A 72,089-nucleotide genomic window follows, 5' to 3' on the forward strand; every position below is an offset into this window, starting at 1 on the left:
GTTTGTTAATTGTTATAGTTTATGCGATTAGAAATTTAGAATCTAGATTATTTAATCTGATTGGCATTTTTCCTGCAACGAACTAGCGTGGCGCGATAAAGAAAAAATGGACGGAAGGTTGTTTTGGATAGAAAAGCTTAAAGCTTGCGTACACTCGTTAATGGCTTTAGGCCATCACTCTCCAAGAACTTACTACTATCATATTCTGCCTAAACTTCTCTACTCTAGACTACTCTATTGATACTACTACTACATTGCATAAGTTGGCAACAAGGCCTTAATTACTACAAGTACTACTCTTGTCTTCTTTCCACTTTTGCACAATACAAACAAATGGCCTAAGGAGGCCTGTCTGCCCTGCTGCTCATCTGTCCTCTGTCTCTCTTTGCTTGCTGTTGTTGTTGGTCTCTGTTGTTGTTGTAGGTCTGCCCCTGCTGCTTGCTGTATGTGAGTGTCACAGGTGGTGGTGGGAGTGGGTTCGTTGCATTCCCCTATTTGATTGATAATATATTGGAGCATGTTACTTTGGAATCTGCATTTAGGTTTTGTACAGACTTTGATTTATCTGAATAAGTGGAGTACTTTTCTTTTCTTAAAATTTACGTATGTATAAGATAGAAAAAATGTCAGAATGATGGTTGAAATGCTGTGTTGGTTTAGATTTCAATTGAACTTTTATCTATTAAGGTTAGAGCTAGACATTGCAAATTAGCTTACATGGAAAATTAGTATAAACTTTTGGGCATGGGTTATTGATGTTCAGTAAAAATGATTTGTGGCTGATATGGATAGTTTGGCTCTTTGATCATTCATACTTACAGATGTCAGTGGGGCGGGTCAAGTAGGGGATGGGTCTCGGTTTGGCGGGTGGTGGGGCGGGGATGGGGATTAAAACCATACCCGCCATGGGTGATGGGGCGGGGGTGGATTTTAAGTTGTACCCGCCCCATCCCCACCCCGCCCTGCCCCACCCGCCCCACTTCGTACCCGCCTCATCCCCACCTCATACCCACATCTATATATCTCTTTTAAAGCAAAATTACATACTTTTATTCTATTTATAAAATAATTACATGAAATACAATATTAATTATAATACTTTGTACGACACTCATATTATAACACAAAAATGTGTATAGAATGTTTTATTTTATAATTCGTATTAATTATGTAAGATTGTGTATTTGAGATACGGGTATTAGATGGATCTTGGGTGGGGATTAGGCGGGTCTTTGGTGGGGATTAGGCGGGGATGGATATCCAAGTGGGGGGTGAGGCGGGGATATTTTTGGAGTTGTACCCGGTGGGGCGGGGATGGGGATGGGAAGGCCAACATCCGCCCCGTCCCATTGACATCCCTATTCATACTATACTACATTTAAAGTCGTGTTAGTCTAACCATCCTGTTAAGTTTGATCAAAGATCCAATATTAGTCTTTCAAAAAAGATCCAATATTACAACTACAATGGGATTGCTTCATTAAACTCGTGAGTGATATAGAGTTAAAAAAGTAAGTTATTTATTCTTACTTTTTTTTTCCCCACAGGTTAAGTTGCTAAAGAGAAGTCTATGTACTTGGATGCTTTTTGCAGATTTTTGTTGCATTTGTTATCTCATACGGAGCACTTTTCTTTCTTCTCCAAGGTTGATGATACCAATTCATGCATGTACAATAAAGGTTAGAAAAAGTATTCCAATTTGACATGGTGTGCATCAATACATGTCATACAATAAATATTGATTTAGGCTTTTTGTTGATATTGCAGGGTGGATTTCTTCAATATATTGATTAATTGTACCTGGCAAAGAGACGTGATTTTTAATGATAGCTCAACGAGGTTAGAGGATTACGATTGAGGTTATCTAGAGTAACTTATTTCAGAAAACAACTTTGTTAGCAATTGAAGATGTATATGTCTAAGTAGATAAAGGTGAGCTTATATGGTTTAAATTATTGAGCAGTACGAACACTCTTATGTAATGTAAGCACTCTTGTAATGTAAGAGTTGGTTAATATTTTGTGGTATTTTACCAAAAAAAATTAAAAATTCAATAGTTGCTTTGTGTTGATGATGGTCTCCAAATATTGATAGTCAAATTTAGCGATTGCAGATTTGTTTAGAGACTCAATGGTTAGTTAAAAATTAATTGATCTTAGTAGTCTCTAATCTGTCGCCAAAAAAAAAAAAAAAATCGACTTCGTAGTCGCAAGAGTTTGGTCTTGTAGTCGCTAATCCGTTGCAAAATAAATTAGTCTCCGTCTACGCAAAAGTTTGGTCTCGTAGTTGCTAATCCGTTGTAAAATAAATTAGTAGTCGCAAAAGTTTGGTTTGGTAGTCGCTAATCCGTCGCAAAATATTGGTCTTTGTAGTCTTAAATCATTGGCCTTTGTAGTCGCTAATTCGTCGCAAATATTTTACAACGGACAATGTTTTAGTTGCTAAAATTTTGAAGTTAGTTGCTAAATGGTAGTTGCAAAGTCGTTGCAAATCTGTCGCTAAATTTGCGACTATCTAAAAATTAGTCGCAAAAATAGATTTGCGACGAGGTCTTTAGTGACTAACCAAAGCAGTTGCAAATTCGTCGCAAACCCATTTTTGCGACGGATTTGTGACTACTTTGGTCGTTGCTAATTCGCCTTTTTCTTGTAGTGAACCAAAATCAACTTGTATTAACCCAAAATATTCAACTTCAAACAAACCCATAAATGCTTGCATTAACCCAATAATCGAAAATGAACCCAGAAATCGAAAAACAATGAGGAAATCGAGTTACAACATCGAAATATGTGGTGTTGATGTTACGGTGGTGGCGGCGGCTTTGCGGTGGTGTTGTTGTTGTTGTTGTTGTTGCGGTGGTGTTGTTGTTGTTGTTGCGGAGATGAACGAAGAGAAACAGAAGAGATTGGGAAGGAGAGATCGAGAAGGAGAGCTATAAGAGAGATAAGGGAGAGCAGAAGAGAGAGAAGGGAGAGGAGAGAGTAAAGAGGCGGAGTGAGAGGAGAGAGAAGGACTTAGGGTTTTTTAGGGTTATAAGTAAAGGGCCGGTTTTTTTTTAACAATTAAAAGGTCCGGTTCACAAAGGCACCGGTTCAAACTGGTGAACTTTATGTTTTTGGCACCGGTTTGAAGTGAACCGGTGCCTTTTATTCTGGTTCAGCTTCCCACCAATTTTGTAGGCCATTTTTGGCACCGATTTGGACTGAACTGGTGCCAATTAGAGGGTGCCTTTTTGATATTTTCTACTAGTGACACGCGGCGTTAAGTGGGTGACATGGCGTAATAAAAATTTGAGTTGATGATGTGGTGTAATGAAGAGGTTTACGTGGTACATAGACTTTCTTGGGAGCGCCTTTTAATATATTATATAATTAAATTATTCTAAACTCAACAATAGATAACGCCAATTCGAGTATTTAGGTTGGGTTCAGATCTGGTTAAGTCATATTTTGGATCATATTAGGCCAGGTCATGTCGGATCAATCTAGCCTCTAGGGCCGGTCAAGCTCAAGTCGATTCAAGTTTGATTCAAGTTATGTTGGATCAGTTACCCTTTCATGTGCATGTTGTGTTTGGTTCGAGTCAAATTCGAGTTGGGCTAACTTTATTTTTGGGTTGGGTTTATTTCAGGTTCAAATTGTGTTGAGTTGAGTTTATAGCAATTTGATTTACAAGTGGATTCAGTACAAGTAATTTTTTGGTCAAATATTACTTCCTCTGTTTTTTTAATATTTGCAACACTTCCTTATATGAAAAATATGGAAATATCATAATATTTGTAACACACTATAGATAGAAAGTTTTTTGAAATAAAGCTGTACTATTTCTTTTATTTAAACTTGAAAAAACCTCGCTCTCACCTCATTTTAATGTGTATTACATTATGTGAACCCCACTTTTTTAAATAGCGTGAAAAAGTGTGTGTTGCAACTATTAAAAAACGGAGAAAGTATTAGATTAGGTAATACTTCAATTCAAGTCAATTTAGAGTTTGGATTGAGTTTGGGTTGGATTAATATTACACTTTGCATGCTTTGACTGGGAATTATTACTATTAACATGTAATAAAAAAAAATTAAAAAAAATAAAATAAAAAAGAGAGACTTATAGTAATAAAAAATACTGATAATATGAAGTAAATTATATTAAAGTCTTACCATCTATATACTATACTAAAAGACAAGCGCCTCAATGTGAGACTGACATATGTCTCATTATGATTCGTTGTCTTTTATTAATTTTATTATTATTATTATTATTATTATTATTATTATTATTATTATTATTATTATTATACATTTATGTTTCCATATGTATAAAAAAAATCTGTATATTTTATTCTAAATAAATACATAAACTATTATAGTAAAGTCTATTATAGTAAAGTAATAGACATATACACATGCACGGTATATTAAGAAAAGTATCATAAAATATGTTAGTATATGTACATAATAATAGCTACATAACAATAAATAAATCTTAGTATAAAAAATATCAAAATAACATATGTATGTATGGTAATTCATATTCTCCCTAGAATATTATGTTTATAATGAAAGAAGATAATTCGGTAAATATTAACAAGCCTAAAAGACATTATATACACTGTAAGCTACGTATGGTAAGCTATAAAATAGGCCTAATTTCCTAAAATTAGGGGGAGACAAGTATACACTAAGCAAAACTATGCCAAAAAATGATGCATACATAGAATAGTTTATGGTTTTAACATAGATAATATCTAATGAAATTTGTATGAAAAATATTCTCATTCTATAACCATAAAATTTTCATATTTTCTTACTCTTGTAATGCTCATATTCAAAATTTAAATAATTTAATATGTAATTTTATGAGTTTTATAACATTCATAGTTAATTAGTTACTGTATAAGAATACATGTCCGTAAAAAAATGCATTACATAAATGATTGGTTAGTTGATAAAATATGTCTTTAATTCTTATTATTTTAATAGATATTTTTTTTAATCATATAAAATTTATCAATAACCATTTCTATATATTTGTGTTGATTAGTTATATGGATATTATGTAAAAGTTTTTGACACAATGCTTAGCTTAGATAACTGTAAAATATGGCGGGTAAAATAGGTTATTACGGTGAATAAGATATAAGGTTATTATTGTGTTTGTAGATAGTGAATGCGACGGGTAAAACAGGCTTTAGATTGTATAGATACTGAACAGATGGTATGACAACTAAAATTTTAGTTTTTCTTCTATTGTTCTTCTAGAGTAATATGCGGAATGTATGATAAGTAAATTTAGTTTTTCCTCTATTTCTCTTACAAAGTTATGTGGGGCAAAATAATTAATTTATTTTTCAATTATAATAAATAACATTATAAAAAAAATTAATAGGGAATAAAAGAAAAGAATTGCAAATGACATAAAATACTATTCAAATCACATCTTTCTTTAATTTATTTACGTATCAGCCTTTATTGCAACTGTACAAAATTTTAATAATTAATTGTTAGAGAAAATAAGCCCTTTATTACCATTTGAATTATCTTAGGATTTTTTTTTCCTACGGGATCAATCATGCTTTTGTCAAAAAAATAATGATTTGATTTATAAACCGTGCAATGCACGGGCACTATGCTAGTTGTAATTAATAATTTAAAGTTTCGAGTTGGGTAAAAGTAGCTCATCATCAGTTTCAGATTCAAATTGGGTTGGGTGCAAGTTTGGGTTCAATAATTAAAATAATCATTGTCACATCGAGTCAAACATGTTATAGGTTATATCAAGTCGGGCACAGGTTTGAAATTAGGTCATAACAGATAATTACGTCAAGTCAGTTGAAGATTGATATCGAATTGGGTTCATCAGGCCAGGTTAAGAATCACTAGCTTAGTATCATTTATTGTTTAGGGTCAGATTCTGGTGATTGTCAATTCCTATTAGTTTTTCGAGTCGGGTTAGTCTTGGACACCTCTACAGCTCTACCCAACAATATTACTACCTACGTTAATGGTTATCTGCAACTTTAGATTTTTTTACATCTCACAAATAATACCCCAAACTTGCAGATAATAATTAACGGAGGTAGTATTTATGAACATTTCCAGTGGGTAACCTTAGGCAAACTTGACTAAAGGAACTTAAATATTCGCATCAACGTAAAATAAATTCTACACTTTTTTGTATACACATCTTAGTAATTAAAATTTAGCCTCACAAAAGTAATACTCCCTCTATTTTTTTTTTTATTTGCATCAGACACGAGTGAACAGATTCAAGGGAGAGTTGAAACCGCTCGGTAGCGGTTCTCGGAGGGACTTTTAGTTGATTCGTGCTTTCCTTTTTGGAGTGTTTTTTTTTTTAAAATGCATTACTTTTATTTTTAGTAACTTTATAGTATATTTTATCATTTCACTCTCTTACTTTAAACTCCACTCAACTTATTTTATCATTTCTCTCTCTTCCATGGTCCCCACTAAAATAATACTACCTCTGGTCCAAATTACTTGCAACTTTGAAATATTTTATATCTCACAAATAATACCCCAAAGTTGCAAGTAATTTGGACCGGGGGTAGTATAAATAGCTATCCTCTCTCATATGTTTTCTCTTTCATGGTCCCCATCTTACTTTTACTATAATAATTTATTTACCCACTCACAATGTTATATTACTCTCCTAAAGCTTTATGCAATCCAAAAAAAAAAAAATAATAAATAAATAAATAAACGAGGAGAGAGTACTTCAAAAGGAGTATATATATTATGGGGGTAGAACATTAAGAGTAGTTAAATTGTATTATATCCATCATTTTGACATTCATTCCCACGCCAAATTCAAAACCTTGGATTCCTGATACATTTATACGAAGTAGTTTGGTCAAACATTTTATACGTAGTATTTTACTTATAATCTAAAAGAATTTTAGTAGATCAATTCATATTTCATGCCAAAGAAATAATCTTAATGCATTTGCGAAGTGAGTGACTTGGCATATATCAATGCTTCTTATGCCTTCTTTTGGCCTAGCTAGGTAATTTAATAGAGTATAGAGGTTGAGCTTGTTAACATCTTGTCGAATTGGGATGCTTGATTATAGGGTTGGCATGGAGTACTTATTATTCAAAAGGCGTTTTGCATTAATTAATAATATGATAGAATGGTTCTTGTTTATAAAATTTTGTATTGACTAGACATTGACTAATACATACGTTGCACTAATACATAATTACTGGATATACCTTTATATAACTCTCATAGTCTAGTCTTGAGTTCAATACTTTTTACCCACCACCTCAAAACCCGGCCCCCCACCCCCATTGTTTACGTAAGATTGTGATATCTAGCTATTTCAGTGTATTTTAATGATAATCATCAATATCTACGAGAGTTATACTTTCTCCATTTTTTTAATTAACATGTTTCTTTAATCACGTTTTTCAATGCATAACTTTAACCATTCATATTTTTAATTACCGATAAGAAAAAAAATATAAAATGTTGATATTTTAAAAATATATATCGTGACGAATTCATTACGTATGAAGCATAAAACACGGCCAAAGAGCAGTGTGTGAATAGTACTAAAGTCAAAACGTGTCCATTAAGAAAATGGAGGTACTATTTATGAATAACATAAAACAGTTCTAACCGTGTTGTCGATTCCGTCTAGATATGATAATATTCATGGAAAAATACATCCTCGTCAGACACCCTAGTAGGCTACAACAATATGAAATGGGCCTGGGCAACCCGAACGAGGAAAGGAGTTTGATCGACAAACTAGGGTTATGAGCTTCCATACTAAAACCAATTGGTAATAGTAGAAGTTACTTCTCTACCTTATAAAGTAGAACCACCTCTCTACTTTCTTCAATGTGAGACACTCACAAGTGGGTTGCAATCGGTTTCAACACTCCCCCTCACTTGTGAATGTCCTTAGAATTAGAGCACACCAGAAGGTACAATATAATTCTCTTTGGGAATGAACATACTATAGAGGCTCTTAACTAGTGGCTTGACAAATACCCAGTTATGAACGGTCCAAAAAACCCGGACTCTGATACCATGTTAAATTTCGAAACAATATGAAACAAGCTTGGGCAACCCGAACAAGGAGGATGAGAGTTTGGTCCACAAACTAGGCTTAGGAGCATCCATACTAAAACTAATTGACAATAGTAAGAGTTATTCCTCTAACTTATACAGCGGAACCACCTCTCTATTTTCTCCAATTTGAGACACTTACAAGTGGGTTACAATAGGTTTCAACAGTGTCCACTTAAAAAACGGAGATAGTATTTATGAATTACATATATTGTTCTAACCGTGTTGTCAATCCGTTAAGATATGATAATATTCACAGAAAAATACATCCTCGGCAGACACCCTAGTAGGGTACATAGCCCACTAATTGTATTTGTGCGCTTAGAGAAATTAGGATCCGGCTAGTTTGAAGTGTGTAGAGTCATAGTGTGTAGTGTTTTGACTATAGTAAACAAAGTAGTGTAAAGTTGTACCAAACTTTTGGGTCTCTTGTTGTAGTCTCTCATGTCTCAATCAACCAATAATGGGATGCACCACAAGGTCATAGTCAAAGAACTGTGACCGTAAAAAGGTTCCTCTAATGTGCTCGTTCAGATCCAGCCACTTTGAAAGCTACTCTATTTAGGTAGTGATGCATGATAATGATATCTTGTAGGGGACTTTCTATAAGTCTATTATTGCTTTAAATACAAGTCACGTCTTTGACAATAATCCTTCTATTATTATGACCTGTGGCTTTTTCGGCCTAAAAATGTTAGTGAACTAATTATTGGCAATGTCAGGGTAGTAAATTAAATACAAGTCACATAGCACCTCTGTTTCTTGTTGTAGGCAAAAAAATTTGTTTATGCGTGTTGAATGGACTGAAAAAGATAATAAAATATGTGATGAAGAGATATAGAGAGAAATGAAAACTTAAAAAAGGAAAAATAACATTTGTTGCACATACTGTATAACAACATATTTGGTAAATGTAGCATATAATATGAAACGGAGGTAATATATGTACTACCTTCGCTTCATATTATTTGCAGCGATGTGACATTCAACGACATATATGTAAAATTTATTTGTGAACGGTAAATGGAGAATGAAAAATAGAGCTGCATATAATGGGAAGAGCCGGAGACACATAAAAAAAAAAACATTTGTTGCAAATAATATGCAATATCCATTGAAAATAAATGTTGTAAATAAATTAAGACGGAGGTAATAGATTGAAAAGTATTTATCGGGTAGAAATAAAGGAAATTCAAATATTAAAAAGGACACAATATTTAATAAGAAAAAAATCTTTAAAATAGAGGGGGGAAACCCACAAACGTCAAAGTAATGTATACAAACTCTCTCTATTTTGAATATCATATCATATCATTAATATATAAAGCCGGTCTCGCAGTCAAACCACGAGACAGTGATACTTTACATTTTAGTTCTTCACCAAGTGTCGCGCCACGTAGGCGAAAAATAAATATTATTGTGACACATATGATATTATGTAAGTGAATTTTGAATTTTTTTTTTATTTTTTTATTTTTTTATTTATTTTTTACGATAAAAAGTATTGTAGAGTTTTAATATCAATATACTTCTAATACTTCATATATACAAAATTAATCATAAATTTTAATAAATATCATATAACTCGACTCTATTTCCAGCATAAAATTCATATTAAAAAGTTCTTTAAAATAAGTTTCATTTATTATATAATTAATTTATTTAAGAAATAATAGAGAATTAGTAAAAAAAAACTTTAATAAAAATAATTTCTAGTCAATAATATATTTACAAACAAAACTGCATACACTATTTAATCAAATAAGCTATATGACATTGTATGTGTAAATATCCTACGTTATCAAAAGGGATTGTAAGACCACATTTAACATTCAAGTAAAAATGTTTATACTGAAATCTTATCAACAATCTAGGCATCGCCCGAGCACAAAACTAGTAACTAATATATAAAGCTAAACTTTTAGCTAGGTCACGAGATAATGATATTTAGCGATCTAATTTTTCGCCAAGTGTCACGTCACGTTGAATAGATTTTAATAAACTTCATAGGATAAAAAAGAAATTAGTTTAGAATTCTATTATCAATGAAATTTGAATTGGATAGAATTTTAGGATAAAATTGTTAGTTGAGTTTTATTTTCGATGAAAAACCAATATTTTAGGGTTCGTTTGGCATTGTTGTGGTTTTCTGTTTTTTGGTTTTTTATTCTCTAAAAGTATATGATATGAGTCCCATAATGAATCAAAAAATTTATAAACTTATTAAAATTATGATAATTATGAAAACCGACAACAGAAAAGTGAAAACTCCTTTTTCTTGTTTTCTGTTTTTGGTTTTTGGTTTTAAAAAAAACAGGAAACTGAAAACCAAAACTGATGCCAAACAAGCCCTTAGATGTACAAATTGAATTATAATTTTATTCAAAACAAATTTTAGGTTATGACAGGCTAAAGTCGTATCACCTAATCAAAAGTAATTCCTAATCCTCTAATTAATGCAAATAGGGAAGTAGGGTCAAATCCACAAGGAAACTGGTTTTTCTATTCCTAATTAATTAAAGCAATCTAAATTATTAAGTAACAAATTATTATTATCGAAGGGAAACTAAACTACGAAGATTAAGGGTAAAGAGAAATCAATGAATAAAAGACCTAGGGTATAGGTTCACCAATAAATAACATTCTAGGGTAAAACATAATATTCAATCATCAATGCATCGATTAATCAGACCATAAAGAGCTTTCGCTACGTATTACAATCACAAAATTAATCTACCGGTATTAAATCTCATCTCTCGAATCTCGACTTAACCATTTATAAATTAACCTGCCTATTGAAACTAAGCCTAAATATCAATTCTCATCTCTCGAATCTCGAATTAATATTGCTAAACTCATACATAAAAGATCAGCGCTAATCTAGTTGCAGAGCATTAATTCAATCAATAGGAAATCAATCAAGCATTGACAATCAACAACAATAAATTACGCCTTCATATTATTTATGGATCTCCATAAACCCTAGAAAGAAAACTACTCAAACATAATTAAAACTAAACTAATCAAAGTAATTAAACAAGACATGATAAAAAAATAAAGTAAATTACTGAGATTAAAGTAGAAGAAATCATTACCAAAGTAATCGAAATTAAAGAGTTGAATTAAGAACAAAGTAGAGAGTAAAGATGTAGAGAGAGAAAATAATCTAAAACTAAGTAGAGAGAGAAAGTCTAAGAGAAGAGGTATTAAAACAAAAGGCATTAAATCGTATTTATACAAAAATAATTATTCCTCATAAAAAACTAAGAAATTCCGCTGAATAAAACTCCTAAAAATCTCGCGCCCGATCAGGCGAAGGGCCGCCTGATCGGGCCCGCCTTTTTTTCCATTATGGGCATCTCTCGCGCTCGGCCGGGCGCGAACTCGTGCGCAAGGTAATCTTCCTCGCCCGGCCGGGCGCGCCTTCGGGCGGTATCTATTTTGGCCAGGCCACACTCCTTTGCAACTTGGACTTCTCGATTGGGCTCCGATTCTTCGACCCAATCCGAATTTCCTCTTTGGGTCTTGAGTACACAGTCCAAATGCCTCGGAATCTCAAATGTTGAGCCCTTAATCACAGGTTTGACGACTCTAACCGGGCCCGGGCTATGAAAACTGGTCGTGCTCCTCCAATGCTCGTAGTCACTTCATAATATCCCGGGAAAATGCTCCAAAATGCAATTCCCTACAAAAGTCAACCAAAACTACGAAAACACTAGAAAACACCAATTAGTAATAAAAGTGACTCTAAAGAGCCATAAACACTACCGATTATGACCAAGGGACAGAGGTAAAACACTATATAAAATGAATTTATTTTTTATATAAATTTATTTTTTATATCATAATGTTTTTTTTGGAGCGGAGTAAGTAGTTCAAAACGTAAAACATCCATTTTTAATATATACTAATCGATTAAAATAATATACTTCACAATCTAATACGAAGTATAATTTTATTACTATGTAGATCTATCAATGAGGGTTGGGTCAGGTCATGAGTCATCTCGGATCGGGTCCTTTTAGGTTACAGGCCAAGAAATGTTCAACCATTGCCAAAAGTTTTGGGTTCGGGTCAACCCAACAGGCTTTGAACATTTTTTTTATTTAATTCGTTTTTTTTTTTGCTATTTTTTTAAAAGTATTTAATTGAACATTTTCACCAGTATTATTATTAGTCATTTCATGCCTACGAGATAGCAAATCGTCATAAAAGCACATCAATTGCTAACTAATTTTGGATCAATGATATATATTAAAGTTTGACACATAGATAAAAAAAAAATTATCTCAAAATTTAATAAACAACCCAGGCATCGCACGAGGCACAAAACTAGTACTAGATAAATTTTATACAAAGAGGAATTTAAAACCCTGTTTGCGTTCGAATTTAATTTATCAGCCTTCTTTATTTTAGTCTCAACCTTATAAATTAATTTTAAAGCCTTTCTATTATCTTCATTTTCTATGCTACTAATAAACGAATTAAGGCACTATCCCTACCTTTCAAAAGTATGACTTAACTTTTCTAAATAGTGTTGAAACTTACGCCCCTAAATTTTTTTTTACATGTTTACCCTTGAATATATTTGCTCTATTTTATTAATAGTTTTGCTATATTTGCTCTATTTGTCTACGTTAATGTGAATTGTCTTTCTTTTTAAATAATAAGTATAGTTAGCAAACATTTAGGCCCTAAAAAAATTTAATAATGTATTTTCCTTTATTAATGCTGCTAGCAAATAAAGTTGTTTCACAAACCCAAACAAAAGAGGTCACTAGATATGGCTGGTATGGCGTGTGCGATATTTTAGATGCCATTGTAATACCTGTATTGTTGAGATGTATTTTCTAATTAATTAATTTTTTTAAAAAATTTTAAAAAGGGTATTTTGATAATTTCTTTTATTAATTGAATTTTGGAGCCAAAATAATATTTGAATTTTGGCACCAAAATTTTTTCAAACTCAATTATTAGTTAGGATCTTGGATAAGATTAATTATCTAATTCGAAATTGTGAAAAATCCTAAACTAATTAGCTACATAATTTTGGATTCTCTCAAATTAGAAAATCTGATTTTATTAAGTTAACTACGTTAGTTTAAAGTAAAGAGTTTCTAATTATTTATTTTTACAAAAAATGAATTATTTGCACAATAATATTAGGATTTTTAAAACTTACAAAAAAAATGGTCTTATTAGTTAGGTCTGAAAATATTGAGATAAACATGCTCAAGATTTTTGGCCAATCATGCTTAATAAGATTGATAATTTGTACTACGTATAATTTTGTAATGTAATTATCTTCTTTGAAACTTCTTATTTTCCTAAATCTTCCTACTCCAATCTTGCACATATATAACCATGAAAAACCTTACTTACATGGCCTCTTAATTATTCTCCAAGCAAGCATATTTATGTAACACCCCAATAATTCTCCCTTTTCCAAACCACTTTATGTAAATAAAATAGAGGAGAACCATTGAGTCATTGACATGTTATCGCCATGTGTTAAAACGTTAAGGCTTTATCAAAGTATCGCAACGGAAAATCCAACTTAAATCTTAAAATAATATAATTTAGAAAACCAATAAGTCAAAGCTTACAATCTGGAACCACAATGACCCTTATTTAAAACCAGACCAATAGTCAAAACCTAAATCATAATTGAAACAATGAAACATAAATATGTTCAATACAAAGAACGAATACTCTCAATCACACCAATCCCTTGACAATGCGTTTGTCAAATCCCCGAACTTCACATCATCAAGCTAACCTGTGCAATACTGCTCCCCAATAATACAAGTGTAATAATTGGATTGTCACATGGTCATTGAAAAGCAAAGGCCATGACCAACGCAAAACACACAAAAGCACACAATCAGCAAAGCTGAGTACATACAAGCTACAACGCAACAAACCTAACATGCTTAACTAATTAAAATAAATAACAATCAACATGAATTCATTAACCAAGACTCCACCGTAAAATAGTTCTATCAACTCAACATACTCACTAACCAATTCCATACACTTGACTCTTTATATTTAATTTAATTAATTTAATTTGGAGTAAGCAATATTTAGACGAGGTTGTCCAGCCCACCAAATCATTTTGGTCCCAAATGACCATTTAAAATAAAAGTTTAGCACAACGCAAGAATAGTGATGCAAGAATGGGTGCGACTCCATTCTCACAAAGTTAGTCTAGGATCTCATCTAACTTACAATATAAAATAAAATTGTAAATACCAAAAGAAAAGAGGACATGTTGATCAAACAAGCCTCAGAAAGCCACGGGCTACCACCATGTACCCCAACTCATAATTGTCAATGCTATAGAAGTGCACGCTTTCTAGAGTTTTATTGCTCATCCATGTTTCACGTAATGTTTCACTTTACGTGATAACAAGTTTACATAATAGTCGACTCATTCAAGTAAACCATACACAATCATACATATAATTCACTTTTAATCTTATTTAGGACAACGATGATCACATCACAAATTAACCTTTAATTCCTTTTAAATTCCAAAGTATTCAAAGTTGTTGAACAAAGTCAATCCACCTAGCCATTTCGGATTAATTCATCTTTACTCAACATACTAACAAGTCATGTTTGAGTAATAAATAAATAAATAATAACCTTGTGGAATAATTAATAAATTCATTTCACTTAAACCATTCAATTCCAATCTTTTAATAATCCAAATGTGGTTAACAAACCAATCCATTAAAATATGCTTGTATCAACTTTCCATACAACCAATTAATCCTATATAATTTAACATGTTTGCATCCAAAATTCCATACAAACATAATTAATTCCACCAAAATATGTCTCATAAACATAAGCACATGACTTAATTCAATGTAGGCCCCGTTTGGTTTAATGTAAAACATTTTCAATGGAAAACTAGTTTTCATGGAAAACATATTTTCAAGGAAAACACACAATTGCAAATTAGTTTTCCTTTGTTTGGTTGCATACAAAAAAAGTCCAAGAAAAATAAAAAATAAGAGTGGAAATGTAAGGATAAATGAGAGGGAAGTAAAAAAAGAGGTAAGGAGGAGAGAGGAAAATGTGGCTTCCCTTATTTTTGGAAGGAAAATGTTTTCCATCATTAAAGGATAGAATTTTCCACCCTTGAAAATTGTTTTCCACTCCTTAACAAACCAAACAAAGGAAAATGGGAAAAAAATGGAAAATTCATTTTCCATGAAACCATTTTACATCAAACCAAACAGGGCCGTATAATCAAACAATTTTCATCCAAGTGTTCTCTAAACATGAAACTAAGTTCTTTCCTTTTGGTACATAAACACAATACTACTTACAACGAAGTAGACATGTATGTACCTCGTATAAACAATTCTTTGTGACACTTTTAACCAATAAAAAGTCTTCTAGGAAATAATCACTTCCTAGAAAACAACCAATAGTAAAAAATTAATACCCAAACAAATTTCCAGCAATATAACTTGATTTAAAACCCATTAAAACTTCCTTTAAAACATATTTTTACAATAATAATCATTAGGAATACATTAGGGACAAAAGCCCCAAATTAATTGGTTGTAAGAACCCTTAAATCCCAAATTAAATAAATTTAAACCCTAGGTTTTAAAATTATAAAATATGTAAATTTATAACAAAATTATAATATAAAATTACTTAAAATTATTAAAATATAGTTTTTCATACTAATTAAGTTAGTTTCAAACAATAAAAACAAAACCCAAAATTAATTACATAAACATTATGAAATGAATAAGAAACAAAGGAAGAAGTAGAGGAGGAAGGCCACGACAGGTGGGTGACGCTGGCGGACAGAAGTAGCAGGTAGCAGTAGCGTGAGAAGTTCTCACGTGAAAGGAGGAAAAAGAAAATAAAAGGAAAAAAAAGGAAGGAAAAAACAAAAGAAACAAAATAGAGAGAAAAGAAATTAACTGACCTTTTTGTGTGGGGAAAAATTTAGAGATTCATGGGGTATTTACGGGAGAGAGAGTTTTAGGGTAAGTAGGAATATTGGGGCTCATGAAAATAATGGGCAAATTAAATAATGAAATGGGCTAGGCTTTGTTTGTATAGACATAAATTATAGAATGAAGGTTCATAAAATAGTTTATACTAAAATAATTTTTGACCCAAATTAATAATTTGATACTTTTGAAATTAAATTTCAGAAAAAAAACAAATAAATATTATAAATAAAATTAAATTTCATTTATAAATTATTTAGATATATGTGGGATTACAATTTACCTTCTTTTTTTTATGATTAAACAACTTACGTGCCATATTTCCTTATTTACTTAATCATCAAAAATACATTTCGTTAAATTTAAGCCTTTCCACAGTAGCGGATCTTAGGCCAACAAGTTAGGGGGGCTAAAGTTTGATCTCCCAACCTTTTGTTTAAAAATAACAATACTTAACCACTATGATATAATAACTTTTTATATGCAATTATTAGACATGATATTACTTATAATCAATAACTCAAACAAACATAAGGGGTCAATTTGGACCCTCAAGCTATTTTTTTTCTTATTTCGAGCTCAATTTGGATCCTCATGGATCAATATGACCCCCAAAATCTTTACAGGAAATTTTTCAGCACCCAAATCGAAAAAATTCACCCGCTCCGGCACGAATAGTGGCCGAAAACTCACTAAATAAATGTGCGCTTTGCACCCAAGTTATTAGTTTGTGGTTTTTGACTACTAAGCAAAGTACAGGAAACCAACAAGAGTTGGCTCAAGTGGTAAGCAACTTTATGTCGCTTTAGGGAGGTTTCGGGTTCGAGTCTCACCTTATGCAGAAACTCTTATTGGGAGACTCACTCACCATAAGCCAAGTGTGCTACCCGAGTCAGTTCCGAATGTAGTCGGAGCTAAATTCCGGTGAATCGGGTGGGCATCCTAAAAAAAATATACAGGGTGCTAGGTGTACCCAAGCCATAGTTTAGAGTGTTGAGGCCAATTTTGCCTAATTCTTAACCCATCCCTCTCAAAAGGGTCATGACCAACAAATATTGAATTAGGAACTTGTGAAGGGTTAGCTCGTGCTAGAGAGAGAATATACCCCGTACATTTGATCTTTCTTTCTTTTTTTTTTTTTTTTTTTTTTTTTTTTTTTTATTTTTTTAAGAAAAGATAGAGCATATGTATTAAGAGAAAAGATTCATCTCTGAAAGAGTTACAATAATAGCTTGTGGGAAACTATCAAACCTAACATACTCCACATTACCGTTTGTATCACCCTTACAACAAGGTGAGCCACGGTATTAAAAATCCTCTTAGCATGTGAAAATAAGCATACATTAAACCAAGCTCTATTTAATTTAATATCATCATAAATGGCATGGATGGGAGAGAAGCCAACATCACTTGAAGAAATGGCCTTGATTACATTTATAGCATCTGATTCAATCTAAATATTAGCATAACCAAACCGCTATGAAAGAGTAATGGCGTACCTAACAGCTTGAGCTTCAATTATTTCAGGGGTGGAAATTTCAGTCTTCTTCGTGGCGGTAAGTATCAGACCACCATGCTCATCTCTGAATACCACACCTAGCCCAGCGTGGCCAACATTCGGGACAAAGGCATCCACATTGGCCTTGATACATCCTGTAGGTGGGGGCAGCCACCTAATGCTGCTGCTCTGAGGTTGCTGAAATGGGGTATTGAAGACTTTCATCGCATAATCATCACACTCATTCACCAGTCTTCTATAGCCAGCCGCTAACATCACTATGTCAGGCCATTCATTCTCATGTAAAAACAGATTACAGCATCGCCAGGCAGCCCACAATAAAGGCGCTATACGTCTTAAACTTCCCCGATCAACTTTGCGAATCAACCACTCCCATCTTGCTATGAAAGACTCAGCTGGAGCATCATATAAGTAGGCCTTGAGATCACTATGGCACCAAATCTCCCTTGCTAAAATACATTAAAAAACAGAATGTATGATGGTCTCATTTTGCGCCCCACAAACTTGGCACGTAGCATCTGCAGTTATGTGACGCTGCATTAGACAAGCCTTCACAACTAGGTTGCCTTTAACCGCCCCCCAAATAAAATGTTTGAGCTTCGGAGGACCACACAGACCCCAAACTGATCTCTAAATCTCCTCAGACACTACCCCAAATGTTGTATTGTCATTAACATCCCTTGCTAACCAAAAGCAACACTTAACAATGAAGATATCGTTCTTCACTTCACACCAATACAAGCTATCCTTACAATAGTGCTGAGGTAAAGGGGTATCAATAATCATAGCAGTCGTAGCACCATTAACCAGCCCCCTTATTTTACTCACATTCCACACAATATTTCCCTCCACCATAAGCTCATTAACACTCATATTTTCATCAACACCATCAGGCTGTTGAACAAATACCTACTTGCCATCCTTCACCAACCATGCATTCTTCCACGCCTTAATATCACGACCATCCCCAACCCTCCATACAAGACCATCTCGAAGAAGCCCCTTTGCTCCCCAAACACTTCTCCAAGTAAAACTTGGGTCATACTCACACAATGCTTCCATCACGTTTGTATTTTTAAAGTATCGGGACTTGAGAATTTTAAACAGTAGAGTTTTCGAATTTTGTTACAAGCGCCATACTTGTTTCGCGAGAAGTGCCTGGTTAAAACACTTAAGGTCACGAAACCCCATTCCCCCTTTAGCCTTTGGAAGACATAGCTTTTCCCAACTTTTCCAATGCATTTTCCTTTGATAAACCGATGAGCCCCACTAAAATCGGCATACCAAACTATTAATCTCATCAATAAGACCCTTCAGAATTTGAAATATGCTCATCATGTATGTAGGAATAGCTTGTGCTACCGCTTTAATTAAAACCTCCTTACCCGACTTAGAAAGAAACTTCTCCTTCCACCCATTCAATTTTTTCCACAGTCTCTCCTTCAAAAACGCAAATATGGCTTTCTTCGATTTATCAATTATCGTCGATGAACCCAAATACTTTTCATGCTTGTCCACCTCTCGAACCCCTAGAGTGTCAACAATAGCTTGTGGTCTGTCCATCGGCACACATTTACTAAAATCAACATCTGTCTTATCTAAGTTGACGTTCATACCAGATGCTCTTTTGTGTGAACTGATAATTTCAGCTATTTTTGAACATTCATGTAGAGTAGCTTTAGCAAATATTATACTATCATCAGCAAAAAACAAGTGAGACACCTTGGGAAGAAGTTACAAATTCTAGCACCACTCAATCTTTTTTCACTAGCTGCCTTAGACAGTAAACAAGAGAAAGCATCCGCGTAGAGTACAAACAGATATGGAGATATAGGATCACCTTGTCTGAGCCCCCGCGTAGGGGAAACTACCCCAAAAATCTCATTGTTCACCTTAAAGAAAATGAGACGCAAGAAATACATTCCATCACCCTTCGAATCCAACCTTCATAAAAACCCATCTTTCCCATCACCATCTTCAATAAACTCCACCCTACCCTATCGTTCGCTTTGCTCATATCAAGCTTAAGAGCCACCGTACCATCTCTCCCTTTACCACCTCTCTTCATAGAGTTGAAAATTTTGAAAGCAATAATGGCATTATCAGTAATCGCCCGGCCGGGAACAAAAGCATTTTGATTTATAGAAATAATATCATTTAGAAACGGTTTCAGTTTATTCGCCATATTTTTCGATATTATCTTGTAAATCACATTATAGTAGGTGATTGGCCTAAACTCAGTCATATCTTTCGGATCATTACATTTAGGAATTAACACAATACAGGTCATATTAATTTCCGAAATATCAATAAAACCCCTCCACCAATTTTTAACCAGAGAGACAATATCAAGTCCAATAATATGCCAAAATTTTTGAAAGAAAAAAGCATGCATTCCATCAGTACCTGAAGCCTTATTCGGATGCATTTGAAACAATGCATTTTTTTATTTCTTCAGAGCTCAGTTCCTGATCCATGGCCTCATTCATCTCCCCCATAACAAGTCTTTGAATACCCTCCAAATCTTTGTCAAAATCTGATGGATCCCCCGTCTGAAACAAGGAATTAGACACAATTCCTTTGATCCCCGACTCATCCACACGCATTCCCCAGTCGAATTAAATAAGCCCCCAATTCGGTTATTTTTCTTTCCCTGACTTGCTTTTCTATGGAAATACGCCGTGTTTTTGTCGCCATCCCTCATTTCATTAGCCCGGGCCCTAGAAAACCAATAAGATTCCTCCATCCTCCTAAGCTCATTAATCTCCCTTGCTAGCTGTTCACATCTATCCAACATAGTAGCATCAACTGGCGCAACTTGAGCCTCTTGAAGCTCAGTTTCACGTGCCTGTATCTTCTTCTTAACATCCCCAAATGGATCTTCTGCCCATTTGGACAAATGTTCAGCACAAAATCCGACTATGCGGTTCACATCCTTTCCCTTCACTCCATGCTTTCAAAACCACTTCCAAGCAATAATTACTTGAAAGCCACATTGCTTCAAACCGAAATAACTTCCCCTTGTTTTGTCCCCTCTCATAATGCTCTCCATAACTGAACTATCACATTTAGTCTCCATTAAAAACACTACATTCGGCCTCTCTCTCCAACATAGATCACGGAGAGTTCTTTATGTACTTTGATCTTTTTGTTAAGGAAATAACCTATTACTGTGTTAATATAAGAAATCGTTGTTCGGTACATATATATATATGTGGGAAAATTTGTTAGAAACAACCTTTTAAAGTGACCTTTTTGTTCAAAAAAACCGTATAATTTTTTTTTGGCCAAGAGAAACCTGTTTTAAAATTTTTTTTGTTCAAGACAGCCAACTCACACTTTCCGGCGGTGACTAAAATTTTTCAGGCGTTGACCACGTGTTTACCCCCATGTGCCTTGCACATGACCCCTAATTCCCTAATTACAACCCCTTTTTCCTAATTTCACACCCTTTTCCCTCCAATTACACATTCTTTCTCTCTCTCTCTCTCTCTTACTCTCTGTATTTTATCTTGCCTATTTCTCTGCTCTATAGTTTCAAATTCTCACCCCATTGTTGGAGTGTAGCAAAATCAAAGCAATAGAAGGCTTTCCAACCAATTTTCGACTATAGGTAAGTGATTAATTTGTGTAACTCAAAGTTTTTCGATTCTTGATTGAAAATTAGGGTTTTTATTTTCCCCTTTTTAAACTTTCTCAATTATGCAACAAATATGGGCCGAGGAGGTGTTATGAGGTGTGGTTGTGGTTTTCCTGTTGCGAAGAGGACTTCATGGATCGATTTTTAATTCAAAACTTACTGTTTTTGGGTTTGGTGAGAAATCAATGCAGCTTTAGCTCCTCATTGATGATGTCGCAACAATGGTAGAGAAGATTAATGGCCTCAATGTGCTCACAGAGAGTAAGAGAGAGAGAGTAGGAGAGAGAGTGTGTAATTGGAGGGAAAAGGGTGTGAAATTAGAAAAAGGAGGTGTAATTAGGGAATTAGGGGTCATGTTCCACGCACAAAAGGGTAAACACGTGGTCAACGCCACAAAAAGTTCAGTCACCGCCGGAAAGTGTGAGTTGGATGTCTTGAACAAAAAAAAAAATTTAAAACAGGTTTTTTTTGGCCAAAAAAAATTTTAAAAGGTTTTTTTGAACAAAAAGGTCACTTTAAAGGTTGTTTCTGAAAAATTATATATACATATATATATATATATATATATATATATATATATATATATATATATATATATATATATATATATATATATATATATATATATATATATATAAGACCAGGTTATAATGAGAACCTATTCTAGAATAGGAACTAGGAACAAATCTGGACCGTCAGATGTAGAAGAAGAGGGGCACGATCTGACGGCCCATATTTGTTCAGACAAATTAATTGCAAAATTCAATTCAAGCGCCTTTTCTCTCTCCTCTCTCTCTCTCTTTCCGCAATTTTCTCACTCTTCCCGCGATTTTCTCTCTCTCAATCGCCATTTTCAACTGCAAAAACCTTCGAAAACCGCCATAACCGTCAAATAAACTGCCCAACCTTGCTATAAAATTACAATTTCATGTTCTACTGTATACATTTCAATTTTGGAACAAAAATTTTCGAAAATTGGCAAAAATTGACGAATATAGATATTTTATCACAACTTCAAAGGTCATACTATTTTGTTTATTTGTGTTGCTATTTTATACTTATATTTGTGTTTTTTTCTTGATTATGTTAGATTTGAAGTAGCAGAACTTGAATCCGAGAAATTCGAAGTTCAAATTTAGTGTTTTCAGTTTGAGTTCTTCATAATAAGGTATTATCGCAAATTAGTTCATTTTTGTTCAAATTATGATTAATTTACTTATAGTTTCTGTGCGAATTTGTTGTAATTTAGGTTAATATCGACATGCATGTGAAAATTATCAAAGTTTTAATTATATTTGTGTTTTTTTTTTTGCTTGATTATGTAAGAATTGAAGTAGCAGAATTTGAATTGGAGAAATAATTTTAGGCTAAAATCGACATGGATGAGATAATTATTCAAAGTTTTACATAAATTAATATTAGGTTTTCCATAAATTAGGTATAAAATTATAGTAAAGTGTTTTTGAAATAATATTTGAAAAACTTTAGATCTGTTTATATTTATGAACTTAAGTAATTTTACTTAAACTCATACTAATTTAGAATAACTTTGGTTAATTTATGAGTGATATTTGAGTGCGTTATTGTTGATATAATACTTCTGTTCTACTATTTGAGTGTCAGAAATTCGCTTAAAGTAAATAAAAGATTATAAAAAGTAGATAGAAATTGACTAAAAGTAAATTAAAAGTAGTTGTTTGAGTTTATATAGTTTTGAGTGCATAATTTTTTAAAAGTAAATAGAAATTTGTTAAAAGTAGATAGAAATTTGTTAAAAGTAGGCAGAAATTGCCTAAAAGTAAATTTATTAATTGCTACTGAATTACTATGAAATCTATAGATATTGTAGCTTGTGTATAAATCAATAAGTTAATGTGACTTTTGTATAATGGCTTGTGTATAACATAACAAAAATGATGATAATCATTGCTCATTTCATTACCCTATACATTATTTTTGGTGATCTCATATTTGTTTTGAATTGTTCACAGATTAAATGGCTAAAACTACAAAGAAAAAACCTGCAACAAAACCAAATCCAGCAAAGGATATTGCTGCAGCAAAGAAGGCTATTGCAAGTAAAAAAGTTACTGCAATCAAGAAATCTCTTGCAACCAAGAAATCTTCTGCGGCCAAGGTGACTTCTAAAGCCAAGAAAGTTCCTGCAAATACAAAGCAATCTCCAATTAAAGGTATATAGTATAAAGTAAATGGAGACTATTATACAGTAAATAGAAACACTTATAACGTAAATCATTTATCTGTATAAGTCTGTGTTACAAATTTAAAGATGCATACTATTACATAATTGAATATAAAAAGTAAATCCTTAGTGTAGTAACGTAAATAAAAAAGCTTATAGAGTAAATATATATGTTTTAAAAGATTTTTAATATGTCTATACTTATAAACTGATTGTGTTAACTAAATGTAATTGGTGCTAAGCTTCAAAGGATTTCAAAAAAGCAAATATTGATAAAGAGAAGAATTAACTAGAAGCATCAAAAGGTTCATAAAAGTTTATATAATTAAATTCATTTGTTATGTATTATATTTCACCAAGGTATTACACCAAGGTATTACAAAAAAGTAAATGAAGATTGATATAAAGTAAGTACAAATTGTTATAAATTAAATAGAAACTCTTCTAAAGTAAATGAAGATTGATATAAAGTAAGTACAAATTGTTAAAAAAAAAAGTAAATAGAAACTCTTCTAAAGTAAATAAAAATTATTTTAGAGTAAACTGTTTAGAGTAAATCATTAAATGTCTATGATGTTTATTGATAACTTTAATAAAGTTAACAAAAATGTTTATAAAGTAAATATAAATGTTTTCAAAGTTGGTTAACATGTTTAAACAAATTATAGGAACAAAGAAAAGGTTAAAATCTGAAGTGAAAGGTAGCAATTATGAACCAGAAGAAGATCATAATGAGGATTTTGATGGTTCATCAGAAGAAGATAGAAAAAAGGGAAAATCTCATTTAAAGAAAAAATGAAGCTTGAAAATTCTGAGCTTTATGTACATGAAGTTATTGATGTTAATGATGATGATGATGGTAATATGGAAATCAAGAAAACACACTGCAGACCCAATGCAGTTGTTGATTTAATTAACGATTTTAGTGAGCATGAAAAAAAAGATGTCATAAGTATTGGTTTTGGAGGACTTCTTGAACTAAAGTTAAGAAAAATTTCAACAAAAATGCTTCCATGGCTTTGTCACCATTTCAATGAAAGCAGCTACATGTTCAAGATTGACATGTTGAAAGAATTTTCAGTGAGTTCCTACGATGTTGAAGATATATTCTTGCTTCCACATGTAACTGAGAACAAGGTGAGTTTTCAGTTAAGGAAGCAACCTCTATCAAACTTGCTGATTCAAAAAAAATGGAAGAAAAAGCTAGGAATTCCAGAAGATGATGAGATAATTGTGAATAATTTGGAGAACAAATTAAAGAGTATAAAGGAAGGAGGGGAGGATTTTAAAAGATTCTTTCTGACGTATGTTTGTAGCACATTCTTGGCCCCTGTTGCAAATAGAGTGATTGATTACAAGATAATCAATTAAGCAAACAATGTAAAAGAAATACATAGCTTATATTGGTGTGGTTATGTGATGAATAACCTGTGGAAATCAGTGGGGGGGCTTCAAGAACAACAAAAAAAGGAATCAAGATCGGGAATAAGTGGATGTATCCTTATTCTTCAACTTGTATACTTTCATCATCTAGCATTCAGAGGGCAGCCTGAACCTACAACACTGCCATTGATCCAACATTGGTCAGATGAGAAAGTCAAAGAAAGAATTGCAAAAGAGGCAAAGGCATCTTTTGGTCAAGGAGAACTTCAAAAAGATGACTATCCAATTTGTAGAAAAAAAGGAAAGCAAACATTCTTGGGAGATGTAACTGAGAATGCTTATAGAAATTTTACTAATAAGGAGAAAAGATTGGTGTCATTCAACCTATCAGAAGGTGTGATGATAGATAGTGAAATACATGAAGCTGCAAAAGATGTAAGTAATTTTTTTTTTAGTTACAATGATTTGTTTTATTTACTTTAAAATGAAATGTAGTTACTTTTATCTCATATTTGTTTACTTTTATTATATTGAATTGCTCTGCTCCTAGTGGTAATAATATATAGTAAATGATAAACATAAAGTAAATAATGTTGACTTAAAAGTAAACAAATTAACTTTAAAAGTTAATATTATTTGTGTTAAAAAATAATGTACTAATAAATTGTTGTTATTTATTTTGAAGGAAATTGAAGAAGAACTGCATTTGTTGACTAGAGATTCACAACTCTTTGCAATGATACATGCTAAGCGTATAGCTACCTTAGGAGAAAAGATGAAAAGGCAACAAATGAATGTGTCTACATCTAATTCTCAACAGGTTTCTGAAACACAAAGGCTGATGGAAGATCCTAGAGTACAAAGGGCTATGGATGAATTAGTCAGGCTTTATGATAATCTAAGAAATGTATCTAGTGTGATTCTGTCAACATGGGAGGAGCAACATAAAACTGACACAGATCCTAAAACTTTTAAAGAAGATGCAGTTGATCCTAAAACTGTCCATTTGGATGTAGATGATGAAGATTTTGAAATAGAGGATCTGGATGATGGAAAAAAAGAGAACGATGACAAAAAAGAAGAGAATGAAAACAATAGGCAGGAGGAGGAAGAACAGGATGAGGAGGAGGAGGAGGAGGAAGAAGACGAGAAAAATAAGGAGGAAGAGGAAGAAAAGGAGAAAAATAAGGAGGAGGAGGAAGAAAAGGATAAAAAGGAGGAGGAGGAAGAAAAGGATAAAAAGAAGGAGCAGGAGGAAGAAGAAAAGGAGGAGGAACAAAAAGAAGATGATGACAAAAATGAAAAAGAGGAGGAAGAAAACTAGGGAGAGAAAGGAGAGAAAGATGCTAAAAATAAGGGTGTTGATAATCAGGAGGTTGATGCTGATAACAGGGAGAGAAAGATGTTGAAAACAAGGGTGTTGATGCTGATATTAGTAAGGTAGTACACTAGTTACTGAGAGTATCCTAAATTAGCCAACACTTACAAAGGAAGGTAAGTTGTTAATTTTAGTAAATATTAATCAATCAATAGTCAATAGTGTATCATTATATTAAAATTATATCTGCTATTTTATTACAGTTGTTGCTGAAAAACAACTACAGGCAGAAACATCCACAATTGAGTTTAAGGACATTCACAATGAGATAGTTTCAAAAGTTAAAATCAATTTAGATTGTGGAGAGAAAGATGTTGACATTGATTTTGTTTCTAAGACAATGAAAGAAAACAAATCAAGAATGAATGAAATGCCAGAACTTTTTCAAGTAGTGGATGATTACTACTTTGTGAAGTACAACCCATTCAAATAGTAAGTAATATATTATTTAATTTCAAACATATTATATCTACTTTAAGTTATATTTAGTTTACTTTAAATAATATTTTATTTACTATAAATATTTAATGTTGCACGGTGAAGAGATTGGGAAAGTTGAAAGTCTTCTCATGATAACAAGAGATGACACAACATCCCTAGCTCCAACAGCCCCTGCTCAAATGATAAAATCTAATATAGTTCAATGTTGGTCATTTGTAATGAATGATTCTCGATTGAAAGAAGATCCTTTATGCTTTTTCTTTGGCATTGATCATAGTGTAAGAATTAAAAAAACTGTTAAGCTCAATCATAATTAAATATGTATGATCTCATAAAGTAATATTTTGTATGTTCTCATTAATACACAAAGACCTCTAGAGCTGTCTCTCAGGTCACAAGATGCTTCCCAGCCAACAGATAAAAAAACAGAGGTGAAGTCTCCTTCAGTACACTCACAAGAATTGAATCAGGCATGGTATGATTGGATGTGCCTATGTGATGCAAAGGAGAAAATTAAGACAACTCAATTGGTATGTCTTATTATTCATGTTTATTAAAAAACATTGTATGGAATTATGATTTTGAATTTGTAAACTAATAACTGTAATTTTAATGACAGATCTTTGTTCCAATCTTTATGAGTAACCACTATAGTTGATAGTGGTTAAATTTATGAATCAGACCATTCAGTACTTGGATAACAGGAAGTATGATGACATGCACAAGCCTTTCTACAAAATTCTTAGATCTATTGTGGTAAGATTTTTTTTGGTTTATAAAAAGTAAATTGTTAAAGTAAATAAAAGTACTATTAAAATAAATGAAAATGTATTAAAAGTATAGATTATAATGACAGTTAAAAAATAAGATAAAATATAAAGTAAAAGATGATCTGATTAAAGTTAATAATATTTTTATTAAAGTTAAAGGATATCTATTAAAGGTACACATTTTATTACCTATAAAAAATATAATATAAAATATAAAGTAAAAGATGTTCTAATTAAAGTAAATCATATGTTTATTAAAGTAAATCATATAAATTAAAGATGTCCTAATTTATACTATAAATTTGTTTTACTTATATATTGCTTTACAAATGTTAAAGGTGGAGGAAATGTCAAACTTTTTGAAGAGAATTAATCATGAAAAAGTTGATGAAATTCTTGAATATGAGTTTGATGAAGTTAACTTCAAGTGGAAGACACCAACATATACTCTTGATTATGGTGTTTTTGCAATGATCCATATGCTGTGTTTTTCTAGAGAGACTTTTGATTCTGACCTTGATTTAGCAAATAGGAGAAAGGTGTATTGTGCAGAAATATGTGCTGCTCTTGCTTTGGAGACATAAACACCAAAAGAAAACAACTTCTGAGAAAAATTTCAAGGTTCAGGGTAGTTAGAAAACTAGAGAAGGAGAAAGGGGTAGAAGATATGATTTGTGTTTCTAATTTCTTGAAGAAACACAAGGAAGTAATGGATAACATGAGTTTGCAATGTTACCAAGTGATCGACTACTTAGCAATCAATGATAATGAAAACTTTCCAAACAAAAGGTATGTTTTAGACTTCCTAAAAAACAAATAATTATATTGCATTATATATAATATTGTTTGACATAAGTTTAACTTTAACTCTACATTACAGCGAAGTAGTTGGCTGGTTTATAGATTCAATTAAAATAGTAAGGCAAAATTGTAACGCTTTGCTCAATGAATGGAAAGTTTCAAGTAATGTGATCACTGCTTGGTCAAACCACCTGAATAACATTGAAATGGAAAAAGATAGGTCTGAAAATTACTTGATCAAATACTTTTTTGGATTTGACTTCATGGTAAGTTTTTCAAATTAACTTTTATAGTTTAGAATTATGCATCAAATAAATATTAGAAATAATAATTGAATTTTTTTCTTTGGAAGGATGCTTTAACAATGTGTTTGAAAGCCCATGGAAAAAAGGGAGTAACAAGTCTACAAAAACCATGGATTGATTGGAACACTTCACAATCATTGGACTTGGATGCAGATCAATGTGTAAGACAGAATTAATATTAAAGTAGAACAATATATGTTTAAAGTAATTAAAAACAGGTTTAAAGTAAATATGTTAAAAACAAATCTATATGTAGGTGTATATACCTCTGATGTTAGAAGATCATTATTTTCTTGTTGTGATAAACTTCAAAGATGAAACAATTGATCATCTGGACAACACTTTGTATGAGACACATGAAGAATATGAGCAAGTACAGAGTTTTATCTTAGAAACGGTAAAGAATCAATGGATTAAAAAGTTATCTTTAAATTCATTTTTCAATATCTTTTATTATACTAATATTCATTGCATTCAGGTGATACAAGTACAGAAGTTGTTTAAAAAAAGGAAGCATCCACAGGCAAATGATATGCTGACCTACAAGCTGAGAATAATTGAACTTCCATTCCAAAAAGAAAGAGAAGATAATTTCTCAGCAAGCTATCTACTGTTGCATATGAAGGTTTATGATGGTGCAAATGGCATAGGATTAGGAACAATAACAGAGGTAAGTTACCATACTTATTTTTGAAGTCGTTACACTCTAGAACTAATCTATACTTAGAGTATAATTTATTTATAATTTATTTTTTTTACAGGTTTTTGCAAGACTGAATCACCATCATATAATATTAGTGCTTGACCTACTTCTTAATGAAAGAAATCAAATGAAACAGAAGCTGATAACAAATGTTGAGGATTGGGAAGAAAAGAAAGAATCAGACCAACTGTAAATGATATTAGTAGACTTGAATATATCATAGATATTTAGAGTACTTGAACTTGTGTAGTATTAATGCAAAACTTTTATTAAGTAGTGGTTGAAGATAAGTTACTGGTGCAGCTTCAAGTTATACAACTTCTATAGCAATTTCGTAGTTCTAGTATAATATTAGACCTTATTTTGGTTAGCATCAATTATAAATGTGAAAATTTTGTGATGCTATTTGTAATTAAAACTATGGCTTTAGCCACTTAATATAATATTTCCAGTTTGTGTTAAAAAAAAGAATACATATTATATATCTAAGTTAAATTACTAGGATTGTTCTTTCTCAAAAATGATGGAAGATATAAAAGTAAATGTAAATAGTGTTAAAGTAAATAACAATGTGTTTAAAGTAAATGAAAAAAGTTTTTTAAAAAAAATCTTTCTGAAATGTGGTGTTCGATTTTAAAGTAGAGAAAAATACTTTTAAAGTAATAAAAAAATGAATTAAAAGTAGAGGTGGAGATGGAAAAAAGTATTAAAGTCAAAAAAATGTTATTCGATTATAAGTAAATGAAAAAATGTTAAAGTAAATAATACTATATTTAAAGTAAAAGGAAAAAAGTTTTTAAAAAAACTTTATGAAATAAGGTGTTCAATTTTAAGTACAAAAAAATACAGTTAAATTAATAGAAAATGGATATAAAGTAAAGGGAGAAATGGGATATAAAAGTATTCAAGTAATAATAGTTGACCCAACTCGAATGACCCGACGCATGACCCAAAATTCACCCAAAATCATTAACCCAAATAATGACAAAAAACCCAAAATTAACCCAACCCAGCCTATAACCGACTCGAAAATGGAGTTGACCTAATATTGAAAAAACACCCGAACTCACCTGACCTGAAGTTGACCAACTCGAATTTGAATCGAAGAGTTTGACCCGAAGTGTTTAACCAACCCGAACATGATCCGAAGTGTTTGACCTGAAGTGTTTAACCAACTCGAATGTGATCATACAACAAACTGGGGATGGGTCAAGTCTCCTATTTCATTTGCCTCGCTAACATCCGGCCTATGTTGATCGAATTACAACCGGCCTTACATCTTATTAGATTTGGTACAAGTTTAGGTGAGTTTAATAACCGGTCAAATTACATTCAAGTAAAGTCAATAATTAATGGTTAGAAAATTAATTCAATCTAGAATTTTAGTCAAATTTGGTTCAAGTCAATAATTTTACGGGTTATAATCAAGTTGAAATCACCAAGTCAATAATATATGGGTTACATTTGGGTTAGCTCATTTACACGTCAATTCATGTTCAAAATCGGTATCAAATTATCTTGTCAACTCGGGTTCCATGAAAAATGTGACAAGTATTTTAGAACAAAAAATGGATATGGTAACAAGTATTCTAGGACAAAGGGAATAATACAAGCAATTATCTTTAATTTTGTAAGTAAGAACATTATATAAATCAAATAATTCATATGATATAAAATATGATAAAAGTAAATGGAATATTTCATAAAGTTAAAGTATAATAGCTAAAAGTAAACAAACTAAACTTAAGTTTTGTAGTACAATTACTTATAGTAAATGTAAAAATATTACAATAATAAAAATAATAAAAAATATTTGTTCATTAAATCTTGATCTTGATCTTCCAAAACATCTTCTAATTTTTAAGTATTAAAATAACTGCACAAAAATAAACATCAGTTATTTGTCACAAATTAAAGTAAATAAATTAGAATGTAAAGTAAATAAATTAAAACTTAAAGTAAATAAAAAAAAGGTAAAGAGGTAAAATACCAAATAAAAAAAATACCAACTATAATAACACCTGCACAAAATAAAAAGTAAATGAAGTTACTGTTAAAGTAAATAAATAGAATTTTATATTAAATAGAACACACTTAAGATTAAAATACCTGAAAGACTACTTGTTTGGACAGTTTCTATTGTCATGGGAAACACCAGATTGCTCACAAGCTCTACAAGTTCTACCTTTTTTAGATTTTTCTTCAGTACCTATTTCTTTTGCACTCTTCAACCTCTTTGAACTTCTGGCAGAACCCTTATTAAGACACTGATTTGGAGGCAAGACATTTACATCAACTTCATTTGACCCAACCAAAACCTGAATATCAGCATCTTTTACCTCTTTTGAACTAGGTGCATTTTTAGGATTATTCTTTAATATCATCTGCTCCTCAAATGAAGATAATGTCCTAATAAGCTCAGATAAATCATCCTCAGATTGATCAGTTAAACTCACACAACTGAAAATCTTGGACCATACATCACCGACCAATTGCTTCTTCTTATCATACTTAGAAGCATCATCCAGAGCAACATCTATGACAAAAGCTTTCTTCAGAACATCTTTTCTCCAACGACTCAAGATATAAGCATCAGGAATTTCTCGTATACACTTGCCTTTCATAACAAACAAAATGTGTCTACATAAAACACCTTGACTCTCAAACATTCTATAAGTACAACTTGACTCATATGTTGCCAAGTCAAAATTTACATCAAAATTTTTCCTTTTCTCATGATCAACAATAACAGAAAACTCCACACCATCTCCATACAGAGAACTACAACTTTCAACACCACATGAAAACAGGCTTCCTGACATTCTTCTTGAAAATCATAAAATATTGAACGAGTATAAACAACAGCAGCATGCTTTTCCAAGTGTAAATTAGTGACCAATTGAGGCTCAAGTTTATTAAGCCTGTACAACTCATCCTGATCATGCCTTTGAGCATCAAGAGCAGTTTCATAACGGACAAAGAATTCAACACAGGTCATATGAGGGTTTGTAAAATTACAAAAGAAATTGTTTTCACCTTCAGACCTAGATGTAGAACGCAGTAACCCACCCATAAATAGGTCCCTAAAATATGCAGGAATCCAAAAATGTTTAATCTTGAACATGTATGCAAACCACTCATGATCAACAAGGTTAAACTCCTCCATAACACTATTCCAGCCATCAATAAATACATGAGGATCAATCTCTCTATCCCAAACTACTGCACTTAGCTTTTTCAGGAAATCAGTTTCATTACAAAAAGCAGTTCCAACCTTTTTAGGTACCTTCCTCATTATGTGACACATACATAACCTATGTTTAGTCTTGGTAAAAACCTTTTCTATGGCAATACCCATTGCAGGATCTTGATCAGTGATAATACAAGAGGGTTCTCCTCCCATACACTTCAAAAAAGTTTCAAATAGCCACACAAAAGAATCTATGTCTTCTTTAGATAATAGAGCAACACAAAATGTAACACATCTCTTGTGATTATCAACACAAGTAAAAGGACAGAAAACCAATGAATATTTATTTGTATCATAGGTAGAATCAAAAGATAAAGAGTCCCCAAATAATTGATAATCTCTTCTACCAATAGCATCAGCCCAAAAGACACGGGTTAAATGCCTACTTTCATCAACACAGTAATCAAAATAATAAATCCCTTTACTGGTTTTCACTTTTTGTTCAAGATTCTGAACAAACATTGCACCATCAGCATGAGAGATATAAACTTTCAAGTCCCTAGAAAAATTTTTGAAATCATTTTTACTGCCCCTGACATTTTGAAACCCACCACAAAGTTCTTTCATGATCCTATAAGACATAACAACCCCTATATTTAACTTTGAGTTGTCAAAAATAAACTTCTTATGAGAAAAATTTAAACCAATTTCATGTTTAGTAACCTGCCTAGTAATAGGTGTAGAAAAAGGGTGAGAATGATATTCATATAAACAATACACCATATGATTCCTACCGGTACAAAACCTAAATTTTATCTTAGCAGGACAACCAACTCTCTTCACAATCTTTCTCTTTAAACAAGCACCTTCAATTTCTTTACCAGGTTACTTGTTATTTGTCACATACCCTTCTTTGCTACATAATAAATATTTAATTATAGTAACTCCTTTACCAGTAGGATCATTCTTATTCTTATGTGATTTAGTAGTACTAGAACGAACTTTAAATCCACACTCATTAGCATATTTGTAATAAAAGGAAATACCATCTTGAAGGGTATCAAATATCATTCCAACAAAAGGTTTGTTTTCAGAAGAACATGGCATATACTCTTTATCACCTCCAGAATTATAATATATTTTAGGAAGCAAAGGCTGAGTGGGTGTTTTAAAAATTCTTACATTGTTATCTTCAGTAGTGACAGAAAAAGAACAATGTTCTATGCTTTCAGACATGTTCCTGAAAAGTAAATGAATAGAAGGAAAAAGTAAATAAACAATAAATAAAAGTAAATAAACTATAACTAAAAGTAAACAATATTTTAAAAAAAATATATGCTCTACGCTTTCAGACATGTTCCTGAAAAGTAAATGAATAGAAGGAGAAAGTAAATAAACAGTAAATAAACTATAACTAAAAGTAAATAATATTTTTAAAAAATATACTAATAAAAACTATTAGAGATATACTAAAAAGTAGATGACTCAAAGCATAAAGTAAATAAAAAAAAATAAAAAAAAACTTGAAGAAACTAGAAAACATGAAGTTATGAGAATTAAGTAAAACTAATAATGGAAAGTTAATGACTGAATGCAAAAAGTAAATTTAAAACAACAATAAATTATACTACTAGATTAATAACAGCAAGCAATATAGCAACTATATGCAGAAAACAACTACATTGAATCCGTAAGTGTAAAACCATAAAATAGGAATTAAAAACCAATATCGTAAAAATAAAACCCAAAATCAAACAATAAATTGTATAGAATAATTCAAATAACAATTAATAAGCAAAAATTAAGAAAAATTACAATAAAAACCCTAAATCAAAAAAACTCAGCTCAAAATAAACAACGAAATCAAAATAAACAAACAAAATACAAATATAATTAGAAAATTACCTCAATGAATGAAAAAAACTGAAGAATACGATGTAATAAAAGATCAAAATCGAAAAATCTGGGCAAAAAAATTCGCAAAGACGAAGAACTCAAATCCACGGCGGAGAAATCGATGTTATAGAGAGAAAATGAGGACGCGTAGAGAGAGAAAATGAATGGAAAAGAGAGAGAAAGAAAAGAGGTCATTCATTTTGGCAAAAATACCAAAATGCCATTACTGAAATGAAAAACGCAGGTAGGATATTAGCTGTTGGATCAAAAACGATCAACGCACCAGATTAGTTCCTAATTCCTATATATATATATATATATATATATATATATATATATATATATATATATATATATATATATATATATATATATATATATATATATATAACTTTGACAGGTATAAATATTTTTAATATCATACCAATCAATAATAACAAAGAATACTAGTCTCGTACGTAATTATAAGCAGACTCAATCAAGTCGATATAGTACATAACATTTATACAACTAACAATTATCTTATCAAATCCGACTCCATCAAAGTGTGACCCTTCTATGAACACTGGTTGTAGGCCAAAATTAAAAGATCCATGATGGTACTGTACTTGCCTCACAGTCGACAAAGTGTAGTAGTAGGGGCCAAATTCTGATCTCTAACCCTCAAAAAATTGCCCATATAAATTGATATTTCAAGAAATGTATGGTACGTGCCAACTTCTTTATCGTTAGAACCACAAGAGGTTGATAAATTTTTAATACTTATACAGCCTTTTCTCCCGACAACTTACCAATACGTACCACATGATAATCTGATCAACTGATGATATTACATTATTGGATTAAGGCTAGGGAAGTTAGTCGTAGTTACATTGGAAACCACAAAAAAAAAATTGCACAAAAAAATTGGGGGTACAAAACAAAATACGCGCCTAATTTGATTACATTGCTTGAGTCAATTCCTTTTATTGAACCTATCCTTTTCCTTCACCTTTTTGACATCATGGCATGAATCACAAATATCCTTGATTGTGTACTACTGCACATGTTTTCTTCCTTCAATTCATACTCCTTTCATTTTCGAAAGTTAGACTAGTAAAGTTTTGAAAGTTTGAATCACACTATTAACATATATTCATTTTTTTTTTACACGATTTTTTTACCTTTTATTCTAACAAGCAAGGTTTTACTCCCTTGATAAGATTCTCACATTAAATCTTCGAGATTTAAAAGTTTAGGGTTTGCATCTTGCTAAGCTAAGTGAGGCTGTTTGAGGATGGAGATTCCCTTGCCCTCCTCTTTATTCCTAACTGCCCAATTATCTGGCTCATAGCTATTGGATCAATGAACTATAACTCTATAAGGTCAATTATTTTGATTTTTAAAGGAAATGGATTATCATGTCTTTGTCAATTCAATATAGGTAGGGATGCACGATGGAAGAGTATATTGAAACTTCATTTTCTGTATTTTAAATATTATAGGTGTAATAACTAAAATAGCAAAATGGATGATAAGAAAGAAAAAAGATAACACATTATATTTCCATATAATAGCTCGATAAATGAGTTAATTTTTGTTAAGATATTTAGGATCAAAGAGCGATCTTGAGTTTTTCTTTCCTCCAATAAAAGCAAGGTCTATTGTTTCTTCTTATTTTTAACTTATTTTATTTCAAACAAGATAATATAAATTGAACCAAGTTCAAACGCAATAATATACTATTTGATTATATAATATAACTTTAAACAAAATTAGATGAACCAAACACCTTAATGTTATATACTTAACACATATTTCGTACTAGACAAGTTCAAGAGTAGACAATAATTACTCAAGAAATTGATTGTTAATTTGATATTTTCCTATGTAAAAGTAACTTACCATGACTATCGTTGCGAGTTGTATCTTACAAAATCTTAACCACCATAATTAACTATAATTAACTCTAATACATACGTATGACATTATTACTAAATAATTCTTCTCTTTACAAAGCGTAAAAGCCTATTATCACTCAACCTAGATTTGTAAGCTGATTTTTTGTATTCACACCATGTGAACTCTTCGTACAAGCTTTCTTCCCCTTGTTGCATAATACAAGGTAAAGGTGCTATCTTTTGACGTAAAGGTGGGCCCCCAAAGAAGATCATTGATAATCTTGATTTCTTGTTGTCAGCCAAAACCCTGTGTTTCACACTCTTAAACCTTCCATTAGTCATCACCTACAACCAACAAAACAATAACTTAGATATTTCATACGGGATAAACACTTATTTTCTTAAAATGAGATAAGGTTGGAAAAAACTTAAGAAAAAAAAAATAAGGACATTCCATCCTTTTGACATCGACCACATAGTATTAGTCATGGAATGTTTAAATGTTATTCGGACTTTTTCCGTACTATCGATATCTAGTTTGACAAAAACTTTGACTCAAACCAATAATACTTGGCTCCTATGTAAATTATATTTGATATTAAAAGACTAATTTCGATGTAGATTGAGATATTTTACAATACAAATCAACTCTAAAATTAATACTATGTAATTAAAATTGATATTCTTATGTATCTATGAATAAAAATGTCTGATGTCAAACTCAAATCGTACTAATTAAATGTGACATCTACAAAAACCACAACATCTAAGTCAACAAAGGAATTATGGTGCGGATAAATGTCACCTTTCATACATGTAAACAATTGCACAAACCTTAACACATGATTTGTGAACCTTACCATGACGCTAGCTAGTACACCAATATTATATTGGTACCTTCCCAAACAAGTACACAAATGGATAGGATCATAGAATTTCAAACTAACTTTTTCACTTTTAATGGAACTTGTCCAAATCCATACTAGATTTTACCACTGGTCAAAAAATGTAGTATGAATACTATTATTTTATCTCATCATGTGATCGTTTTGTGTAAATATAATAAAATTATGTCATTATTAAATTATGAATTTGACCCCTCAATTTTGACAAATTTTTAGCCGTCAAAACTATTTAGAATATTTCATTATTGAATTATGAATTTGAACACTCAATTTCGACAAATCAGCCGATAAATGTATAGTTTGAACACATTAATTTTGTTCTTCACATCTCCACCAAAGAAATATGACCGTACAAATTTAAGCCACAATCAATTTTAATGAGTACAAATTTTAATAAGTTAGCCCACTAAAACACTGCCCAAATCTACTTATATGTCTCTAAGGGCAAATTTAGAGTTGCTTTTAGGTTGTGTAGAGAGGAAAAGTAAATAAGAATACTTAAATTAAATTTATCGTCAAAAAAACAAAAAAATTATATGAAATATTTTGCGTGTTTATAAAGTAACTTTTAATGACTTAGTAGGTTGCATGTTCTAATGTCGTAAAACACTAGCTTTTTTCCCTCTTTTTTTTTTCTTTTTACTTTTATACCATTTTAAAGTTGACATGATGCGACACAACTAATAACCTTTAACTAATTTTTATGTTTTTTATTTTAATTTTTGATATTTTGTATTTTCTATAGTCAATTTCTTAATCACACATTCACAAGTTCAGGTTGCAAAAGGATTGCACAATTTACGTGACAAAGGGAATATAGCACAAGAGGTCTTTGAAAGATACACCCAAAACAAAGAGAATTTGAACTAGCTAGAAACTTAATGTATCTCCATCCTATAATGATTGTTCTAATCATAATTTTTGACTGCCTACCATATTAATTAGACCTCACTATCAAATATCCAACATCCCATGATCACTATTCCACCTTAAATGTTTTGCCATTTTAATCCATTTGTCTTATGAAACCTTCAATTTCATTTATCAAACAAAACTCTAACATAACACTATAATATAAGGTACAACTAGATTAGTACACTGATTGTGGCGTGATTCAGTCATGAATTCCCGAATATAAAACAAAGAATAGGCGAAGCAGATAGGAAGGTTGGTTTACCTGCAAAGAGTCACCAACAAGTATGAAAAAGGAATTATCATCAGGTGGAACAGAGACCCAACTTCCATCATTTACAGAGATTTGGAGGCCTCCAATGTTATTTGATCGAAGAACAGAGATGATCTGTGGGTCTGTGTGTTCGCCAAATCCTACCAAATTTCTACCACTACTAATGGCTTCAAATGCCTCAGGCTTTGGTGGGTAATGGTTCAGCCTGAAATACGAGTCGCTTTCGTCGTCTTTTATTAACTTACTCAGAGCATTCCTGTCTTCTCCTTTTAGATTCAATCCTTCCGCCATTGTTTCCAATACTTGAACTGCCATTTTCTTCACTTTTGCTATGTAGTTCACTAAAGCACACCTGAACATACGTGTCATTACAAAATTGGTCTTAGTAGTCATTTTTATGGTATATAACTCTGCTTCATATTATTTGAAACGATTTGACACATAAAGGTAGTATTTACATATATATTTATATTGTGATTGAGCAAAAACAGAGGAAAACAGAGTAGAGCGAGGTGAAACCTGAAAACATCAGGATTATCAGGAGAAATGGACAGACAAATTTGGGCAATAAACTCAGGAGAAGCCGAAAGTAGAAGATACTCAAGCCAACCAACGTCGCCATTACGACCAATTTTCTTGTTACCATACCCAAAAGGGTTAGGACTTCCAGCACTTTCCTTGAGAGCCTGAGGCAAACTAAAGAAACTACGAGCTTCGTCTTCCAGCTGTGTCATCATATGAGTAGGAACGCCATGGTTAACAACCTTAAAAAAGCCGAGTTCGGTACACGCCTTAACGATCATTGATTTAGCATTTGGAGAATTTAAGTCTATAGTTGGGATTACAATAGGAAAAAGGGTGTTATTTGTGTTAATTGGTTTGCATGTTTTGATGAATTGGTCTAATGCAAGATGAGATGAAACCACCATTGTTATAAAAAAAAAAAAAGAGAAAAATGGATGAACGTTGATTGATGGAGAAATAAGATGACTAGTTTGAAGAAAATGGTGTTACTTTTATATTGACAAATGAGAGAAGAATTGGAGGAGAGAGAAAGAGGAAGGGGTGAGGGGGGAAGGGGGGAGGAGAGTTAGAAAGGATGACATGAAGACATCTGTCAATTACAAAGTGCAAATATATGGGTTGAGGACCGAAGGAGTAGAAGGTAGGGAGGGATGGGAGGGTGGGAATTTTGGCTAAGACGAGGATTTGTTGTTGTTGTTACCAATTAGAATGTGCTATTTTATTTATTGTTTTAAAAAAAAATTCTTTTTAGATTCTTTTTTAGATGGACTTTTTTTTTTTCTATATATAATAGTGAAGTTAGTTCAAGTTTTTATTTGGTTTCATATTCGTAATTTGAAGTGTGTAGATAAACTATTTCGTATAATTTATTATACACGAGCTCTTAGTTTTAACCAATAAGACAACACATTATTAATCGGTCTTTTTTTCTTTTTGATGATTGAACTATTCCCCACTTTGATAATATACAATAGTAGTCCACATATCATCAATAACCTTGTAAAAGATACATCAGCAATGACACGTATCATCTCTTGATGTGTCCTTTATTTTAGGGTTTTTTTAATTTATTTTTTTTTAAATAGATTTCTAATGAGGTTAAAAAGAATCAATTAAAATGTAAATAGCCTTAATAGTAGCTATGATTTAAAAAAAAAAAAAAAAAAAAATTCCTTAATAGAAGCAAAATAATTGCAACAAGAATTTATGTAGCAAATCAATTATAGGAAGAGTGATTATTTCAACATATATTCTCTAATTTCTATAATGGATTTAGCCTAAAATACTCATGGTCATCTCTCAAATAATATATTTCTTAATTTACAAAAAAATTTAATTGACAAGAATTAAATGTGAATATTTACCCAAATAAAAGGTCTCTCAAATAATTGTGTTCCATTCAATTTTAATTTTACTCTAATATTTTTATCAAACAAAATAGTATGTATATGTTCAACAATTTCTATGTAAAAATTCTCTTTTAAGGGTAACTTTGACAACTTAAAACAACGGAATATTGTTTTATTTAATACTATGCAATAATTTTTTTTTTATCAATAATTAATACTCCATATTATTAGTTGAGCATGTAATACTCCTCCCTCTTTTTCTTATGATATAATTTTCTTTTTCTATTGTAATTAGTAAATTTTCATTTATTTTGCAATTAGCTCAGGTATAATTTTTTTTTTTGTAATTAAATGTAGCGTTAAACTAATGATAAATAGTGAAAATAATCGTGCATGGTACGGGACCTAACCTAGTTTGCCTCATCCACCAATATTAATCCCTATTTTTTCATGATTAATCCCAACTTTGCCATGATTAATATATAGGAGAAATTGCCATGATTAATCCCAACTTTGCCTTGTCCACCAATATTAATCCCTATTTTGGATTATTTTTTATTAATCCAAACTTTATACCCCGTTAGCCAATAACACTCCCAACCGGTCATGTAACCTAATATTACAGGTTACAAGACACCTGTCAGCATATGATTGTTTTTTAAAAATAAAATTAAAAAAATAAATATTAGTCTTCTTTTTTTTTAAAAAAAAAAAACACCTTCTCTTTCCTCCCCTCCCCTGTCCCTCTCTGGTTCCCCACCACGACAACTAGCCACCAGCCAGCAGTCCACTACGTCGGCACCACTCCCTCCACTTCCCATACCTTTGTATCGCCGGCTCGCCGCCTCCCTGTCCACCTCCCCGTTTCCCCTTCCCCAAAAAACTCCCAACTCACACCAATGACCCACCACCTCCATCCTTGTCACCACTCACCACAAACCCGCCACCAACGGCACAACTTCCCTCACTACTATAGCAACATCTCGAACGCATACCACCTTGCATTTTGCGCACTCAACAAAGACGGACTACAAACTCTGCCAACAACAGTAGAAAATCAGCCACCGCACTACAACAACCACCAACTCGCAACAACCTACAACCGCTGGACACGCAGCAGCCAACAACTCAGCCACCGCAACACACCGAATCACTAGTTTCGCTCACCAACACCACCAATAAGAAGTAGTGGTAGTTTAAATTTTATTCTCTAATTAAAAACCAAAACTGCACTCACGGAGTGTGGTAGGCAACGTCTACACCAAGGGAAGGGAAGGGGGTCTGGGCATTTTGGCCGACACTAGGGGAAGGGGGCTGGGCTGGCAGGGGGTTGTCCATGGGTGGCTATGGGCTGGCGGGTTTGTTGGCTAGGTTGGAGGTTTTTTGTAATCCCGTTTTTACTAATCACATGCTGACACGTGTATATTACATTTTAAAAAAATTACCTCCCTAATCGGTCACTAGTCACTTGAGAGTGTGATTAGCAGATGGGATATAAAGCTTAGATTAATAAAAAAATTCAAAATATGGATTAATACTAGCAGATGAGGCAATGTTGGAATTAATCATGACAATTTTTCCTATATATATAGAGAAGGTATTGCGTCAGTCCGGACTGATAATATGTTTCGTCACTCCAGCGGATTTTTTACATCCTATGTTGATTAAATGATATCCTTTATTAGCTGGATGACATCCTCTGCTGGTTGAATGATATCTTTTATTGGCTGGATGATATCCTCTATTAGCGGGATGATATCATGGCTGGATAATATCATATAGCCAATAGAGGATATCATCCACCCATGATATCATATAGCCAACAAGATGATATCATATTTCTTAGCCAATAGAGGATATCATCCAGTCATAATATCATATAACCAATAGAGAATATCATTTATCTAGGGTAATTCATCTAGCCAGTAGATGATATGTATAGATAATTGGATGATATCACTAGTAGAAAAAATTAAAAAGGCACCCCCTAATTGCCACCGGTTCACTCCAAACCGGTGGCAAAAATGGGCTAAAAAATGCGCGGCTTAATGAACCATGACATATGGCACCGGTTCATTTCAAACCGGTGGCCTTACCGGTTTGAAACGGTGCTTTTGTGAGCTACCACCGGTGCCTTTGTGAACCGGTGGCTTTAAGTATTTAAAAAAAAACGGCTCATTACAAAACCCCAACCCTAACATCTCCTCTCCTCCTCTCAGTCGTTTCTCTCTTTCTCTCTCCTACTCTTTCTCTCTCCTCTCCTCCTCTTTCCTTCTTTTTTTTTTATTTTTTTTTATTTTTTTTATTTTCTGGGTTTTTGATACCGATCAAACCCTCGTTCTCGATCTCCTTCTCCCTCATCTACTTCTCCTTTCCTTTACCACGAAGATCACCACTTTCACATGCAACACCGACTTCCACCACCTCCAAGACCACCACGAATACATGCATGAGCAAGGTTAGGGTTTAATCCAAAATTATTGAGGCTTAATCGATTCTAATCGTTTTTTTTCTGGGTTTTTGTTTTTTTAATCGATTTTAATTGTTTTTTTAATAGATCTTTTAATCAATTTTTTTTAATGTTAATCGATTTTAATTCGTTTTATTTTCTGGGTTTTTTTTTAATTTTATTCAATTTTTTTTATTTTAATCGATTTTATTTCGTTTTTGTTTTTTATTTTCTGGGTTTTTGTTTTAATCGATTTTTTTATTTTAATCGATTTTAATTTTTTTTTATTTTAATTGATTTTAATTTTATTTTCTAGGTTTTAACTGATTTTCGATTTTTGTTTTTATTTTAATCGGTTTTTTTAATCGATTTTAATTCGATTTTTTTTTTATTTTCTGGGTGTTTAACTAATTTTTTTATTTATGGGTTTTTTTAATATTTTTTCGCAGCTACTGTAATTTCTTTTAATCGATTTTTTTTTGCAGGTATATTGATGCAAGAATCAAGATGCAAGCATATTGATTTAGATATTGTATAGGGTTTTTTTATTGTGATGTTGTAATTTTTTTTATTTATATTGTATTTTTTTTATTTATATGTTGTAATTTTTTATTTTTTGATTTATATGTTGTAATTTTTTTTATTGATCTATATTGTAAAACTTTTTTGGTTATATATATATATATATATTGAACAGATTCGATTATATTGATTGTGATGTTCGATTTATATTTTGTGTTCTCTTTTAATTTAGTTTATTTAATTTTTAAGTAAAAAAAGACAAAAAAAAATTGATTTTTTGGCACTTTTGGCACCGGTTAACCGGTGCCAAAAACATTGGATTAATTTTTTTTTTTTGGGATTTATGGCACTGGTTAACCGGTGCCAATTCTGAGTTTTGCCATAGGTTTGAATCGGTGGCTTTTTAAACCACTTATTGGCACCCCCCACATTGGCACCGGTTCAAACCGGTGGCATTAAGGGGTTTTGAACCGGTGCCAATTTTGTTTTTTAACCTAGTGTATAAATTATTTGGTGGAGGATAGACTTGTTTGATGATATGTATAATTTGTTTGATGATATGTATAACAATGGCAGAACTTCCATTGAAGAGCTTGTACTAAAGGTCATGGATATAATATAAGCTGCTCATTTCTCAACCAAAATACATGTATTTGTCATCAAAATGCTTACAATTCAACTTATAATCATATGGGACAAACAATTTCAACAATAATACATCACATAAGAAAGTCCTAATTCGATTTTTTTGGCATTTTTCGAAAAATCCGAGAATTAAACTTTCTCTTTCTTCCGCCGTGAATGACCTCGCTTCTCTCCTTTGCCATTGATGTCGTCATTGTCATCATCATCATCGCCTATAGGGAGATAAGGAGATCTACCATTGATGTCATCATCGTCATCGTCGTCTTCATTGTCATCGTCATCTCCGATCTTCCGCCACACAAACTATTTTGTCAGGCTTGACTAACCCAATGCAATAGTTTGTGATATGTATGTTACTTTTGTAGGCAGTAATCAGGTAAACAATTTATTGGGTAAATCCATTTCATTGAGCATCGACCCAACCAGATGTTAATATATGTCCTCTAATTTTATGAAAATTTTAATGACTCTAAATAAATGTCAATAAACTTTTTCCTATATCTCAAAAAATGACATATTAAAAAACTTATAAGCATTTTCCAATAAATTATATTTCGTATTTGTCTCATCGTGAATTCGAATTCACACTATACTTTCCTAATTTGAAATAAGTTTATGACCCTACGTAATTGTAGACACCTAAAAATGTCTCCCTGAAACCAAATCCGATGATTAACAACCTTTCACCGCCATTATTGGTCAGGTTGAGTATTTAATCTTTGGAGTGCTTAAATCCATGCTTCCATTCAATACATTTCATAAACCAATCTAATTCCTAGCTCATTTCCCTAAACCATAACTTACTTTCCAATTTTCGTGTCCACATCACTAAATCGAGAGAAATTTGTGGACCTATAATTGATCCAATTTTTTTTTATAGGCCTTTCAATAAGCTTTCCAACAATATATCATAAGCCCAATTTTGATTTAAAACGAAGAAGATATGAGCAAAATACTAAATTCGGCCCAAAATCGACACCCTTTCACTAAAACGGCCATATATTAAAATATAAAAACGATTTTGACCTGATTCTAATTGGGTTGGAAAGTAGACTTGTTAATATTTCCAATAATATATTATATGCCTTATTCTGAGTTACGGATCAAAAGTTATAGTAGTTTTTAAAACGCGTAAAAAAAACTGGAATTACAAGCTAAAATGTCGCGAAGCGGCAAAAAGCTGACGTGGCACGGTGCATATTGCAGTGACATGGTATTCTACTGTGTCACGGTGCTTTTTTCGTGCATTTTCCGCATTCCCTCATGTGTTTATGAATCTGGACGCATTTTGGAAAAAGTAGTATGTGCCACGGTGGACTATGCCACATCACGGCATTTTCTGCCGTGTCACGGGATTTTCCCGTGTTTGGCAGCTATTGCACTGCAATGCGGTATTATGTATCGTATCATGTCACGACACGTTTTTCTGAGTCGCAGCAACCTCTGCCGTGTCACGGCGCCCCAAAACTAGGGTTTGATCTTTTTAGGTTTCTGTGTGTTTCCTCTACTCATTTTCTCTATAAATACCCCCCTCTTTTCTACAGTTTGGGGTACCAAAAATCATTTTTTCTCCCTCTACACCAATAATCATTCTCTTCTCTCTTTCTCTCTTGCTTTAGCCTAAACCCTGGCCACTTTATTTTTCTATAATACTTCGCCTAAGCGCTCCAAGGAGTCCATACAACACCCGAGGTTCCGTCCTTAAATCAGGGCGTGAAAGGTATAATTAACTGAGGGTTTAGACCAAATCAACTCTACTTTTTAATTTAATTGTTTCAATTTAATTTATATTTTTTATTGAACTTACTAACAATTTATTCATGATGTAGCAATTTAAAGGAGCGCCCGAAATGTAAGTAATTAATTAATTTAATTACTTATTTTATTTTAATATTGCTAGTATCAATGTATCATGATTATTATTATTATTATATTATTATTATTATTATTATTATTATTATTTGATTTGACTAACAATTTATTGTTGAATTGCTTCCAATATTAATGTTTGTTTCGGGGTTTTCTGATGTCCTGCGGGAGAGTTACAATTCCGAGACTGGAACCGGACGCCTGTACCTGCAAAATAACGGAGACTCCTGGGAGCTCCGCCTCCAACGGTCAAGTTAGTACCTGATTAAGGAGTAATTAATGCGGAAATTAAAGTAATAAGGTCTCTCTAGGTGAGAGTGTTTAATGTTGGTAATCTGCTTTGTTAGCGAGATCAGCCGGTTATTAGTGTGTTCCGTAACGTTTCTGTTCTGTTTCCTTAATGAGGATTAATTAAGTATTTATAGTCTTGAGAAGCGTGCCACTCTCTAGGTTTAGGGTAAACCTAGGGCTGACCGGGCCTCTAAACAGGATTGGGCCTTGTTGGCCGGTTTTCCCATTTGGCATGGGTGGACACGTGGCGTGTCTCAATTGGTCCGTAGAGGACGTATCTGTGATTGACACGTGGCAGGCTCCTATTGGCCTTCGTGAAGGACACGTGGCGGAACCTGGTTGGTCCACTTGTCAGACGGTGATTGGTGGATAAAAATCCCCTAATCATTTGCCCCTCACAGGTGGCACGTGACTGGTCACGTGTCACCTGTGACAGGTGCCGCACGGTGACAGGCGACGCCCTGCTACAGGTGTCACCTTGCAAATGGCCGAGAGATTTTCCCGCCCAAATTTTGAATTTGGAAGCGACCCTTCGCCTTCTCACTTTGCCTATATAAGGAAGTGCTGACTTCGGTCATTTTCACATTTGAGAACTTTGCGAGAACATTCGGACCCCTGAACTTGCTCTGACATTTCGGACCTTTTCTGCCTACCGCCTGTTCTAACAAGCCGACTGCACAGGATTTTCAGAACTTCATCAACCGTCACTCGTTCAGGTAACTGTCAGTTCTCTTACTCTTAATTTTTCTTTTTATTTTTTGAAATGGCACCACGGAAGCACACGACACGACCTAAGTTAGTGATCAGCCGGTCACCGGGGACGGCTGAATCTAGGACTAGGAGTGCCGCCTGCCCTTTTCTGGACCCATCTTTGCCCTTTATACAAAGTCCGACTGTATCTGTGTCTATGCAGAATGTGATGGCCAGAACAAAAAAGACTGCTATGATCTCAAACTCGGACGGCTCCTCCCAAAGGGTGCTCATTAGTGAAACATCTGATCAGGCGCCAGATGTAGAAGTGAAACGAGGCGGCTGCCAAGCCGACAGTTCTGAGGGAGGGGTCAAGGTGGTCCCTTCCCATTTCACCGTTGATATGTCTAATTTTCCTCCTGCTCCTTCTAAGGGAGAGGAGGCGGGCCCCTCTGGGAGAGGGGAGGAGTCATCCTCTTCGGACTCGTCAGAGGACGAGTCCGAGTCCAGCTCTTCTGGCCACGCTTCTCCAGGCTCAGAAGAAAGAAACAGCCGCCTACAAGAGGCGAGACTTTCTCATGCAGTTGAGAAGGGGGCAATTGGGCGGAGCCGTCCGCCTCTTACAGAGAGGAAAACACCCCCTACTACTGCACGGTACCCTGGGGCCGGATCGCAGCCATGCAAGACAAAGTGGAGAGCTTTATAGCTAACCACAGAATGGGCCCCGGATTTTTACTGTTCGTGCCGGATCCAGAAGACACTGTCGTCTGGCCGGCTGGTACCAGCTATGATGACGGCTGCTTTGGCTGCTATGTGGCGGCCATCAAAGCTGGACTGCGCTTCCCATTACATCCGGCTGTTCAGCGGATTTTAGATGGGTATGATTTGGGGTTATGGCAGTTAGCCCCCAACTCTTGGGTAAACGTACTCGGCTATGTGGTCGGGTGCGAAATGTACGGGGTGGAGCCAAGCTTTGAGGCTTTCGCCCACATGAACTATCTCAGCCGGACCCCTAAGTCGGGAGGTACCGGCTGGTATCAATTAACAAGCCATAGGGGCTACCTCATGACGAGAGGTAAGGCGAACAAATGGAAGGATTGGCGGAACACCTTCCTTATCATCGAGGGTTCAGACACGGAGCTGAACAAACGCTTTAACAAGTGGAATAGGGATCCGCCTCTTCTCGCAGGCGGCCACAGCATGGCGCCTGTTCCCCCAAAGGCTAAAAAAGAGATCCTAGACAAAGGACTCTTCAAAGTAGAGACTAGGGTGAACTCTACTTCAGGGGTACGAGAGCAAGTACCCCTAAACTGCGTCCCGAGCTTCAAGTGGCTCTATGACGAGTACTTTTTGGCCGCATGTGGCCTCAGCAGTCGGTGCTCTAGAGGTAGCCGGCCTGACAAATACTCTGTTTTTTCACGCCTTGTTTACTTGGGATTTTTACTAACTTTGCTGTTTATTTTTTGCAGCTGACGCCATGAGTAAAATAACAGCATCCAAGACTGCGGCGGCCATGTTGCGGGCCTCTCTCATGCAACAGGCTTGTACCGACTCCCCCAACAAGGGGGCACCCTTGGTAGGCTTCGAAACTCTTCCTCTTTTAGGAGTTGTCTTATGCATATACTAACTCTTTTTTTTTTTTTTTTTTCTTTTTTCAGTCGGGCACTCCAAGAACTTCTTCCTCGCAACAGCCGGACCCCAAGGCCCGGAGGACGACTGTTGCAAGCTCTCCTGGGTCTTCCAGGAAAACAGTGGCGGCTGAGAAGCAGCCGGCCACTTCTTCTAAAACTCCGGCGGGGCCGCCTAGAAGTATGGACAATTACTTGTAAAAACTTTTACACTTGCTTCCTTCTTGACTAGGTCTAACTTGCTTTTTTACGCTTGATGCAGCCGGCCCTCAGGGGCCTGACTTGGTAGAGGTAGCCAAGTCCATGATCAAAGCAGTTCCTCCATCTGAAAGGGAGGCGGTCAGGGGTGTCGGCACCCTTGACCTTGATGGGATTGCAGGGGTCCTTGCTGAGGTATACTTTTGAGTATTTGAATTCCAGGACGCCTGTTATCTTTTTGTTTGGAAACTGACGCATTTTTTCTCTTTACTTAGGCCCTGCTCCGAGTGAACGGCCTTCGCAAGCCGCTTGACCGGAAGAACAAAGAGGTAAAGGCTGCAAAAGCTATGGCCGCCTCTGACTGTGATAAGGCAATGTTTCAAATTGCCCAAAATGAAGTACTGACCATTGATATTCTTTATTATCAGGCGCAGGCTACCGCCGCTGTTCGGGCTCAGTTAGAGGCGGCCCAGAAGAAGAATGACGAGCTGGAGGCGACCATCACAAATCTTAAGGCCGAGCTGAAACCTCTTCGCCTAAAAATGTACTCTTACGAAGCCATGGAGAAATCCTTGGCCAGCGTAAAAGAACGCCTGGTGAGCCAAGAGAAGAGTCTTACCCAAGAGCTCTCGGAAAAGGCCGAGCAAGAGAAGAAAGAGCTCGTCCGGGAGATGATGGAAGACTCCGCTCAAATCCAGCGCATGACCTGGGGCCGCCTCTTCCCCAATGCCGACTTTGCCTCTTGGGAAAGAACGTACCGCCAGTGTTTGGCAACATATAATCAAGAGATCCTGGCGGCTGCTGAAGAAGAGGCGTTGGGAGAAGCGTTGGAGGAGGAGGAGCCGGTTGTGGCGCTTGTGCCACTTGGGGGTAAGGCATCAAAAAAGGATGCAGCTGAAGCCGAGTCCAGCAAGAAGAGTGCTGACCAGGCGGCAGCTGCTAATACTGAACTGCCCCCTTCTTAAGCTTAATGTATTCTTTCCACGGCCTGCGTGCCGTTTGCTTTGTATTTACCCGGCCAGGGGGCCGGGGCTTTGAATATTTTGCTGGTCTTTAATGACCGGCTTATTTTTAATGAATTTTTGTTTTGCTTCAAATTTGTCCAAGTATTCCATATCTAATATCCAATTATTTACTAGACCGACTGTTGTACATGGCCGAACGTTGCAGACAGGTACGGATAATTAGTACGCCGCCTATGCCCCTGGACGACTGGTTGTCTGTTTCCAGGATAGACGATCAGTCGGCCATTTATTCAATCGGTATTCGAACTATTTTGTCTGGATCCTTTTTAGGCAGGTGTGCCTGTCTTTTTGTAATTTTAACCAAGTAGGAAAGTGGTCTGACCAAGTAAATAGAGTATTACCTAGTCGCCAAGGAATTGAGTAGTAGAGATAACAAGCGGCGGGTACCGGTTGTTTCCCTTTATGCCAATGTTGTTGGCTTTTAACTCATAATTTGTTAACCTAGCAAGAGTAGTGGTTGAGAGCCCTAGTTTGTTAAAAACAGGCGGACGACTCATACCTTTTAGGCTCCATACTAAGTTTGAGTGACTATTAAGTTAACATAGGAGTTACTTAGTCTTCATCACAATTTAGATTGAGTAGTAGAGGTACCAGGCGGCGGAGGCCGGCTGATCCCCTTGATTTGCCAATGTTGGTTGGCTATTAACTCAATAGGTTACCTAGTAGGAATAGGGATTTGAGTGCCCCTGTTTGTTAAAAACAGGCGGACGACTCAAACCTTTTAGGTTCCATACCAAATTTGAGGGAGTGACTATGAGTTAACGTTGGAGTTACTCAGTCGCCGTCACTTTTGTTTGAGAAGTAGAGGTACCAGGCGGCATAGGCCGGCTAGACTCCTTGATTCGCCAATGTTGGCTATTAACTCAATAGGTACCCCCTGCATTTATCCCAAGTAATACAGGCGGTCATCTGACTCAGATGTCAACTGCTACCACTGGTTTGGTTAGTGATAGAGTTATCCTTGTCTCAAAAACGGCTACGTGGTTGCCCTTGGGGACAGTCGTATAGGTGCCGTGTAATTAGTTTATAGAACAATGTTCCACCCAAAAGGGAGCTGCTCTCTGCGACGAATTTCATCCGGAGGGATGCCGTCGGACGCCTGCTATGATGTTGGGACAGGTCGTATTAGTTTTGTAGATTTGATCAGTTGGCTTGGCGCCTGGTCTGATCATTCGGCCTGTGGCCTTGGTAAGTTCTTGGTGAACGTAGGTGCTAAGTAAAAGAAGGGTAGCCGCCTGTTAGGCACAGGGTCGGCCAGGCCCTAATCTTTTTAGCTAAGTATTAGGGGGGTGGCTATGTGCTTGGAACCAGTCGGCCATCTTCTTATGGAGAGTAGCCGACTATAATCCCAGGCGACATGCCCCTATTGTGAGTGAAATACTCAATGGAGAGTAGCCGACTGTAAGGGTACAGACGGCATGCCCCTCTGAAGATAGAGTGTAAAACTCAATGGAGAGTAGCCGACTGTAAAGGTACAGACGGCATGCCCCTCGTAATACAAAATTGAATAGTAAGTGCAAACTTTTATTAAGTAGCTCTTTACTTTACATCATTCAAAAGAAATATTTTTTAAGATTATCTACATTCCAAGTTCGAGGCAACGGTTGTCCGTCTGGTGTTTCCAGACGGTAGGTACCGTCCCTGACTTCCTCATAGATTCGGTAGGGTCCTTCCCAGTTGGGAGTTAGTTTGCCAGACTCATTAGCCCTACCAACTGCTTCCATTTTTCTAAGTACAAAGTCCCCTACTTTGAGTGGACGCCTGTGTACTTTTTTGTTGTATGATCTAGTCATTCTCAGGCGATAGATCTCATGGCGCAAGACAGCATTGCCCCTCTTTTCAGGAAGTGAGTCTAATGCCAGGCGCATGGCTTCCCAGTTTGCCTCTTCGTCATATAGCATCACTCGAAGAGTCGGCTCGTAGTGTTCTATTGGAAGAACAGCTTCCGCGCCGTAAGTTAGGAGGAATGAAGTTTCTCCAGTCGCCCCTTTTTCAGTCGTCCTAATGGCCCAGAGAACATGTGGTAGTTCATCCGCCCATAGGCCGCCTGCTCGTTCAATCTTTTTCTTGAGACCGTCTGAGATGATTTTATTAAAGGCTTCTACCTGGCCGTTTGCTTGTGGACGGCCGACAGATGCAAAGTAGTTTGCAATTCCTTGGTCACCCAACCAGCTTTTGAGAACAGGCGTCTCAAATTGGGGACCATTATCAAAAACCATAGACATGGGAACCCCGAACCGAGTGATGACATTTTTCCAAATGAATGAAATTACATCTTTCGTCTTGATTCCCTTTACAGCCTCCGCCTCTACCCATTTAGTGAAGTAGTCGACGGCAACAAGTATGTACCTCCTTCCGCCTGTAGCAGGCGTATATGGACCCAGAATGTCCATGCCCCACTTAGCAAACGGTAGTGGGCTGTGAATGGTAGTGAGGTCAGTAGCCGGACGGTGAATTAGTTTGCCAAACCTTTGGCACTTGTCACATTTTTTCACCATCTCCATTGCATCTGCTTCCAAAGTAGGCCAAAAGTAGCCCTGCCGCCTTGCCCTTTGAGCAAGCATCCTACCACCTATATGAGAAGCACAGTAACCAGAGTGAAGATCATCTAGTATCTCTCGTCCCTTTTCTGGAGTAACACTTTAAGAAGGGTTGAAGGTACCCCCTCTTGTGAAGTTCTCCCTTAATCATTTCAAAACAGGTGGCTCGCTTTTTCAGTGCTTCCGCCTGTTGAGGATCATCCGGCAGTGTACCGTTTGTCAGATATGCCCTGATTGAATCCATCCAGGTTGAGCTTCTGTCTAGGATTCCAATAGGGTTTTCCTCGATGCTTCTCTTCTCCATTACTTCCCAAAAAACAGTTCGAGGAGTATCAGAGGAGGCGGATGATGCTAATTTTGACAGTGCATCCGCCTGGTTGTTTTCTGATCTCGGCACTTGGATCAGATGGAAATCCTCAAGGGAGCCGACTGCTTGTCGGACCGCCTGTAAATACTTGATCATGGCCGGATGGGTTGCTTCGTATTCGCCATTGTACTGACTCACTATCAATTGTGAATCGGAACAGGCGTCTATTTTTCTTGCCCCTGCCGCCTTGCACATGCGGATCCCGGCTAGTAAAGCTTCATATTCTGCCTCATTGTTTGAAGCCTGAAAACTGAAGCGTAGAGCATACTCGAACCTGTCGCCCTCTGGCGACTGACATATGACGCCTGCTCCACAACCATTTGAAGTAGAGCTTCCGTCCACATATACCTTCCATACTTGGTCTGGAACTTGAGAGTCAGGAGGACGAGTCATCTCTACAATAAAGTCAGCAAAGGCTTGCCCCTTCACTGCTTTTCTAGGCTCGAAAGTAACTTCGAGGCTCTGTATTTCTATGGCCCATTTGATCATTCGGCCTGACGACTCCATGATGGTCAGCGGCCGCTTGATAGGTTGATCTGTATACACGACGACTGTATGTGCCAAAAAGTAGGGCTTCAATTTTTTAACAGCCATGAAGAGTGCAAGACCAAATTTCTCCACTAGGGGATACCTCAACTCGGCATTTTTCAGTACGTGACTGACAAAGTAGACCGGGAGCTGACAGCCGTCCCTTTCAGCAAGGAGAACAGCGCTTAACGCATGATCAGAGACGGCCAGGTACATGTAGAGAACCTCTTTGGGCAAAGGGCTGACCAGCCTCGACAAGGAATGCAAGTGAACTTTTAATTTCTGGAAGGCGGCCTCAGCATCCGGCCCCCATTCAAACCTTGCCTTTTTCTTAATTGCCTGGAAAAAGTATAGGCATTTGTCGCCTGATCGGCTTAGAAATCTTCCCAAGGCCGCCAGACAACCTGTTAACTTCTGAACCTCTCGGATGGTACGAGGCGACTGCATGTCAATGACCGCCTGCACCTTCTCATGGTTCGCTTCTATTCCTCTCTGATTGATAAGGAATCCGAGAAATTTCCCAGACTCAACTCCAAATACACATTTCTTGGGATTGAGCATGACATGGTGCCGCCTGAGTGTGGCGAAAGTTTCTCAGAGGTCCGACAGATGATCTTTCTGAAGTTTAGTCTTGACAATCATATCATCAATATATGCCTCGACGTTTCTCCCAATCTGATCAAAGAACACAGTGTTTATCATTCGTTGGAAGGTAGCCGGGGCATTCTTAAGACCAAACGGCATGACCGTGTAACAGTATAACCCCTGATCAGTGACGAAGGCCGTCTTCTCCTGATCTTTCTTCCATAAGGGAATTTGATGGAAACCAGAATAGGCGTCCATGAAACTCATCAAGGCATGGCCGGCTGTTGAGTCGACCAGGTTATCAATTTTAGGCAGAGGGTAACTGTCTTTGGGGCACGCCTTGTTTAAGTCTGTGTAGTCTACACACATTCGCCAGGTGCCATTCGGCTTTTTAACAAGCACCACATTTGCAACCCAGTCTGGGAAGTAACATTGCCGAATGAACCCTGCATCAAGTAATTTTTTAACTTCGGCGGCTGCCGCCTGACTTCTTTCTTCGCCATGGTTCCGCTTCTTTTGCCGTACCGGCTTCTTTTTCGGATCCACGGCGAGTTTATGTACCGCCAGATCAGGACTAATGCCTGGCATTTCATGGACTTCGAATGCAAAGTGTCCTTGTATTCTTTCAATAGGTTGTGAAAGTCGTCACCAAGGTTTCTCAGAGCAGTCGTCCCAACTTTGACTGTTCGGTCAGGACGTGAGTCGTCTAAGATCAGGTCCGCATGCTCACTAGCCGGCTGAGGGCGGAACTCATCCGGCCGCTCCTCTGCCAATGATTGTTATTTTCTTGCTTTTCTTGCGGACTCTGTCTGGGACGCCTTTCTCTTTTTGCCGCCTGCTTCTTGAACAGGCGCACTCTCCTTGACATTGTCAAGGTCTGTTTTTTCTCCACTTGACCCAGTGGCCATAACAGTGGGCTTGACATCCGAGAGATAGCACTCTCGGGCCATCCTCTGATTTCCCCTTAGGGAGCCGACTGTTCCATTATCCCTCTCAAACTTGAGCAACATAAGAGACGGGATTATAACAGCCTTGGAATTATTCAGGGTTGGTCGACCCAGAATCATGTTGTAGGCCGAGAGTTCCTCTACTACTAGGAACCGGACTACCATGTGTCGTCCTTCCCCTTTTTCGCCCAGGCGAATGGGTAAATCTACTCGTCCCAGTGGGTGGACGACTCCTCCTCCAAACCCTACTAAAGGGTGGGAGGCCGGATGTATGCAGTCAGTCTGATATTTCAGTTTCGACAGACATTTGCTGCTGATGAGATCTGAGGAGCTCCCGGTATCTATGAGGATTCGGCCAACTCTCTGGTTGGCCACTTTACATTCAATAACGAGAGGGTCGTCATGCGGCCCCCTTACCCCTCCTAGATCCTCTTCAGTGATGACAATCTCAGGAAATGTATATTTGGACGGCCGTTCTTGGTGAACGGAATTTACATCTAACCGCCTTATATTATCTTTGTTGCCCCTAATAGTGGGGCCGCCTCCTGAGAAGCCGCCTGCAATGGTGTAGACGACTGCATCATCTGTATCGGAGCTGTCGGCCTGTTGATTCTTTTTGGCCGACAGCTTTTTTGAGAAAGTGTTCCCCGTAGATTTCTTGACATAGGTGTCAAGATCACCTTGCTCAGCCAGGCGGTCTAGGTACCGCATGAGACTGATGCAGTCATTGGTGTGATGACCAACGTCATCATGATAAGCACAGATTTTATCTTGGTTCCGGTTGTTTGCAGAACCCTTCATGGGGACCGGCTTCTCAATTGAGATCCGTCCCTCGATTTCTTTTAGGATAAACTGGTTATCCTTGTTAAACGCATACTTTGGGGAGTATGGTTTGAATTCTTTTTTCTTTTTCTAGGTCGGCTGTTTAGAGGAATCAGCCGCCCAGACCTCTTTTCTTTTCTCATCTTTGTTTGACGACTGTTTCTGTCGTCCTTCTCTTTTGTCGAACCTTTTCCCGTCCGACTGTTTTATCGTACACAGATCAGTCGCCTGTATATAGGCTTCTGCTTCAATCAAGGCCTCTTGAAGAGTCGCCACCCTTTTTCGAACCAAATCAAATTTGAAGGTAGACCCGTCTTTGAGACCTCTAAAAAAGTCGGTATAAGCTACCTCATCCGGTAACCCTTGAATCTGTATTCTCATCAGGTTAAACCGCCTGATGTAAGAACGAAGCCCCTCCTTCTCGCCCTGCTGAATTGTTCCCAAATCAAGGGTCGTTTTCTTCGCAGGGATGTTCATTGCGAAGTTGGAGGCAAATAAGTAAGCAAGCGTCCTGAAGCTATTTACACAACCAGTCGGCAGGTTGCCGAACCATTGCTGTGCGATTCCTTTGAGAGTCGCCGGGAAACACTTGCACCAAGTGGGATCATCCAACCCTTGAAGGTACATCAGGTTGGTGAATTCCATCAGATGGTCTTCTGGGTTAGTAGTGCCGTCATAGGCGCCTACTAGTACATTTTTCACTTTGGCCGGCTGAGCGGCTTCAGTAATTTCCTTGGAGAAGGCCGACGGCTGTTCACCAAGTCTAAGCAACCGTAGCTGCCAGTCCATAGGTTGGACGTTTTTTGCTGTAGGTCCACCAAATGGAGGTGGCTGCATAAAATACTGTTGTTGCGGCACAAATGGTAAGTTTGGTACCGCCTGGGCACTATGAAAGCCGGACTGACGGGAGGTGCCGCCTGACTGACTCTCATGGTACGACTTAGTATGCCTCATCGAGGCATTTCGCAAACTGTCTTGAAAGTTTGAAGTAGAAGCCGACTCTGACAATCGGTCACTCTTCTTCTGCTCTAGCAGTAGCCGAGCATCTGTGAATGTTTGCTTTGACCCGTCCGCCTGAATATGACGAACCGGTTTCCTATTTCCTGTAGGATAACGGAATTTTGTGAAATCAAGGGCAGGTGGTTCCCGCTTCCTAGATTTAGGATGAGGAGTCGCCTCTCGCCCTTGAACTGGCTTCCTCTTCAGTGAAGTGGAGGGTTTCTTGGCCGACTGCTCCTTGACTGAAGCAGGCGGCTTCTTGTTGATCAACTCTTGAATCTCTCCCTTGAAGTCCCTCATGAAGGTCATGAGTTCGTTCCTTGTGATGGGAGTAGACCCATCAGTCGGCTGTTGCCGAGCAGGCGGTGCGCCTGCTGGCTCGCTTCCTGTTTGAAGATGCTCCCGTTCCCTCCTTTCGGTATGACGGGTACGTCGGGCCCGTAGGGTCCCGTCTGGAGCTGTATGAGTTTCAACTTCAAATTCACTTTCGGTGTCATGGTCCGACTGAACTTGAGGGTCGTCTAGGGGACGCCTCTCTTCAGGAGTCGGTACAGACTTGGATGCCATCTCTGAAGTACTCTCCCCACAGACGGCGCCAAATGTTTCGGGGTTTTCTGATGTCCTGCGGGAGAGTTACAATTCCGAGACTGGAACCGGACGCCTGTACCTGCAAAATAACGGAGACTCCTGGGAGCTCCGCCTCCAACGGTCAAGTTAGTACCTGATTAAGGAGTAATTAATGCGGAAATTAAAGTAATAAGGTCTCTCTAGGTGAGAGTGTTTAATGTTGGTAATCTGCTTTGTTAGCGAGATCAGCCGGTTATTAGTGTGTTCCGTAACGTTTCTGTTCTGTTTCCTTAATGAGGATTAATTAAGTATTTATAGTCTTGAGAAGCGTGCCACTCTCTAGGTTTAGGGTAAACCTAGGGCTGATCGGGCCTCTAAACAGGATTGGGCCTTGTTGGCCGGTTTTCCCATTTGGCATGGGTGGACACGTGGCGTGTCTCAATTGGTCCGTAGAGGACGTATCTGTGATTGACACGTGGCAGGCTCCTATTGGCCTACGTGAAGGACACGTGGCGGAACCTGGTTGGTCCACTTGTCAGACGGTGATTGGTGGATAAAAATCCCCTAATCAATGTTGATTTTATTATATTTTTTATGATCACCATATATATTGCATGGTAAAGGGAATATCTAATTAAAAATCAAGACGAAAATGATAATTTGGACGACCGGTTTAGGTTCATTTTTAATCTTGTTTATTAATTAAAGTGATCACGATATTTTAGAATTAATGTTGCATTAATATTTAACCAATTTATCATAATAATAGTTTGGAACAAATTGAAACTTTGTTTGCATGCCTTTGAGATTGCAGGTCTACTTTTCGCCATAAGAATCGAGTAGAGACCAATACGGGCGAATGTGACTCCATGACTCACTTCGTACTATCATCCCTGATCCTCCTTTTGTGGTTTCGAACCATATGGAGTTAGTAATATCATGGATTATAAATGGGTTGTAACCTTCACGGGTCAATCGTTGTTGCCTATCGTTGTCCCATTATTCGTGGTTGCCTTTTATGATCCGTGAACGGTTTGCAAGTTCTTTAAAAACTTATTGACGGCTCCCTACTTTCCTTGTCCCTAATCGTATTATGTCAATTCCCACTTCCTATGAGTACCAAGCATATTCCCAACATGCTTAATGTAGGCGCATTTCAAACGATGCTTACAGTAACCAAATGCTAACAAAGTATTCCCCCCGTCTCTTTTTTTTTTTTTTTTTTTTTTTTGCCCCATAGAAAATATATGAGTCAATCTTTTAAAACTTTAATTATTATCGTTAATCTATAAGTGATAATATATTCATGTGAGATCTTGTTAAAATCGTCTCATAGTATATTTTATTAATATCAAGTTTTTTAAATTTTTAAACATATAAATATGGATACATAATCGTTTGATTATGTGTTTTGGAGACCGTAACAAGTCAAATGGGGCAATAAATAAGGGACGAAGCTAAGGAAGTAACAATTCACAATGACATTATATGTGAAACTCACAAGTTAAATTATACATCATGTTTTCCTCTTATATTGTAACAATCACTATTTTTGATTAGAAAGTTATACAAATATTACCAGCCACCCACCCCAAGCCGAAACCTCCCCCTCCCACCACCACCAACCACACCCCCTTAGTCGTAAACCACCAGGCTCAGGCCTACCAGCCACTATCCCAATCTGAAACGCCGAATAATTCAAACAACTAACAGTACAATTGAAGGATGAAGTGTTGATTCAAATAGCTCAAAACCTATTAAGATTTCTTGGAAAAGAAGTTAAAAATCATACTTTCTCCGTTTTTTTAGTTGACACCATTTAACTTTTACACTATTCACAAGTTACAATTTTACTAGCTTTTGTGATTTATAACTATGATAAAACATAGTCAACTGAGATCTTGTTTGAATCCTCTCAATGCTTATTATATTAATATCCACTTATTATAATTTTACAATGTCGAGAATTAGAAATATTACTTGTTAAAATAGGGCGTCGGTAAAAGTGATAAAAAAAAGTGTCAACTAAATAAAATTAGAGGTAGTGTGACATATAAGCACACCACTACAGGCAATTAGCCACATATATATAAAAATTAGTACTCTTGCGACATATTGGTATAGAAATTATAACCTGCGACATATTGGTATAAAAGTTAGCTTTATGTGACAAATTGGTTTAAAATTTCCCATAAGGTAACATATTGGTATAAAAGTTACTCCGTAGTAAACAACGACAATTAGCCCTTTTTTCATGTCGAAGTAAGTGTGAAAAAAATAGTAATCAAAACAATATTTTACGTGAAATGTTAAATTACTTTCTATATCTTTTTTCTTAGTGTTAAATATTGTTTAATGTTTTTTGAAACTCTAAAAAAAGTAAAGAACAGACAAAGAATTAAAAAGAAAAAAGAGAAAAAAAAAGAAAATCAAATAAAATAGTGTAAAATTCAAGACAATGCTGCAATGCAAAAGAGTCATTCTAGAAAATTTGCAAGATCGAGATTTGATTACACGTTTTTTGGCTTTAAATTGAGCTTTTAATGTTTGCAATATACTTCATATAGAAATAAATTTGTTCCTAACATCTATAATTTTACTCCGTATAACTTTAATGCTAATTTCAACTAGTTTTAATTTTACGACATGAAATCTTAGGCCTTCTCTACAATAATTCTCACTTCTAAAACTCCAAATTATAATAGAGTATATGAAATAAAAATTAAAAAAATTAAAAAAGTAATTTAGCTACTTGCTACTTCTACAAATATGCCAATATGAACATAGTTTGATCAATAATTATTCGGCTATTTCACCAAATGCCACTGAAAAATTTAAAAATTCACCAAATGCCATCGGACTTTTCAGAATTCACCAAATGCCACTCAGTTTTTAAATAATTCACAGAGTGCCGTTAAAACTGTGATGCATGGGTAGTAGCAAGTTAGTACTAGGCCTACCCCGGTGTCCAAATGCCATCGGACTTTTCAGAACTCTCTACTCGGTGTCCGGACCCCGTTGCGTGCCCTCAGCGGTAAGACTGTGATGCATGGGTAGTAGCAAGTTAGTACTAGGCCTACCCCGAAACAAATCACCCTTGCGTTGAACCACGTAGCAATAGGAAATAAATCTTGAATTGTAACCATCCAATGTCGTTCCCCAACAGCCCCACTATCCCATCGAATACGCTCTACGTTCATCCAAAGTCATCCAAGCTCATAAATCCGTTCGTACAAATCAGGATGACCGCGATCTCGTTCAATATTGTTTCCCGAGCGTCAAACCACATCGCCTGATCGCCAAAGAAGTCGGCGACACAATGAAAGCCACAGTTCCCATCACTAATGAAATCCTTCCAAGACGTAATGTACGGCAACATTGGAACTGGAAGCAGGTTCAAATACCTGCATTGACTAATGTCACACGGATCTACTACACATAATTAAAAGATAAATTATTAGTAAAGCTACAAGTATTACTTGTTTTAATATTAATATTACATATATTTTTCAAAATCAACAGACTTTTAATATTACCTGTTTGTTGGTCACCACCACGTTGAGCGTATTGACGGTTCACATGCTCGAAATAACTTCGATCATGCCTGGTGTTATTGTTCCTCCGTCGACCACGAATGTTGAGGTTCACATGTGGTTCTTCAAGGTGTGTATGATCCGAATGTAGCTCCTCTTCAATGATTCGCGATACATTTTGAGGTACAGCCGGATCACTTTCCATGACTTCATCAATTAGGGATCGAAAATGTGCAACCTCCTCAGTCGAATCATTAACCAATTCCTGAATGTTAACACCATCAACAATAACCAATGTCTTCTAGAAAGAATAATTAGTAAATACATTTTAATTTTTTATTATAATTACAATTACGTAATAACGACAACAACTAATACAGTAAAACTACTAATCTGTGGATAATTCAAACCACGTTTTCACTGCTGAATGTTGACTCTTAACTCTACAATTGGTGGTGTTACCAAAGTGAAGAACCTGGTTCATCCAATATGTCACAAATTTCTCCTTATGATAAAGACATGTTCTCTCAACATACTGAATCACTACCGGATAACTTGCCTACCTCACTTTCATGGTAGCTAGAGCATGATCATACTCCGCCTGGGTTGTTGCATTCATGATTTTGTTCCATTTGCCATTTTTAAAACTTGCACCAACCTTCTTATTTTTTAACATCCTCGTCATCTTAGCCTCCACATCTTTGTTGATGTGCCATCGACGGAGTAAATGTGACGTCCCTGGAAACAATTCACTCAAAGCCGCATATAGCCTAAATTCACGGTCTAATAAAAATACAAATGGCTCTTTATCAAACCCAATTAACTCCCTTAATCTCTGCAACATCCACCGATAGCTAGTCGTGCACTCGTCGCGCATGAAAACATAACCAACTAGAAAATTCTGGTTTGTCGGTGTCACACCTACTATCTCAAAGAACGACATCCCATATCGATTGGTCTTGTAAGTAGAATCCATACCTATGACATGTGGGTATGTGCGGAGTATTTTGATAGTGATCGGGTGCACCATAAATGCATGTTGCAAGACGTCGAGATCATCGGTCATGACCTAGTAAATGTACTTACTCTCTCTCGCCAGATGAAGAAATTGCTGAACAACTCCTCTTCCTTCAGACATCTCCATCCTGAAGTCATTCCGACAATTGTAAATGTGCCAGATGTTTGGATGATCATCAGAATATTGCTCTGCAATAGTTGCCATGATGTTACGGGGCGCAACCTTGGACTTTGTCATGTCACGCACAACCTGTTTTGCACCCGAACTCAATACGCTCACTTTACGGCGACCTCTTAGTACACAATCATTGGGTGGTTATGTGTCCTGGTGTGATCATTTTTCACACGGATCTTCCAACTGCCAGTGCTGACTTCATAATATATCTTGATGTAGAATGGACAACCATTAGCTTTGGCTTTTGTGTCCTTCTGTATCGCGTTCTCTAAATCTCTCGGCTTGCTCCTCCATGACCAATCATATCGCAAATACCGATACGGCCGACCATCTCTGGTTTTGTTATAAGACGATTTTACCAAAATAAATCCCAAATTTATGGAAACACCATCAGCCCATGTAACTGCATCCTCAAATGTTGGAAATAACGTATCTGTGACGAAATCAGTATAATTCACACCGTCACCCGCCGTCTTCAGATTCCATATCCTATACAAACTAAACAAAATAATGGTTTATGTCATTATGTTATTTTTTATAATATTAATAATAATATTTATAAAACAATATTACAACTAATAATATTATTAACATTAATAACTAATACTAATACCAACAATCATAATAGCAACAACAATAATCACCACAACAACAATAATAACAACAATTTCAAAACAATAATACTCTAACAATAATTAAAAATTATTATTATTAATAATAATAATAATAACAATATTATTATTATTATTATTATTATTATTATTATTATCATTATTATTATTATTATTTCTACTACAAAACAATAACACTAACAGCAACAACAACAATAATAACAGCAATACAACAACAACAACAAACAACAACAACAACAACAACAACAACAACGGATCCGCCAAAAATTTCCGGATCCACCGAGGAACATCCGGAAATTTTAGGCGGATCCCTACTTTCGCTTGAAATTTCCGGATGTTTCAAGGTGGATCCGGAAATTTTAGGCGGATCCACCAAGGGACATCCGGATTTTTTAGGCGGATGTCCTATTTCCAAAAAATAAAAATAAAACTTCCAAAATATTCCAACACATTCTCCGGCGTACGAATGTTCCACTCGTTGTCCATGATCCAAGACCTGTTGGAAAAATTTTATGATTAATTTTTTTTTAAAACGAACAAGGTGGTCGCAGGGACCTATTTGGTTTTAAGGTCGGGGGGACCGATTTAGTGGACTCGGGATATTCACGTCGTACTTTGAGGGGACCGTTTGATAGAATGTGTCCATATGGGGAACAAAGTCCTTTTTTATAACACAACTTGCATGAAGGGTATATTTGTCCATTCAAGTCAAAATGGAAGCGTTACTAAGTAAAATGGGAGCGACGATTAGCAATTCACTTTGCCAAAAGTAATACGAAGTACTTGTTATATTTGTCTTTTATAAAAAAATCTAGATAACTAGAACTAGTCTTCTTTTTTAAAAGAAAGCTTATGCTCCCTCTATTCTTTTTCAAAGACCATAATATCTTTTACAATATGACATTATTAAGGGTATGTTCTCTTCAGTTTAATTTTAATTCAGTTCAGCTCCAATTAGTTGAGTCCAATTCCTAATATCCTTCTCTCATAAAATATTCAGTTCAGTTAAGCTCCAATCAGTTCAGTTCACCTCAGTTTAGTAAATCAGAAAAGGCCCTAAGAGCACCTTAATTATTTGGATTTTCCCATTAAAAATGTTACTAAGAAACAATTGAATAATTCGATCTATCTGGGTAAACTATTCCCCTCTTCCTCTAGGGACAATGAAACTTAACTTTGGTTGTTCAGTTACTAATAATTCTGCTTCAATAGGGGTAGCCCTTCAAAATTACAATGACTGCTTATTGCTATTGCAACACACAATTTAGGTTCTAGTCTCTCTTGTATCGAGGAGGGAATTGCTCTTGGTAATGGGCCTTTACTTACTTGAAACTTTATAATTTCTCAAAATTTAGAAGGATTTCTCAATTACTATCTCAAAAGAGCCCCTTTGTGAAACACTCTCGCTAAAAAAAAGTTGCTAATTATTATCTCTAAAAGCCATTAATTTGAATGCAAAATTGTCAAAATATACCTTGTTTTTAAGTCAATTTGTGAATTAGTAGTATCTTATCATTTTTTTTTCTCAAGCTAATACCTTAATTTAAATTTTATTTTAAAAATGACACATTAATCATGGAAGTCCACCAAATAGTCAATAATAATCCGGCCAAATAGTCAAAAATCCGTCCATTACTTTCATTTTACTACCAAATTTGCAAGTTAAACAAAATGTAAGACATTCAATCTTAACATAGTTTGCAAGTTAAAGGTTTTGGTTATGCATATTTGGGTTCTTCTTGTTATGGTTGTTGAATGATAGAGTATAAAACATATTCATGGACCTCAACCATAAGTTTAATCTTTTTGTTGAGATGGTCTATTAACATAACTTATGGTTGAGGATTAGGAATATGTTTTTACTCTATCATTGAAGCCATGAGATTCACCTTTCAAATCAATTTGGGAATCTTATATGGTAGCAGTTAACCTAATAAAAGCTTAAGCGTGTATATCTTAAAAAAAGTGTGTTACACACGAGCTTGGAAAATTAAAAGTCAATGGCTGGATTATTGACTTTTTGGCCGGATTATGTGATTAAGGTGTCATTTTCAAAAAAAATAAAAAATAAAAAAAATAAAAAATCAAGCTAATGTATTAGTTGACAATAGTTGTTTTTAAAAAATAAGGTACAATCTCACAAATTGATTTTGTTATTTTCTGACAATTTTCCTAATGCTAATGATTACCACCTAAATGCATTTTCCGGCAACTTAACAGTACACATAAATGACTTTATTTCTCAGGATAACCCTAATTAAATAAATTTAATCCTAATTATTCTAATTAATTTATTTGAACAAACTATTCTAATTTAATCATAACATGATTTTTTTTTAAAAAAAAAATCTCTTACCTTACCCCTAGGGGTGCAAATCGAGTTAAAACTCAAACCCAACTTGCGCAATTAAAACTCGACTCGAGTTGGTTCGTGCTCGCTCGAATTAGCTTGAAACTCAATAAGTGTACAAAAAATTTAATATTTTTACATTCTTCTATCTTTTAAAACAAAAAATTACCTTGACACGTACTAAATATAAATAATTAATACACTTTAGTCGGAAAACTTTATATAAAGAAAAGAAAATATAATCATTAAATTTTCAAAAGCTAAATATTTAACTATTACTAAAAATAAGCATTATTGACGTCATCACTGCCCACATGTCACTCTCATAATAAAAGTCTTTCCGACTAAATGCAAGGATATGATGATGTCATCCTCATTTTTTTTAGTGCTATCATATTTAATAATTTTGAAATTTAATATTAGAAGCTTATATATTATAACTACAACCAATCAATTTATCCTGAAAAAATGAAATACTTTTAAGTTGCACAGTTATAGATGGACTCCTACATTGAAATATGTATTCGGCAACACAGACATTATATCATAATTTTGATGAAAATCTAAAATTTAGCAAGTACATATATTTTTGTACAAAGAGCATTATTCGTATTTATATCTATCTATTTTTAAACAAAATGTACAAATTATAAAAATAGATTTTATATAAATCGTGCATTGCAGAGTTTTAACCTAGTTGTTTTAATATAATGATATAATTATTTTGATTACTATATAATGCACGCATCACATGTAGAGGTGTCAAATCGGGTACCTAGATAGAGTTTGGGTTAACCCACGATGGGTCGATGTGTTTGGATCGGGTAAAGACGGATCATTTTATCCTAACAAACCAAATCAAGTCGGATCAAGCTTAATTATTATTGAGTCAAAGGTGGGTCAAGTCAATTAAGCTCAAATTCGGGTCAAGTCAAATTCGGATCAAGCCATATCGAGTTCAATTAAGCTCGGATTCTGATTTAATTGGGTTTTATTTGGGTCAAAATGGATTTAATAGACTTTGAATCATGTCATTTCGAATTTGGTTAGATCTCAGTTCAAATCAATCATGTAAATTTAAACTCATTATAGAGCTTTTTTCTATACAAGTATTTTATTATCTTTCAATCCTATAAACCCCATTTTTAATTGTTAGTAGAATTTCTCTCTTCTACTAACAATTAAATATAACCCTCATTAACTACATTTTTTTATTTAAAATCCACCATCTCCACTATAATAAAAAAAATTGTTAACTAATTAACTCATAAGTTTTGGGTCAGGTTATTAGGGTAGCGGGTAGTTTTGAATCAGGTAAAAAAAAGGTCGGGTAAAATGAGGTATGTTTCGAGTATAAATGGTTTTGGGTAGATTTCGTTTCTGGTTAAATTGAATACAAGTCTTGGATTGTCGGGTTTTATTGGTTTCGGATAAATAACATGTCGATACCAAATTGGGTTTAGATCGTAAATTTTCGGGTAAAATCGATTTTAAGTTAACTTCGGGTTGATTCCAGATCGGATTTGGATGAAAACTTTTCGAGTTCAACCAGTTCGAAAACAATTCGATTTCAAGTAAACCTTTCGGGTCGGGTAATTTTTGACACCCCAACATGCATACAAAAACTAGCTACTATGGAATGGAGGGAGTAACAGTTATACATAAGAATTGTATCTTAAAATTTCACCAAAACTAATAGAACTTTCTTTTGCAATCATTTTCAATATTTTTTTATGATTGTCATATCAACTTTCTATTGCACTTTGGGCCTGTTCTTATTGACTGAATTGAGCTAAGCTGAATTGAACTGAATTGATTAGAGTTGAACTGAAATGAATATTTTATGAGAGAAATAAATTAAGATAAGAAATGAACTGAACTTATTGGAGTTGAACTGAACTGAAAATAAGTTGAAGAGAACAGACCCTTACTAAACGCAACTGCTTTTTAAGAGTTGCACTTTAAATTTTTTTGGCAAACTACTTCTACCGAGCTACTAATCTAATTCAACTTAAACCAGAAAAATAAGCCAAAATAAACCTTGAAAAACATGATTATAAAAATAAACGAGCGGGGTCTGATACCGCTGTTGGGGTTTGGTGAGTCCGACTCACCACGGAAACAACCCCGACCCAAGGAACCACTTGTAATTAATAAAACCATAAAGCATAAATAAATAAACACAAGAAAAGGAAGAACGAATCATACCCTTGAAGCGAGCTTCGCCCTCTCAAAACGGGCTCTTACTTGAAAGCCTTGAGCACCGCAAATGTCATGCCTCCAACGGTATCCACACACAAAGGACGAACACGACTTTTTTGGTCCGCTACCTTGGAGTTAGCAAGGTCCGACCAAAACCCAAGTGTTAACGGAGTTTAAGAGTTTTTCCCAAAATATGGAATGCTCTTTCTAACTCCCACTCAAGCACTTTACTCCAAATCCCAAGGTTGGTATTTATAGAGGAAAGTATGAGTGGGAATTTCTATCCCATCAATGTGGGATCATGAAATTCCACAAATTAATTTAAAGCTAAATTAAATTAAAATTGCAAACTAATAATAAATCTACAAGTGGCATTACCATGTGAAATGGGTTGGTGAGGACCACATGGAGAGTAGGGGACCATACTTGCTCCCCACTCAATACTCTCCTTGTGCCACATGTCCTTACCCACTTGCTCCCATATTCCTCAAGTTTCCCCATAGTGACCGGCCCTATGGCCCAGCCACGAGCCCAGTCCGAGCCCAGCCCCGCACCAAGATGCGGGCTGCTGCTGGGGCGCGCAAGCCACGCACTTGGTGCGGGCTTGCTGCTGTGCATGGCTGCTAGTGCGTGCGCTGCTAGCACGCCTAGCTTGCGGCAGCTAGCTGTTGCACGCACCACGTGCACGCGGCTGCTAGCTGCTGTTGTGCGTGGTTGCTAGCACGATGCGCTAGCACGCACCTAGCCAGCCATGCTAGGCTCGGCTTGGTGTGCTTGCTAGCCACCTATGATAGGGGTATTTTGGGAATATGGTCGATTTATTATTATTTTGCGCGTCTCGTCTTTTTATTATTTTTGACTCGACTTCCGACGATCGGTTTTGACGCTCCAAGCTCGAATTACCGACGTCTAAATATTTAACACTCGGGCGACGAATTAATTTCTTCCGAATTAATTCGTCGAGTCGGTTCGTATATTTTGCTTGGGTGTGACCCGAAGGGTTCAGTCAACATTAAGCTGTAATATTAATATTACTGATCGGAAGCAGCCTCCACCCAGGCATTCCGATCACTTGACCTTACTGGATATATTAGCTTTCTAATAATTCTGAACCCGCTATCAAAATAATACACTTGTTCGAAGGACACCATTCCTTTCAATCTCCCACTTGTCCTTCCGGACAAGTGTGTATTTAGTGTATAGCCCCTTTCCTATGTCTTTTCATGAACTACAGAGTAAGATTACTCGTCATCTCTGTTACGTCCAGAAGTGTTTCTCAAAATCCGAGTTTGACTGTTAATAAGCAGATGATTTCTAAAATGCATCTGAGCACGGCCATGCATTTTCACAGTCTCGTTCTTCGAGAGGCCTTGTAAACAACAAGACATGTTCCCTATTGTTAGTAGGGGGACATTTCCAGTCTTGTAATGTAGCTTTTCTTACTAATAGGACCTAGCCGCCCGATATATGTCGTTATAATCCCCAGTTACGGCAGACGTTTGGCGGATACCAAAGCGGACTAGTACTCAAACAAGAGACCTCCCACTACTCATGGTCAAGGAAAAGAGTTCCGATAGTAATAATGAGAAAAATACTTATGACGATTTTAAATCTCTTAAAGTATTCTCATAGGTCGATCCAGTATGGTTCTAAACCAATACCTGTGCAAATGATTTATATCCTCATAGCACAAGAAACGATGCTATAAATCATACTACACACTAATATCTAATGGTCATTAATCGTCCACAAAAAATATGACCTTGATTAGGGATAATTTTCGATTAAAATATTCAATGTTCACTTAATAGGTGTTTCTTTATCTAAGCCATTGACTTGATACCCTATTTTGAATATTTATTAAAATCGAATGGACTCATTATTTAATTCTAAACCACAATTAAATAGAGACGGAGTGAATTAAATTGCATGAAAAAATTTAATTACTCCAAAAACTAAATGGTTCATCATAGTGCTTTACATTAACATTGTCCAAAATTTAATTAAAACACTATAATATGGAAATCAAAGCCATTTCGCGACATGCTTGATTCCCATTGCCTCAATGTGTTTGTTGTGCTTCACTTGAGACAAGGGTTTAGTAAGTGAATCGGCTACATTGTCATCCGTTCCCACTTTGCAAATTCTGATTTCACCCTCTGTCTTCCATTCTCGAATCATGTGAAATCGCCTCTTGACATGTTTGACCTTCTGGTGCTCTCGTGGCACTCTAGCCTGAGCAATAGCTCCATTGTTGTCACAATGGAGGTCTATTGGACCCTTGATGGAGGGTACAACACCAAGTTCATCAATGAACTTGCGAATCCAAACTGCCTCCTTGGCTACCTCAGACGCTGCTAAGTACTCGACTTCAGTTGTAGAATCAGCGGTTGTGCTTTGCTTTGCACTCTTCCAACTAAATGCTCCTCCACTGAGACAGAATATGTATCCAGATTGTGACTTGGAGTCGTCTCTGTCTGTCCGGAAGCTTGCGTCGGTATATCCCTCAACAACCAATTCATCTTTACCGCCATAGACCAGGAATTTATCCTTGTTCCTTTTCAGGTACTTCAAAATATTCTTGGCCGCAGTCCAATGCGCCTCTCCTGGGTCTGATTGGTATCGGCTCGTAGCACTCAAGGCATACGATACATCCGGCCTAGTACATATCATGGCATACATGATCGATCCAATAAGCGAAGCATATGGAATACGACTCATCCTTTCTCGCTCATCAGGTGTCTTTGGACACTGCTTCTTGCTTAAGGTTATGCCACGTGACATGGGTAGGTTCCCTCTCTTGGCTCCTTCCATTTGGAATCGAGCTAGTACCTTATCGATGTAAGTACTTTGACTCATTCCTATCATCCTCTTTGATCTATCCTTATAGATATTGATGCCTAGTATGTACTGTGCCTCTCCCAAGTCTTTCATTGAAAAACATTTCCCGAGCCAAGCCTTTACAGACTCTAACAATGGAATGCTATTTCCAATGAGCAAAATGTCATCGACATAAAATACTAGGAAGGCGATCTCACTCCCACTAACCTTCTTGTAAACACAAGACTCATCTGGATTCTTGATAAAACTAAACTTACTGATGGATTCATCAAATCGCAGATTCCAACTTCTGCTTGCTTGCTTTAATCTATAAATGGACTTCTTAAGCTTGCATACCTTCTTAGAATTGTTCTGGTCGACAAAACCTTCGGGCTATGCCATGTAAACAGTTTCTTCCGAAATTCCATTGAGGAAGGCGGATTTGACGTCCATCTGCCATATTTCATAATTGTAATATGCAGCAATCGCTAGAAGAATTCGAACGGACTTAAGCATAGCTACTGGAGAAAAGGTTTCATCATAATCAACGCCGTGAATTTGCCTGTAACCTTTTGCTACCAGCCTTGCTTTGTAAATGAATACATTTCCATCTTTGTCGGTTTTAATCTTGAAAATCCATTTACATCCGATAGGTATGTAACCTACGGATAAATCAACCAAGTCCCATACTTGATTTTCAAACATGGAGTCTATTTCGGATTTCATGGCCTCTTGCCATTTTGCAGAGTCGGGGCTCGTCATAGCTTGCTTGTAGGTTGCCGGCTCATCTCCATCCACTACTAGGATGTCCTGATCTTCGGTTAATACAACACCGAGATATCTGTCAGGTTGAGATCTTGGCCGAGTTGACCTACGTAGGGTGATGGACTGAGCATTTGCATTGTCGGTTTGACTTTGCATATTTTGACTTTGACCAATGTCAACAGATGCTTCGTGAGCACTTTGATTGTCAATTTGTCCTTGTTGCTCGTCCTCTCGAACTTCGTCGAGTTCGATTTTCCTTCCACTTGTCATTTTGGAGAGATGCTCCTTTTCCAAAAAGACACCATCACGAGCAACAAACACTTTGTTCTCGGATTTGTTGTAGAAGTAATACCCTTTGGTTTCTTTTAGATAACCCACAAAGTAAACCTTGTCAGATTTCGGATGAAGTTTGTCAGAAATGAGTTTCTTGACATATGCTTCGCATCCCCAAATCTTGAGAAAAGACATCCTTGGAGGTTTATTTGTCCATAATTCATATGGAGTCTTTTCCATTGCCTTTGACGGAGCACGATTCAGTGCAAGTGCCGCAGTTAAAAGTGCATGTCCCCAGAAAGAGATTGGAATTCACTAAGACCCATAGTCGATCGGACCATGTCTAACAGGGTTCGATTCCTCCTTTCAGATACTCCATTCCATTGATGAGTTCCCGAAGGTGTCAACTCTGAAAGTATTCCATGTTCTTTCAGATGGTCATCGAATTCTTGGCTCAAATATTCGCCACCTCGATCCGATCGAAGCGCTTTGATTTTCTTGCCGAGTTGGTTTTCAACTTCGTTCTGAAATTCCTTGAATTTATCAAACGATTCAGATTTGTGCGACATTAGATAGACATAACCATATCTACTATAGTCGTCAGTGAAGGTTATGAAATACCGATAACCACTCCTTGCGGGTGTACTCATTGGCCCACATACATCAGTGTGTATTAGTCCCAACAAGTCACCGGCCCTTTCTCCCAACTTGGAGAATGGTTGCTTTATCATCTTGCCTAATAAACATCCTTCGCAATTCTCAAAGGATTCTAAATCAAATGAGTCAAGAATACCTTCTTGAAGAAGCTTCTTGATGCGTTTGATGTTAATGTGGCCAAGACGACAGTGCCACAAGTAAGTTTGACTAGACGGTGTAGCCTTAGATTTCTTTGCATTGGTATCAAACATTTTGTCTAAAAAAACACGTGAAAGTGTCATTCCATAAATATATTCAAGACATCAAAACAAAAGTCTTGGTTGATGAAAACGACGTCCAACGTCAGAAATACATCAAAAGTATGGTGCATAAAACTAAATAAGTTCTACTTCTTTAGACAAAACATGAGATTACAAGTTTTCTTGGATAGATCACCTTTATCCTACTTGTGTACTCATTTCCACATGAAAAAGCACCGCTCACTTGGTTCCTGAAAAAGGAGTGTATTGTGAGTCAATTTTCCAGTATCTAATACCCTTTAAAATTGCTTATATTCAAGTGTTTAAGATGATACTTGAGGTTGAGGTTACTTTTCCTTTCACCTCATCATCCAGATACTTGCTGCATTCTCTTTTGTAGTGTCCGGGGTTACCACAATAGAACCAGCGCATCTTCCTCTTGTCTTTGAACTCCTTCTTCCTTGGTCTAAGGGAAAAGTTAGCCTTCTTGCAAGAATAGGTCTTTTGGAGCTCTTGGATGACTTCCCTTAAGGACAGTGTATCCCTATTGGCGGTGAGACGCATTTTAAGCTTCACATATCCCGAGTGAAGATAG

At 35.6% G+C, this 72,089-nt stretch overlaps 2 protein-coding genes across 2 annotated transcripts; both read right to left on the reverse strand.

The window, feature by feature from the left end:
* Positions 1-31,345: 31,345 nt before the first annotated feature.
* LOC110721205 (protein FAR1-RELATED SEQUENCE 5-like) lies at positions 31,346-33,654 on the reverse strand. The gene is made up of 3 exons (XM_021900379.1): positions 33,372-33,654; positions 32,004-33,068; positions 31,346-31,845 (listed from the first exon to the last, which is right to left on the reverse strand). Exons 1-3 carry the CDS (start codon positions 33,652-33,654, stop codon positions 31,346-31,348), a joined length of 1,848 nt encoding a protein of 615 aa, XP_021756071.1.
* A 2,396-nt stretch (positions 33,655-36,050) lies between these two features.
* On the reverse strand, positions 36,051-39,443 carry LOC110712191 (gibberellin 2-beta-dioxygenase-like). Its single transcript, XM_021890681.1, has 3 exons — positions 38,805-39,443; positions 38,277-38,637; positions 36,051-36,539 (listed from the first exon to the last, which is right to left on the reverse strand). Exons 1-3 carry the CDS (start codon positions 39,212-39,214, stop codon positions 36,288-36,290), a joined length of 1,023 nt encoding a protein of 340 aa, XP_021746373.1. The 5' UTR covers positions 39,215-39,443; the 3' UTR covers positions 36,051-36,287.
* Positions 39,444-72,089: the final 32,646 nt, after the last annotated feature.

Source organism: Chenopodium quinoa, unplaced genomic scaffold (assembly GCF_001683475.1).
Source record: "Chenopodium quinoa cultivar QQ74 unplaced genomic scaffold, ASM168347v1, whole genome shotgun sequence".
NCBI classification, from domain to species: domain Eukaryota; kingdom Viridiplantae; phylum Streptophyta; class Magnoliopsida; order Caryophyllales; family Amaranthaceae; genus Chenopodium; species Chenopodium quinoa.

Coding starts and splice junctions, on each gene's coding strand:
- LOC110712191 (XM_021890681.1), bottom strand. CDS start 39,214: ATGGTGGTTTCATCTCATCTTGCATTAGACCAATTCATCAAAACATGC. Junction 38,638..38,804: donor GATAATCCTGATGTTTTCAG/GTTTCACCTCGC, acceptor ACGTATGTTCAG/GTGTGCTTTAGTGAACTACA. Junction 36,540..38,276: donor TTGTTGGTGACTCTTTGCAG/GTAAACCAACCT, acceptor TGTTGGTTGTAG/GTGATGACTAATGGAAGGTT.
- LOC110721205 (XM_021900379.1), bottom strand. CDS start 33,654: ATGTCTGAAAGCATAGAACATTGTTCTTTTTCTGTCACTACTGAAGAT. Junction 33,069..33,371: donor GAATAAGAATGATCCTACTG/GTAAAGGAGTTA, acceptor AGTTAAATATAG/GGGTTGTTATGTCTTATAGG. Junction 31,846..32,003: donor GTTGAAAGTTGTAGTTCTCT/GTATGGAGATGG, acceptor TTGTTATGAAAG/GCAAGTGTATACGAGAAATT.